The 72,089-nt window shown below is 40.4% G+C and overlaps 3 pseudogenes; 2 read left to right on the plus strand and 1 right to left on the minus strand.

Moving 5' to 3' along the window:
* Window positions 1–14,967: 14,967 nt before the first annotated feature.
* LOC116883198 lies at window positions 14,968–17,203 on the minus strand (annotated as a pseudogene).
* Window positions 17,204–35,207: 18,004 nt separating this feature from the next.
* LOC116883199 lies at window positions 35,208–35,605 on the plus strand (annotated as a pseudogene).
* Window positions 35,606–43,273: 7,668 nt separating this feature from the next.
* On the plus strand, window positions 43,274–43,718 carry LOC116883859 (annotated as a pseudogene).
* Window positions 43,719–72,089: the final 28,371 nt, after the last annotated feature.

The raw sequence follows: 72,089 nt of genomic DNA on the forward strand, positions 1-72,089 counted from the left end.
ACAGTGTTCTGCTTTCAGGCATGTAGTCTTTCCTGTCTACTGGTCTTCATCTGTTCCTGCGGCCCTGTGTCCTGAGTCCACCAGGCAGGTCGCTTGGAGCAGAAAAGTTGGTCTTACCTGTGGTCCTGCTGCTCAAGTTGCTCGTGGGGCCTGCTTTTGAGGTCTCTGTGAGGGCGGCAACCATGAGTGCCTGTGCAGCCTTTTCCTAGAGCCCCCGTGCACTGGGGTCCCAGATGGCCTAGGTGTTTTCCTCAGAAATGTGGGCAGAGTGTAGTCTCTTCTGGCTTCCCAGGCGTGTCTACCCTTCTGATGGTTTAGCTCTCCCTCCCACGGGATTTGGGTGCAGAGAACTCTTGACTGGGTCCCTTAAGGTCCCAGGCGGTGTCTGGATTGTAGAGGACCTGTTACTAGAGTTCTCCTATCTTCCGGATCCCAGAGGCCCTATACAGTTTCCTCTTGGGCCAGGGATGTGTGCAGGGGTGGGCAGTATTGGTGGTCTGTCCCGCTCTGCAGTCTCAGGAGTGCTCACCTGTCTTAGAGGTGTGTTCTCTCCCTCCTTCTTTAACAGGGGAACAAGAGTACCCTTGACAGGGAATAGGGAGGTGAAGTTTAGAACAGAGGCAGAAGGAACACCCATTCAGAGCCAGCCCCACATGTGGCCCATACATATACAGCCATCAAACTAGATTAGATGGATGAAGCAAAGAAGTGCAGGCTGACAGGAACCGGATGTAGATCTCTCCTGAGAGCCACAGCTAGTATAAGGCAAATACATATGTGAATGCCAGCAGTAAACCCCTGAACTGAGAATTCGACCCCTGTTTAAGGAATCAGAGAAAGGACTGAAAGACCTGAAGGGGCTTGAGACCCCATATGAACAACAATGCCAAGCAATCAGAGCTTCCAGGGACTAAGCCACTACCCAAACACTACACTGACTGACCATGGGCTCTAAGTGCAAAGGTAGCAATGAATAGCCTAGTAAGGGCACCAGTGTAAGGGGAAGCCCTTGGTCCTGCCTAGGCTGGACCCCCAGTGAATGGGATTGTTTGGGGGAGGGCGGTAATGCGGGGAGGATTGGGAGGGGAAAACCCACATAAAAGTAGAGGGGGAGGGGAGATGCAAATGTTGGCCTGGAAACCGGGAAAGGGAATAACATTTGAAATGTAAATAAGATATACCCAGTTCAATAAAGATGGAAAAAAAAAAGAAATAACAGCCACATAGATGAAAAAAACAATAAAAACCACTCAAAGGATCAAAGCTCCTCAATAACTAAAGGTTACGCTTAAAAATTGAACATCTCTTCCTTCTCTTCTGTTGAAACATTTTTGGTTGAAGATACCCTATCATTGCAATTGGATTTCACAATCAATAATTTTTTTTAATCGACTGAAGATTATGAGAAGGAAGTCTTACTTGCTAAGTGGGTGTACACAGCCACAGCACTTATTCCATTCTTCATGGTTGGTCCTGAACTACTAGAAGTATTTGGTTTAGACATCTAACTGAAAACATCTTTCCTGGAAGCCTGCCTGATTTCTCTATCCATTGTCCCTCAGCTCAGAAATGCCATTCAGACCACCCACTTTGGGCAGCATTACCCATCTGGTATTTGCAAAACAGGTTGTGACTTTGTCCTGGGTCCAAGTGCTGTTGAGAAATTTCTTTTTTATGAGACAAAGCAGATGACATGTGAACATGAGAACTCTTTTCTGTATACACTGCTCTATACAGGATTCACTCCTCATGTTTTGTGTGTCCTGAGTGCTCCGTTAATTCTGGACCTACTCCACTTTGGTACCCACAAAAGAGACCACAGGCAGGGCCAGACCAGAGAATGCCACTGGTTTGAAAGCTTGTCTGTGCATTAGACTTAACTGAGTGCATTAAAAACCACTGATAATTGCATCATAAAGCTAGATATCCTCATTTACCTAATGTTGGTGCAGCCAGGGCACTGGGGTTTCTAAAAGACTCCAAGTGATGTCTTGAGGCATATTCTTAAGAATGGTCCGTCTGGATTGCAGGGTCATGTATTTTTATCACTACTTGGCAGAGCCTGATATTTTACTAAATGTTTCCTCCTGTATACCCCCATGTAGGGCATCTGTGCTCCTGCCTGCTTCTTCTCTTCTTCCCCTGTGCTGGTACCTCATTTCCTTGGTGGCTGTGAAATGGTATTCCTTTGTGATTTTAACTTGCATTGCTTTATCTACCTTGAGCCTATCTCAAAGGTATTTTCCTTTTCTATTGTCTCTTGAAGGATATATAGCAGATACTTGTTCATGTCTTGTGCTCATTTTTATTAGGTATTTATCTCTATTTCTTCATAACTCATAGGTGTCCTTTCCTTCCAGATGTTATTTTTTTGTCTGCTCAACATGCTACAAGTGTGCTTTCATATTTTGTGCCTATCTTTTCAACTTATTTTTTAAATAATATTTCTTAATGTAAACATTGTTGAATTTGGTAATATTTTAACAAATTTTTACAACACAGAAACTGTAATAAATACTTCTATATTTTCTTCTAATTAAACTGTTGTCTTTGTATTTAATTTATTTCAGCTTACTGTTGGTATTGTATGTGTGCTAGAGATTAAACTCAAAGTCTTATTGTGCTAAGTACACATTGTGAACCTGGTCTTCACCGTGCCCACAGCAGCTGACTTCTGGGTGTCTTGAGATACTAATCTTTCTTGTTGTTCCCTCTAAGGATAACAATCCACACCCAACTACTATTTATTTTGGCATTTTTTTCTCTATGCAATATCTGGTTTCTCAACTCAAGTAATAGGATCTTGCAGATTGCAGTCATAGTAACTGCATTACAAATTCAGGCCTCAGCCATTTGATGAGAGCCATTATCTAATCCTCCTCACCATCTGGGAAGATGTAGTTGTGTCTACCTCATTTTGTAAATGGGAAACTAAGGCTCAGAAAGACTAAGCAGTGGCTGCCCAGGATTACCCAGGCAGGGTTTAAGCACAGACTGCACAATTTATGCTGCACAATGGCTATTGAAAAACGCTACCTATTTTAAATGGCTACATGTTCAGAATATTTAAGGTTCTTCATTATTAATTTTAATCATGACGCCTCTACTGTACTGATGAACTAAGTAAAGCTAAACAGAAAGTGGTATAGCATATAGCCTGTACATATCTCAGATTACCTATAACATATAATGCAATGCATATACCTCTAAATAGTCCATGCACTGCATCTTTTAGGGAATGGAAGGAAAAGTCTACATGTTCTAAACATAAGCAATTATTTTCAATTATGAGTAGCTTGAATTCATAGATGTAGAATCCAGAGACATAGAAGGTTCCCTGTATATATATGAAGACACATAAAATAGTTATGATGCCCTTCAAAAACATTCTACTTTTAAATATGAAATTCTATTCTAATTATTAAAAAAATTCATATTAAATATTAAGAATATTAGGAAATTCATAAAGAGGCCTTTAAATCTCTACAATCATCAAAAACTGTAAACAGCTTGTTACTCAAGTTTGCAGGTCAAAGAGTTTAAAACTACTGTTCAGTGGTCCAAGTTCACCTTGAGAATTAGTACTACAGTTTTTGATTATTTTGAAAACACACCACTTACCTATTCAAAATAAAGACAAGAGTTCAGGTTCCTTTGAAGTACAAACTGGGCTTGAGAAGCTGGGAATGGGGAGATCAGGACCCCAGAGAGTTTCTAGATACCCAGAGTTTTTTATTGTAAGAGTTGCCTCCAGTGCTGTGAGGCTCGATAGAAGTTGACTCTCCAATGCCCTTGCAAGAGTTTCTAGATACCCATGCGTCTGCAGATCAGGAGAGTGCTGTCTGGGAGACTGTTGGATCCAAAGTCAGTGTTCAGGAGTATCTTCCCATTTTTGTTTTATGAGGCAAGCCTGTGAGTAAACCAGTAAGGGGCAAGTAGGATTTGATTGTTTGGTTCTCTTGTAGATTAGTAGGTACTAAACATGATTTTAATTCAAAAGAGCACTTTTTAAGCACAGAAGATATTGCCAGAGGGCTCTGCAACCTCCATGTGCCCTGATATCTTTCTCAATTCCATTTTAAGGAGGATTTCTTAAAAATGAATAGGTAGCATAATCCCTCTGACTAGAAGACCTTTTGATTTCTCAGACACTCACCCTTACTGAAGCCTTTTTCTGACTTCAATGTTCTGTCTTCAAGATTTAAATCACATCTGAGGAGACTGGGCTCTCAGATATTGTGATTTTTCTTATTTTCTGTTATTTTTTATTATCAGGAGTTGCCTCCAGTGCTGTAAGGGCAGATAGAAGTTGACTCCCAATGCCCTTGCAAGAACAGAAACAGCCAACCAGAAGCAAACTAACGCAGGTGTTGAGCATAAATCGGAATGGTTCAAAACCAAGTCTTTACATGCGTTACCCTTCTGGAAGATATGATTTATAGAACAAGCCTTCTATGTTCAGTATGCAGGGAGTGTTTTTCCACTCAAGTTCCAAAGACCAGAAATAGAGGTCTTCTTGTTTTTTCTTAGGAGATTGGAAAGAAATGTCTTCTTTTGTGCAAAGGGGAAAGGACTTTATAGAGAAGAAATGGCGCTCAGCTTTGGAAATTGTAGAGTGTTGTGTGGGCTGTGGAAGAGGGAATTCTTGCCCTGTACTTACTAATTGGCACAAATATGTAGATGAAGCTAATATTTTTAGATCCAATTTATAAGATATAATTGCCCGCTTAAACATACAAAGTCCGGTACCATTCTTCCCTTAGGAAAATTAATAAGAACCTGTAAATACACAGAGCAGAATCTTAACATCACCTGCTATGGCTTCTCACCCTCTCCTTTCCTGTCTCTCCCTTTCTATTTTAGTCTCCTCCTCTTCCTTCAAACTTCTCTCCCGCCCATCCTTCCTTCTCCTCCAATGACAGGCCTCCTTCTATCCTGTACCTGCCCCTCACCTGTACTTTACAAATTTAATGGAGAGAAGTTTCTGGTGAAGTCACCTGATTCCTGAGTAAGTGACTAGGCAGCTGTCCTTGAGGCAGTGGAATTAGCATCAAAATACAGATAACTTCAGGGCAAATCACAACATTTCCCCCTTTTTGTCCAGTTAAAAAGCCTTTTCACTTATATATAAATTGTGTACAATTATTACCATTCTACAATTTATAAAGCATATGATATACTCAACACCCAGTCCTTCACTATATCAATTAAACAGAACATTTAGTTATCCATTCCAGCTTAAGAAAGGCTTAAAATCTATATTATATCTTGGCTATGAGACTATAATAGTCTTCAACCCCATCAGAAATCTGAGAATGACCAAATATCTATACACAAAGGAAGCCTAACACGGCTTCCAGAACTGAGAGGTTGTAGAGACAAATCTCCATTAGCATAGTCCCCTGTTAGCAACATGTGAGGGCAAGTCTTCAGGCTTCTGGCCCAAAATAAACTGACAGACTCTTGAAATGCAGATTTTGAAGGGCTGATCACGCTGTCTTGGCAGAGTTTATCAGTCAACTATTCTGCATAATTTGACATTTTCTGGGCAGTATTAGTCTGCAGATGAAACAGGCAGTTTTGTCCAGTGGCTGCCTAGCCACAAAGTATTGCCTCACCTGGAGGTAGAGATGTTCAAATTCTTTGTTAAATCCATCAGAGGGGAACTGTTAGGAACAGATATGTCCCAACAAAAAATAAATAACTTTAAATCACAAATTTTGTGGATTTCTGACATTTTTGAAAACCATCTATCTATCTAAGACAATATGGACTGTTGTCTTTATATCTTAATATTGTCTTGAAAGTACTCTCACAAAGTCAGAGATGTGAATTTGCTAGTTGGCCCTTAACTCACAGATGTAATCAACTCAGAAGTTTTAATGACATCATTAGAAGGACTGGCTCTAACCCTTGTCCTTTTAAACTTTTAACAAATTCAAAGCAAAGATATGATTTTAGCTTAGTTAACAAATGAGATTACAACTGTATTAATAGATCTAGCTAATTCCTCCCTGTTAAATTACAACCATTTCTAAATTCTTCATAAAAACAACTTTAGAATAATCACTTTCAGCTCCCCAAAGTCCAGGGAATTGGGGCGATGACTCCTCTATAACTTCGTCAAGCTGTACATGGGCGTTGAGATATCCTTGGGCGTAGGGGCTAGGAAGAATGAAGCAAATGCTGTAGCCAATGTGTCCTGACTGGATCCAGCTGAAAGTCCTTGAGACCAGGAATCCAAATAGGCACACTCTGCAAAATACAACTCTCAAGACAAAAGTTTAGAATTGAGATATCTTTTTGTTTGATTCTCCTGGATAAATTTTTCAGGCGATCTATCTCTATCAAATCTGATCAGTATGACTCTGTGTTTTCCAGACTTTTTAAAAACACAAAGACAGAATTTTTCTCCTAAAATACTGTGTTCCTTAGTCTGAAACCAGAAAAGCTTGTATCTTGCACTCTCTGCCAGAGTAATAATATAACCATAAAACTCAAAGTCACACCCATCATGAAGACTAAACAATTTTTTAAGAAGGAAGTAAGCTAAACAATGAGCCTGATAGGCTTTTGTACTCTGTGATATGAGGAAATTATCCCAAAGTTCCCGTGGAGCCCACGTTAAGAGAATCCGAGCTTTTTGTTGTGGTAAATAGCAAAAGTAACCACAAACCCTTGCTAGCCAGCATCAACGAGCCATATGGCCTTTAGCACGGTAATTCATAAAACAAACCAAATACTTTCTATCAATTCCACTATCAATAAGCAACATATCAAACCAGGACTTTTGCCCAAAATATCTCAATCTGTTAAGCTCTCTACCTGGAGCCACAGATTTTTATTTAACCTTAATAACTTCTATAATATATGTCTGCATTCACTCTTCCCGGTGTTACAGACATTTATCACAACTCTCTACTTGGAGTTAGTGACCAATTTTTCCCTAAGTTCCGAACCATAGATGAAAATCACCACGTGATTCGGGTAGTCTCTTTACTCTCCTTAAAACGAACTTAAACACCTATCAATTCTAAAACCAATAAGCAACTTAAAACTCAGGACTTTAGCCCAAAATATATTCATCTGTTAAGTTCTCTACCTGGAGCCATAGATTTTTCTTTAACCTTAATAACTTCTATAATATATGTCTGCATTCACTCTCCCTGGTGTTACAGACATTGATCACAACTCTTTACTTGTAGGTAGTGACTAATTTTTCCATATCTAAGTTATGAACTGTGGATGAAAATCCCCACCTGATTCAGGTAATCTCTTTACTTTCTTCCTTCTAAAAACAAACTCAATCACCTTTTAATAATACCTGTAATTAAGAAGTAGCTTGTCTAACTAGGTTTTCAACCCAAAATTCCCATGGAGCCCACATTAAAAAGAATACGATTGTCCTGAAAGACTTTCTAAACAACTTTCTTTAAAAAGCAGCTTTTAATCTCTAACTCTCTGAGCTGCCATTACTTATCACACAGCAGGGGACCAACAGCCTGCCAGCCCAGGCTACTTCCCTGTTTCTTTGTTTGAATTCCCGCCCTTGAGATGTCATATGACTTAAGATGGCGCTGGCTTCTTAAAATCAAAACTTTCTCTCAACTCTTATGATTACTAGTGGATTCTTGCCCATCACATTAGTTCGCCATCTATTGTTGTAAAAATATAAAAAATATAAATGGTTTTGTTTGTCTTTTACCCACTCTAGGTCCAGAACCTCACTGCTCCAAGATATCTGCTAGATATCTTGATGGAAACACATCCCAGCCGCACACTTTCCTACACTCAAACCCTCACATAAAAGAACACACAACACAATAATCGTAGATCCAATTCATAAGATATAATTGCCCACTTAAACATGCAAATCCCGGTACCATCCATCCCTTAGGAACATTAATAACAACCTGTAAATAAACAGAGTAGAATCTTAACATCACCTGCCATGGCTTCTCGCCTTCTCCTCTCCTGTCTCTCCTAATGTTTTGTTTTGTTTTTGTTTTTGTTTTTGTTTTTTTTTTTTTTTACGAAGACAATTTTTTTCAGATGTGACAAACTAGGATTTGATATTCATGTTTTTCAGATGATTTCACCCTCAAAATATACAATTCTATTTTCTTTTGTTATTTTGTTTATTTTCTTTTCAATTTTGTGATTAATTTTGTATGAATTTACTCCTGTTTTGGATTAATTCTTTTTTTTTTAATCTTTATTAACTTGAGTATTTCTTATTTACATTTCGATTGTTATTCCCCTTCCCCGTTTCCGGCCAACATCCCCCTAACCCATCACCCGCCCCTTCTATATGGGCTTCCCTTCCCTAAGCTCCCCCCATTACCACCTCCCCCCAACAATCATGTTCACTGGGGGTTCAGTCTTGACAGGACCAAGGACTTCCCCTTCCACTGGTGCTCTTTCTAGGCTACTCATTGCTACCTATGAGGTTGGAGTCCAAGGTCAGTTCATGTATAGTCTTTGGGTTAGTAGCTTAGTCCCTGGAAGCTCTGGTTGGTTGGCATTGTTGTTCATATGGGGTCTCGAACCCCTTCAAGCTCTTTCAGTCCTTTCTCTGATTCCTTCAATGGGGGTCCGTTCCCAGTTCAGTGGTTTACTGCTGGCATTCCCCTATGTATTTGCTGTATTCTGGGTGTGTCTCTCAGGACAGATCTATATCTGGTTCCTGTCGGCCTGCACTTCTTTGCTTCATCCATCTAATCTAGTTTGGTGTCTGTATATGTATGGGCCACATGTGGGGCTGGCTCTGAATGGGTGTTCCTTCTCCCTCTGTTCTAAACTTTGCCTCCCTATTCTCTGCCAAGGGTATTCTTGTTCCCCTTTTAAAGAAGGAGAGGAACATTCCCATTTTGGTCATCCTTCTTGAGTTTCCTGTGTTCTGTGCATCTAGGATAACTCAAGCATTTGGGCTAAAAAGCCACTTCTCAATGAGTGCATACCATGTATGTTTTTCTATGATTGGGTTACCTCACTCGGGATGATATTTACCAGTTCCATCCATTTGCCTACGAATTTCATAAAGTCATTGTTTTTGATAGCTGAGTAATATTCCATTGTGTAGAGGTACCACATTTTCTGTATCCATTCCTCTGTTGAAGAGCATCTGGGTTCTTTCCAGCTTCTGGCTATTATAAATAAGGCTGCTACGAACATAGTGGAGCATGTGTCTTTGTTATATGTTGGGGCATCTTTTGGGTATATGCCCAAGAGAGGTATAGCTGGGTCCTCAGGTAGTTCAATGTCCAATTTTCTGAGGAACCTCCAACTGATTTCCAGAATGGTTGTACTAGTCTGCAATCCCACCAACAATGGCAGAATGTTCCTCTTTCTCCACATCCTTGCCAACATTTGCTGTCACCTGAGTTTTTGATCTTAGCCATTCTCACTGGTGTGAGGTGAAATCTCAGGGTTGTTTTGATTTGCACTTCCCTTATGACTAAAGATGTTGAACATTTCTTTAGGTGTTTCTCAGCCATTCGGCATTCCTCAAGTGTGAATTCTTTGTTTAGCTCTGAACCCCATTTTTTAATAGGGTTATTTGTCTCCCTGTGGTCTAACTTCTTGAGTTCTTTGTGTATTTTGGATATAAGCCCTCTATCTGTTGTAGGACTGATAAAGATCATTTCCCAATCTGTTGGTTGCAATTTTGTCCTAACAACAGTGTTCTTTGCCTTACAAAAGCTTTGCAGTTTTATGAGATCCCATTTGTTGATTCTTGATCTTAGAGTGTAGGCCATTGGTGTTTTGATCAGGAAATTTTCTCCAGTGCCCATGTGTTCGAGATGTTTCCCCACCTTTTCTATTATTAGTTTGAGTGTATCTGGTTTGATGTGGAGGTCCTTGATCGACTTGGACTTAAGCTTTGTACAGCGTGATAAGCATGGATTGATCTGCATTCTTCTACATGCTGACCTCCAGTTGAACCAGCACCATTTGCTGAAAATACTATCTTTTTTCCATTGGATGGTTTTGGCACCTTTGTCAAAAATGAAATGCCCATAAGTGTGTGTGTTCATTTCTGAGTCTTCAATTCTTTTCTACTGCTCTATCTGTCTGTCTCTGTACCAATACCATGCAGTTTTTATCACTATTGCTCTGTAATACTGCTTGAGTTCAGGGATAGAGATTCCCCCTGAAGTCCTTTTATTGTTGAGGATAATTTTAGCTATCATGGGTTTTTTGTTATTCCAGATGAATTTGCAAATAGTTCTGTCTAACTCTCTGAAGAATTGGATTGGTATTTTGATGGGGATTGCATTGAATCTGCAGATTGCTTTTGGTAAAATGGCCAGTTTTACTATGTTACTCCTGCCAATCCATGAGCATTGGAGATCGTTACATCTTCTGAGGTCTTCTTCAATTTCTTACTTCAGAGGCTTCAGGTTCTTATTGTACAGATCTTTTACTTGCTTGGTTAAAATCATACTGAGGTATTTTATATTATCTGGGACTATTATGAAGGGTGTCGTTTCCCTAATTTCTTTCTCGGCTTGTTTCTCTTTTGTGTAGAGGAAGGCTACTGATTTATTTGAGTTAATTTTATACCCAACCACTTTGCTGAAGGTGTTTATCAGGTTGAGTAGTTCTCTGGTGGAACTTTTGGGATCACTTAAATATACTATCATATCATTTGCAAATAGTGATATTTTGACTTCTTCTTTTCCAATCTGTATCCTCTTGATCTCCTAATACTGTCTGATTGCTCTGGCTAGAACTTCAAGAACTATAGAATAAGTATCGAGAGAGTGGGCAGCCTCGTCTATGACCTGTTTTTAGTGTGATTGTTTCAAGTTTCTCTCCATTTAGTTTACTGTTAGCTACTGGTTTGCTGTACATGGCTTTTACTATGTTTAGGTATAGGCTTTGCATTCCTATACTTTCCAGGACTTTTACCATGAAGGGACGTTGAATTTTGTCAAATGCTTTCTCAGCATCTAATGAAATGATCATGTGGTTTTGTTCTTTCAGTTTGTTTATATAATAGATTACGTTGATGGTTTTCCCTATATTAAACCATCCCTGCATGCGTGGGATGAAGCCTACTTGATCATTGTGGATGATTGTTTTCATTTGCTCTTGGATTTAGTTTGCCAGAATTTTATTGAGTATTTTTGTGTCGATATTCATAACGGAAATGTGTCTGAAGTTCTCTTTCTTTGTTGGGTCTTTGTGTGGTTTAGGTGTAAGACTAATTGTGGCTTCATAGAAGGAATTCGGTAGCGCTCCATCTGTTTCAAATTTTTGGATAGTATTGTTATGAGGTCCTCTATGAAGGTTTGATAGAATTCTGTACTGAACCCATCTGGACCTGGGCTCTTTTTTGTTGGGAGACCTTTAATGACTGCTTCTATTTTGTTAGGAGTTATGAGGTTGTTTAAACGGTTTATCTGTTTCTGATTTACCTTTGGTACCTGGTATCTCTCTAGGAAATTGTCCATTTCCTGCAGATTTTCAAGTTTTGTTGAATATAGGCTTTTGTAGTAGGATCTGATGATTTTTTGAATTTCTTCTGATTCTGTAGTTATGTCTCCCTTTTCACGTCTGATTTTGTTAATTTGTACACACTCTCTGTGTCCTCTTGTTAGTCTGGCTAAGGGTTCATCTATCTTGTTGATTGTCTCAAAGAACCAACTTTTGCTTCTGTTGATTCTTTCTGTGGTCCTTTCTGTTTCTACTTGGTTGATTTCAGCTCTGAGTTTGATTATTTTCTGCCGTCTACTCCTCTTGGGTGTATTTGCTTCTTTTTGTTCTAGAGCTTTTAGGTGTGCTGTCAAGCTGCTGATATATGCTCTCTCTTGTTTCTTTCTTCAGCTATGAGTTTTCCTCTTAGCACAGCTTTCATTGTGTCCCATAAGTTTGAGTATGTTGTACCTTCATTTTCATTAAATTCTAAGAAGTCTTTAATTTCTTTCTTTATTTCTTCCTTGACCAGGTTATCATTGAGTAGAGCATTGTTCAACTTCCATGTATATGTGGGCGTTCTTCCCTTATTGTTATTGAAGACCAGCTTTAGCCCGTGGTGGTCTGATAGGATGCATGGGATTATTTCTATCTTTCTTTATCTGTTGAGGCCTGTTTTATCACCAATTATATGGTCAATTTTGGAGAAAGTACCATGAGGTGGTAAGAAGAAGGTATATCCTTTTGTTTTAGGATAGAATGTTCTATAAATATCTGTTAAGTCCATTTGGTTCATGATTTCTCTTAGTCTGGCTATGTCTCTGTTTAATTTCTGTTTCCATGATCTGTCCATTGATGAGAGAGGAGTGTTGAAATCTCCTACTATTATTTACTATTATTGTGTGAGGTGCCATGTGTGCTTTGAGCTTTAGTAAGGTTTCTTTTATGTATGTAGGTGCCCTTGTATTTGAAGAATAGATATTTAGGATTGAGAGTTCATCTTCTTGGATTTTTCCTTTGATGAATATGAAGTGTCCTTCCTTATCTTTTTTGATGACTTTTAGTTGAAAATCGATTTTATTCGATATTAGAATGATTACTCTAGCTTGCTTCTTCAGACCATTTGCTTGGAAAGTTGTTTTCCAGACTTTCACTCTGAGGTAGTGTCTGTCTTTGTCTCCGAGGTGTATTTCCTCTAGGCAGCAGAATGCAGGGTCCTCATTGCATATCCAGTTTGTTAATCTATGTCTTTTTATTGCAGAGTTGAGACCATTGATGTTGAGAGAGATTAAGGAATAGTGATTTTTGCTTCCTGTTATATTCATATTTGGATGTGAGGTTATGTTTGTGTGCTTTTCTTCTCTTTGTTTTGTTGCCAAGATTATTATTTTCTTGCTTTTTCTAGGGTGTAGCTTGCCTCCTTATGTTGGGCTTTACCATTTATTATGCTTTGTAGCACTGGATTTGTAGAAAGATATTGTGTACATTTGGTTTTGTCATGGAATATCTTGGTTTCTCCATCTATGTTAATTGAGAGTTTTGCAGGATACAGTAACTTGGGCTGGCATTTGTGTTCTCATAGGTTCTGTATAACATCTGTCCAGGATCTTCTTGCTTTCATAGTCGCTGGTGAGAAGTCTGGTGTGATTCTTATGGGTCTGCCTTTATATGTTAGTTGACCTTTTCCCCTTACTGCTTTTAATATTCATTCATTATTTTGTGCATTTGGTGTTTTGACTATTATGTGTTGGGAGGAGTTTCTTTTCTGGTCCAATCTATTTGGAGTTCTGTAGGCTTCTTGTATGTGTATGGGCATCTCTTTCTTTAGGTTAGTGAATTTTCTTCTATGGTTTTGTTGAAGATATTTACTGGTCCTTTGAGCTGGGAGTCTTCACTCTCTTCTATACCTATTCTCCTTAGGTTTGATCTTCTCACTGAGTCCTGGATTTCCTGTATGTTTTGGACCAGTAGTTTTTTCCGTTTTACATTATCTTTGATCGTTGTTTCGGTGATTTCTATGGACTCTTCTGCTCCTGGGATTCTCTCTTTTCTCTCTTGTATTCTGTTGGTGATGCTTGTATCTACAACTCCTTCTCTCTTCCTTTGGTTTTCTATATCCAGGGTTGTTTCCCTGTGTCCTTTCTTTATAGCTTCTATTTCCATGTTTAATTCCTTTACCTGTTTGATTGTGTTTTCCTGAAATTCTTTCAGGGATTTTTGTGATTCCTCTCTATAGGCTTCTACTTGTTTATTTTTGTTTTCCTGTTTTTCTCTAAGGGAGTTCTTCATGTCTTCCTTGAAATCCTCTAGCATCAAGATCAAATATGATTTTAAATCTAGATCTTGCTTTTCTGGTGTGTTTGGATATTCAGTGTTTACTTTGGTGGGAGAATTGTGCTCTGACGATCCCATGTAATCTTGGTTTCTGTTGCTTGCGCTCCTGCACTTGCTTCTAGCCATCAGTTTGTCTCTGGTGTTTCCTTGTTCTACTATTTCTGACAGTGGCTAGAACATCCTACAGGCCCTTGTGTCCTGTTTTCTTTCAGTCATTTATGGATACAGAGTTTTCTGCTTTCGGGCGTGTAGTCTTTCCTGTCTACTGGTCTTCAGCTGTTCCTGTGGGCCTGTGTCCTGAGTCCACCAGGCAGGTTGCTTGGAGCACAAAAGTCTTTCTTACCTGTGGTCTTGCAGCTCAAGTTGCTTGTGGGGGGTTGCTTTTGTGTTTCTATGAGGGCGGCAACCAGGAGGGCCTGCAATGCCTTTTCCTACACCCCCCCCCTCGCCGTGCACCAGGGTCCCAGATGGAGTTAGGTGTTTTCCTCTGGAGTCAGAAATGTGGGCAAAGTGTAGTCTCTTCTGGCTTCCCTGGCATGTCTACCCCTCTGATGGTTTAGCTCTCCCTTCCAGGGGATTTGGGTGCAGAGAACTGTTGACCAGTTCCCTTCAGGTCTGGTTGGTGTCTGGACTGCGGGAGATCTGCTGTTTGTGTGCCCCTATCTTCTGGTTCCTAGAGGCCCTATACAGTTTCCTCTTTGGCCAGGGATGTGTGTAGGGGCGGGCAGTATTGGTGGTCTTTCCCGCTCTGCAGTCTCAGGAGTGCCCACCTGTCCGGGTGGTGAGCTCTCTCTCCCAAGGTGTTTGGGAGCAGTGAGCTGTGGCCCAGTATCAGTGAGGTTGGGGCTCTAGCTAAAAACCGGAAGTTTCTGTTCCCAGAGGAATTTTCCCCTGTGTGTTCTGAGTCCACCAGGCAGGTCTCTTGGAACACATAAATTGGTCTTACCTGTGGTCCCGCGGCTCAAGTTGCTAGTGCGGGGTTGCTTTTGAGCTCTTGGTGAGGGTGGAGACCAGGAAGGCCTGTGCTGCCTTTTCCTGGAGCCCTGGTGCACTGGGGTCCCAGATGGCGTTAGGTGTTTTCCTCTGGAGGCCGAAATGTGGGCAGAGTGTAATCTCTTCTGGCTTCCCAGGTGTGTCTCATACAATTCTATTCTTTTGAGCTTTCAAATTTTATTGATCCCTCAGTCCCCAGGGGTTCTGTCTTTCTCAGCCTCAGTGCCTTAGAACTCTGGTGTCAGATCCTGATACCACTTTCCTATCCATGACTTTATGGGTAGTTGTCCTCTGCACAGTTTGCATGGAGTTGCTGGAGTCCAAGGCATCACTGAGTCTGAAATCTTCCCCATCCTCCAGCAAGCAGCAGTAGGTGGCAATCTCTGTCTGAAGCTTGACCTTGATGTTCAGCAGGGCTTCATATTCCTGGGTCTGGTGCTGTCCTTCTGCCCGAGTTTGCGCCAGCTCTGACTTCAGGTGCAGAAGGACCCCATTGAGCTGCTCCATCTAGCCTTGTGTCCGGCCTCCACGTCCCCAAGGTTGTTCTCCAAGTTGATATCCTGGTTTTTTCAAGGAATCCAGGTCAATCTTGAAGGTCTGGAGGATGCGTCTCAGCTCCTTGAGTACGATCTCAGTGCCGCTGATTTCGGCAGACTTGGTGATGGCTTCTGTGATACTCTCCTCAATCTGTTGAGAGCAGTACTTGCCCAGTTCCTCGCGGTTCTTCTGAGCCAGCTCTTCATACTGGGCGGGGATGTCCGATATGATCTTGCTGAGGTCCTGAGATTTGGGGGCATTCACTTCCATAGTCTACCCAGAACTGGCAATCTGGACTTCCAGACCTTGGACTTCCTTCCACAACCTTTGTCTCCACCTGCAACCTTGTGATATTGGTGTCATCTGCCACCTTGCAGAGTCCATGGATGCCACTCTTCACAGACTGGCACATGGCAAGTTTTATCTCATACTTGACTTTAAAGTCATCAGTCATCAGCGGCAAGACCGGCATTGTCGATCTGCAGGACTATGTGGGCATTGTCCACAGAATTTGCAAAGATCTGAGCCCTCAGATCTTCGATGGTCTTGAAATAGTGGCCCCAGTCTCTGACCGCTGGGGCTCCCTTTTCTCCAGTTGTTTCCGAATTATGCTCTCTGACTAGAGACCTGTTCTCGGTCACTAGGCTCTTCATCTTGTGCAGGTAGCTGGTTCAGGTCTTGCATAAACTCCTTCTTAGTCTGGATTCCACTCATTCCTGCCAGGCCTTCGGACCCCACAGAGCCACCCCAGATGGATGGTATCTGGGGTCTGGAGCCCCCAGCACCTGCATAGATGCTGGCTGCACTGGTGACAGGCCAGACCTGCTGGCTGGGAGTACGCACAGAGCCCAGGGACCAGTAGTTGGTGGAGAAGGTGCTGTAGCGGGTGGTGAAGCTCAGCTTGTCTGGAGAGGAGAGCAGAGAGAGAGAGAGACCAGGACAGGAGTTCCGCTGTCAAAATATACAATTTTTATTTGACACAAATGATGTGATTTGATTTAGAAAACATAGACAGCACATCCATCCAGGCTCTTCTGTGCAGTAATCTGTGCCCATTTCCCCAGTACCTGGTGTCAGTCAAGGTAAAGACCAATTCAACACTGCTGGCGTTCACTTTCCTTTTTGAATACTGGGACTGGAGAGAAGGTGTAGATAAGAACGAGGCAGTGCTGTGGGTAAGGCTATTAAAGTTGTGACAGGACGGCTGGCTAAGCAGCCCAAGGCTCTCTAAGGATTAGACCTAGACCCATCTGGCAACTCAGAAGAGCCAAGATGTAATGGCAAGCAGGTAAGACTCATGACTTGTGGTGCTCATGGCACAAAACAGATTATGTCTATAAAAAGATTAGTCAAACATTTAGTGTTTTCCCCTTGGCATTTTACTAACTTAGCAATAATTAAAAAGTCATAAAGCTATTTGCCTTGGGGAATAGGTGTTCCTGGAGCAAATAAATTATTTCCAAGAAGTATGATTGCTGGATAGAAGAGCGAGAAGTTAAAGCTAAAAAGCTCAGGATTTTCTGTCCCTGGTCACTGGGATGCCACACTACTAAACATTTTACTGCTCTGTCTTGTTTTCAGCTCATATTGATTTAGTCTGAGAATACATACAAGGATGACAGGTCTATTCTGGTGGCTGGTGACAGAGAGCTCAAGAAAACACATGATAAAGGTCATATTTCCCTTGCCAGTAGCTTTGAGGTCTTGGCAAGGAGAGTGAATACTATGAAGGCCAAGGAGCAGAGAAGTGCCTGTGACCTATTGATGCCTCAGTCTACAGCAGGCTGACCTCTGCAGACATGCATGTGTCTCCCTGCTCCAGCTTGGTTCCTTTGGGTAATTTCACTTTATGGTTCTTTATACTGAAGAAGTGCTTGCACCACAGTCCAGTGGCCCTTAGTGCAGAGTTGACCGACATAACTGAAAATTATATAACAGAAAATAGCAAACTCTTAATTGGTTGGTCAAATTTAAAGAGTAAACTATAGATCTTCCCAATTAAAAAAACATTAAGAAAAAGCCTCTGAGTTTCAAATAGGAGCAATATAATTTTATGCTGTTTGTACCACTTCAGCCAGCTGGTGAAGCACCCTGCAATTGGCTGGAAGTGTGTGTAGGAGGGTCAGCGTTAGGTTTAAATGCACCAGAATTTCTGGAAGGGATTTTGTTCACTCTTGTATTATTTTAATATTCATTGCTACTTAAAATTTTAAAACTTTTTATACCACATATATCATCCAAGATGTCTTTTGATCAAATTACTGTGCCTGTGCTAAAAAATCATGTTGGAAACCAGTAACTTTGTAACAGAATTTACATAAAGTGCCACTCTACAAGCCAAAGCCCACTGAAAGAGGCCTGGAAGCAACTTTAAATGAGTTCCCAGGGGAAACTTCAGAGAAAATTCTTCAGAGAAACAAAGAAATCTTAAAGGACAAATGTGTTGAACACTTGTGTGTAAAGACATTCAAATATTGATCCTTTTGCAATGCTGCATTGTAGCCATTTATTATTTTTACTGGAAAAATTACTGTTGTCTAGCAAAAGCTTTCAATATTAAATTATATTAAATTATTCAGATAGTTATGCTCCACACAATGATAATATGTTTTGCTGAAGTATTAAAGGCTGAATTGTCTATGTCTGCCAGATGTTGGGGTTCTTAGCCCTGGTGCTTGTGAAATGAGGTTGTTGCTGTTGATCAGGGTAAGCTGAGACCAAGATAGTGGATATTCACTCATGAAGCCTATTATGGCTGATGTCTTACTGAGGGGGCTATTTGGTCACAGAGACTCACACATATGGAAGGAGATTATGCAAAGACAGGAGGATGCTATCTTAATGCCAAGGAGTGAGCAAGACTCCCTGAGGGAGCTCTGCAACAAGTCGTTCTTCTTTGATCTGGAAGAAACCAACTGCACAGAAACCTTCATCCTAGAGTGTACCTTTGGACAATACATTTCTTTGATATTTTGATGGCATCCTTAAGGAACTTACACACCAAGTGACTGACATAAGATGAAGCAACATAGATTGGGGCTGGTATCACAATTAAGTCTCAGTGGCTACCACCATGCCAGTGTGCTTAGTTTCTCAGGTGTATTTCCAAGAGGTTGATTCCCTTGAAGGTTGGGGATTTGGAACAGCCCTTGCAGGGAGACTAAGGATCACCCCAACTGGGATGGCCTGGACACTTCCAGTTGATGGTGTTTGCAATCAATCAAAGATAAATTGGTGTTAACAATCAGTGGAGTTAAAACTTCTGAAGGAGGTCAGAGGCAAAATTCATCACCTGCACTTTTGTTGTGAGGCAGATACAGAAGGGCGAAGCTAGAGGCAGAGGTGAAGGCAGAGGTAGATATTTTGAGAGGATGAGTGAAGAGCAGAAAATGGGGGACATAGTAGAGACATGAAGGGATATGTAGAGAACTAGTAGAGGTTAAAGCACTGCACAGGGTCAGCACTCTAAGGAGAAACAGGATATGACTTCAGTGGGCATTTACCAAGGCTAACAGAGATGCTGAAAATTTTTTCTCTACATGTATCCTGAGAAAATGGTATAATCCTCAGTTAGAGGGAAATGCTCAGGTAGTTCGTACCAGGGTCTTTGAGAGTCACATGTCTGGTTATTCATAAAGATAATTTCTTAGGTAATTTTGCATGCACAACCAAGAGTCCACTAAGTTGCCATGATTTCTTGCTGCTATGAAGTTTTTGTCTTCTTTTTCCTGGGCAGAGGTGATAACTTCTGCACAGATACAAAAGAGAGTTAAGCAAAATTATTGAGAAACAAATGCTACCCTTATCTTTCAACAGCTATGCATAAAAAGCTTTCATTATATTTCTTCAGCCTTTCCCCCCATCTTTATTAAATTGGGTATTTCCTATTTACATTTCAAATGTTATTCCCTTTCCCAGTTTCCAGGCCAACATCCCCCTAACCCTTCCCCCACCCCATCCTCCCCCATTACCGCCCTCCCCTCAACAATCCCATTACTGAGAGTCCAGCCTTAGCAGGGCCATGGGCTTCCTCTTCCACTGGTGTCCATTTCTTAAGCCTTTTTTAATCTCCACCTCAATTGTTATATCAACAACATAGAATGACACAGAAATGGTGATTAGTGAAGTGACGTTGTAGGGAAGAAACCCTTGGGTGTCTTTAGGATGGTTCTAATAACGAGTACAGGGACTAGAGAGTTATCTCCACACTGAAGAGCCCTGGCTGCTCTTGTGGAGGACCCGAGTTTAATTCCCAGTGTGCATAGAGGTTCACAACCATCTGTAACTCCAGTTCCAGGGAATTAAAGGCCCTATCTAGCCCTATCTTGCCTGATTCCTAGAAGCTTGCTAGATAGGAACCAGGCAAGCATGTAGTACATAGATTACATGCAGGCAAAACACTCAACCATATAAAGCAACTAATAACTAAACTTAAATAATAAACCAATGACAAGCACAGAAACAGCTGTGGAATCACTATTATTTATTGAGAATTTGTATGTAAGCTGGGAACTAAATATGTTTAGTCCCATAGTTATCGTGCAAAGGAACTGTAGCATGTTCCTTTCTTATAATTACAAACCACTGTCCCCTAGATTTAAAGTTAAAAGTTTCCAGAATCATACATATGGTTGAGAGTAGAATAGAGAACTTTATCATATTACAAAGAATATATAACAAGTAGAGTACACCATCACACTCAGATTTCTCACTCTAAATCAAGCGATTTGATCAGACATTTTTGTTGTTTCATGCTGTGTTCTTAGACAGCAGGGGAGGAAACATTGCTGTGAAGGCAGACAATACAAGACAACTTGTTTTTCCTCAAGGAGGCCTTCTAGAAGGAAGTGGCTGTGGAATGAAGTCAGAAGCAAATGTGACTGTACATGCTTCCAGCAGGAGAGATTGCTCTGAAATGGATTCCCTTGATGTATGTCAAGGAAACCATCATTAGAAGACAGGGCATGGTGGTAACATCTGAAAGAATTAATGACTTGGGCCACTTATTCCTATTGTAAGTTGTTCCTGAAAGTTGAAATTCTGAAGCCAAGATAAAATTTCAGAAATGACCCTTTCACCATTTATGTGCTTGTATTGCAAAGGAACAATTCTTTATCAAACACTTCATGGCCCTTGTTTACTGCCACGCTTTCTTCATTGCCCATTCTTCAGGCACCAAATGCTGGCCAGAATTTTGAGCTATGTGTGCATTGTTGGACATTTTCTCTTTGATTAGTACAGAGTGCATGGGAATATGTCGAGCAGGAGTATGTTTTCAACACATACATACATGCTCTGTGAAGTCAGAATTATATTGAACAATTAGGCTGGTAGTTGAGTGAACTGTAGGGCATAGCCAGGATTAAAGCAGGCCTTGAAGGACAGAATGATACCATTGAGGGCTAATTTGGCATAGGTCAAGAATTACAACTTGGGGCTACAACAGTGATGGTCAGAGGGCCAGAGGAGTCAGGAAGGTAGAGATCTATGCCAATGTCCTTTGCCCAGTGCTCAACTCCTTCTGTGGCCTGACTTGGGCCACTCTATGGCTACCATTGCTCTGGTTGTGCTGGAATAGTCCTGATATCATAAAGTTACGTCAAACTTGGTGGCCCAAAGAAAACAGAAATTTACTCTTGTATGGTTCTAGAAGCCAAAGCCAAGGGCAGGTTTTTTTTTGTTGTTGCTGCTACTGCTGCTCACGAGCATACCATTGCTGGCTTCTTGCAGTCTCTGCCGATGGATGCTGATGGGCTTTTTTGACTATTTTATTCCAACCTCCCTCCATGTTCCCAGTCTCTTGTCTTCTTCTTTGTGCCTTTTTCTTTACTGTTTCTGGATTTCGGGTTACTTTGATAACCTCAAATGACAGAAAGTTGTTATTACTTCTACAAAGATCCTCTCTGGAAATAAGTTTACATTCATATGTTTTAGGAATTAAGAAGTGGATATATTCTTTGGGACTTCTATTTAACCTACTATAATTGTATAGAGAATAAGAAATTATGAGAGTTTTCATCTTTATTGACTTTTTCAAAAGTGACTATGTTTAAAGTTCTGTGACACACATATTGCCTGGACTTGAATTTGTGCTTAGTGTTTGGAAGGCCAGCATGCCAACCTTCAAGAAGACTGTTGAACTCAGCTATAGTCTGGGGTGATTTTCCTTTCAGCTGACTTCCCAAACTAGTGTACTACACTCTTTCTACATATGCCCCTCATCTTCCCCAGGGTAAAATAGACTGAATGGCGATGAAAAAACTCAGGCAGGATCTGCAGCCAGAGCAGAGGCTGTCCTACAGCCCTCTAGAACCAAAACCTGCCTGCAGAAAGCTGGTCTCCCAGGAGGGTTCTCACTCCTAAGGCCACAGGTGGGACCCCACTTTCTCTCCACTGATTGTCTAAAGAGAGACCTACCAGGAGCACACAGGGCACTGGAACTGCTAAGCAGCCTGGGATGGGACTCTTCTGGTCTCCATATGCACCCAGAGCTAAGGCTGTTCCCCAGTCCTCCAGAGCCAAAACCTACTCACAAAGAGCTGGTCTCCCAGGAGTGCTCTTACTTCTAGGCCCACAGGTGTGACCCCCAATTTCACTCCACTGACTGTCCAAGAAGAGGCATGCCAGAAGCACATGGGTCACGGGAGCTGCAGGGCAGCCTAAGACATGACACTTCTGTTCTCCATCTGCACCCAGAGCTAAGGATGTCCCACAGCCTTCCAGATCCAACACCTGCTTGCAGAGAGCTCGTCTCCCAGGAGTGCCCTCACTATTAAGATCACAGACTCTCAGGCCCACAGAAGGGACAAGCTCTAGTCAGAGACAGCAAGACCAACTAACATTAGAGATAACCAGATGGCAAGGGGCAAGCGCAAGAACCTAAGCAACAGGAACCAAGACTACTTGGCATCATCAGAACCCAGTTCTCCCACCATGGCAAGTACTGGATATCCCAACACACTGGTAAAGCAAGGTTTGGATTTAAAATCACATCTCTGGTAAATAAGTAGAAGCCCTTAAAGAGGAAACACAAAAATCCATCAAAGAGTTACAGGAAACAAGGAATTGAACTAGGAATTTAGATCTAGGATCTAAAAATGGAAATAGAAAGAATAAAGAAATTGTATAGAGAGAAAACCCTGGAAATAGAAAACATAGGACAGAGATCAGGGGTCATCACAAACAGAATACAAGAGATTGAAGAGAGAATCTCAGGGGCAGAAGATACCATAGAAAACATTGACACAATAGTCAAAGAAAATGAAGAAAGCAAAAAGCTCCTAATCCAGAACATCCAGGAAATCCAGGAAACAATGGAGAGACCTAGCCTAAGGATAGTAGGTATAGAAGAAAGCGAAGACTCCCAACTTAAAGGGCCAGAAAAATATATCTTCAACAAAATTATTGAAGAAAACTGGCATAACCTAAGAAAGAGATGTCCATAAACATACAAGAAGCTTCCAAAACTCCAAATAGATTGGACCAGAAAAGAAATTCCTGCCATTACATAACAGTCAAAATACCAAATGCACAAAAGAAAGAATAATAAAAGCAGTAAGGGGAAAATGTCAAGTAATACATAAAGGCAGACCTATGAAAATTACACCAGACTTCTAAAATGAGACTATGATAATGAGAAGATCCTGGACAGATGTCGTACAGACCATAAGAAACCTCAAATGCCAGGCCAGGCTACCATATCCAGCAAAACTTTCAATTAACATTGATGGAGAAGCCAAGATATTCCATTACAAAAACAAACTTACACAATATCATTCCAAAAATCCACCCGTACAAAAAAATAATGGATGGAAAACTCAAACACGAAGAAAGAACTACACCCTAGAAAAAGCAAGAAAGCAATCTTCTTGCAACAAACCCAGAAGAGGATAACCACACAAACATAATTCCACATCTAACAAAAAAAAATAACAGAAAACAACAATCACTTTTTTTTATCTTTATTAACTTAAGTATTTCTTATTTAGATTTTGGTTGTTAATCCCCATCCTGATTTCTGAGCCAAAATCTCCCTAACCTCTCCACCTGCCCTTCTATATGGACTTCAGACTAACAGTATGGATATGTAAACAGGACACAATATTTTACTGCATAGAGGAAATGCACCTCAGTGACAAAGACAGACAGTATCTCAGAGCAAAAGGCTGGAAAACAAATTTCCAAGTGAATGGTTCAAAGAAACTAGCTAGGGTAACCATTCTAATTTTGAATAAAATCAACTTTCAACCAAAAGTTATCAAAGAAGATAATGAAGGACATTTCAGTACTCATCAAAGGAAAAATCCACCAAGATGAATTCTCAGTCCAGAATATCTATGCTCCAAAATGCAAGGGCACCTACATTCATAAAAGAAACCTTACTAAAGCTCAAAGCATACATTGTACCCACACACAATAATAGTGGGAGATTTCAACACCCCTCTCTCATCAATGGACAGATCATGGAAACAGAAACTAAACAGAGACACAGTGAAGCTACTGGAAGTTATGAACCAAATGGGTCTAACAGATATCTATACAACATTTCATCCTAAAACAAAAGAATATACCTTCTTCTCAGCACCTCATGGTACCTTCTCCAAACCTTATAATTTATTCAGTCACAAGACAGACCTCAACAGATACAAGAAGATTGAAATAATCCCATGCATCCTATCAGATCACTATGTACCAAGGCTGGTCTTCAATAACAACAAAAAACAATAGAAAGCCCATATACACATGTGAAAGCTGAACAAACCTCAACTCAATGAAAACTTGGTTAAGGAAGAAATAAAGAAAAGAAATTAAAGATGTCTTAGAATTTAATGAAAGTAAAGGCACAACATACTCAAACTCATGGGATATAATGAAAGCAGTGCTAAGAGGAAAACTCATTGTTCTGAGTGCCTCCAAAAAGAAACTTCAGAGAGCATACAGTAGCAGCTTGACAGCACACCTGAAAGTTCTAGAACAAAAACAGAAGCACCCAAGAAGGGTAGAGGCAGGAAAAGCAGGAAGTAACTCAAACTCATGGCTGAAATAAACCAAGTAGAAACAAAAGAAACTGTACAAAGAATAAACAAATTTAGAAGCTGGTTCTTAGAGAAAATCAACAAGATAGATAAACCCTTAGCCAGACTAACGAGAGGACACAGAGAGTGTGTCCAAATTAACAAAATCAGAAATGAAAACGGAGACAAAACTATAGAATCAGAGGAATTCAAAAAAATCATCAGATCCTACTACAAAAGCCTATACTCAACAAGACTGGAAAATCGCGAAGAAATGGATGATTTTCTAGGAAGATACCAGGTTCCAAAAGTTAAATAAGGATCAGATAAACCATCTAAACAGTCCCATAAACCCTAAAGAAATAGAAGCAGTCATTAAAATCTCCCAAAAAAAAAAAAGAGCCCAAGACGAGAAGGGTTTAGTGGAAAATTCTATTAGAACTTTAAAAAGACCTAATACTCTTCAAACAATTCCACAAAATAGAAACAGAAGGAACACTACCCAATTTGTTCTTTGAAGCCACATACCTAAAATACATAAAGACCCAACAAAGAAAAAGAACTTCATACCAATTTCTTTTATGAATATCAATGTAAAAATACTCAATAAAATTCTGGCAAACCAAATTCAAGAACACATCAAATCCATCATAATCAAGTAGGCTTCATCCCAGGGATGCAGGGAGGTTCAATATATGGAAATCCATCAATGTAATCCACTATGTAAACAAACTCAAAGACAAAAACCACTGATCATCTCATTAGATGCTGAGAAATCAAAATTCAACACCCTTTATGTTAAAAGTCTTGGAATGATCAAGAATTCAAGTCCCATACCTAAACATAGTAAAAGCAATATACAGCAAACCGAAGCCACCATCAAACTAAATGGAGAGAATTTAAATTGAAGCAATCCCACTAAAATCAGGGACTAGGCAAGGCTGCCCACTCTCTCCCTATGTATTCAATATATTACTTCAAAATTCCTAGCCAATCAGACAAAAAAAAAAAAGAGGTCAAAGGGGTATAAATTGGAAAAGAAGAAGTCGAATTATTACTATTTGCACATGATATGAAAGTATACTTAAGTGACCCCAAAAATTCCACCGGAGAACTACTAAACCTGATAAACAACTTCAGCTAAGTGGCTGGATATGAAATTAACTCAAACAAATCAGTAGCCTTCCTTTATTCAAAGGATAGAAAAGGTGAGAAAGAAATTAGGAAAACAACGCCTTCACAATAGTCACATGTAATATAAAATATTCACAAGATCAATATAGCAAACATGGCTATCTTACCAAAAGCAATCTACAGATTCAATGCAATCCCCATCAAAATTCCAACTCAATTCTTCCTAGACTTAAAAAGAGCAATTAGGGTTTGGCCAGAGTCCCGGACCAGCGGAGGATCCCTGCCTTCAGCAGCTCTCTGCTCCCAGGCCCCCTGGAGGGGAGTTCTTGCCGCCTGGTCGGGCGGGCACTCCTGAGGCAGCAGAGCGGAGGAGACCACCAACGCCGCCCACCTCTGCCCACATCCCTGGCCCAGGAGGAAACTGTATACGGCCTCTGGGCACCCGAGAGGAGGGCCCAGGAGCAGCAGATCCACTGCGTCTGAGACACCGCACCTGAAGGGACCGACCGGATAAACAGTTTTCTACACCCAAATCGCACACGAGGGAAAGCCAAACCCGCAGATATGCCGAATCCCCTCGGAAACCAGAAGAGACTGCACGCTGCACACAGTACTGACCCCAGAGGAAAACAAAAGCTATCTGGAACCCTGGTGCACGAAACCTCCCGGAAGGGGCGGCGCAGATCTTCCTGGCTGCTGAGGCCGTGGAGAGCTCATAGGCAACACCCCGCCAGCAAACTTGAGCCTGGGGACCACAGGTAAGACAAACTTTTCTGCTACAAACGACTTGCCTGGTGAACTCAAGACACAGGCTCACAGGAACAGCTGAAGACCTGTAGAGAAGAAAACTACGCTACCAAAAAGCAGAACACTCTGTCCCCATAACTGGCTGAAAGAAAACAGGAAAAAACAGGTCTACAGCACTCCTGAAACACAGGCTTATAAGACAGTCTAGCCACTGTCAGAAATAGCAGAACAAAAGTAACACTAGAGATAATCTGATGGCGCAGAGGCAAGCTTGAGGAACCCAAGCAACAGAAACCAAGACTACATGGCATCATCGGAGCCCATTTCTCCCACCAAAGAAAACACGGAATATCCAAACACACCAGAAAAGCAAGATCTAGTTTCAAAATCATATTTGATCATGATGTTGGAGGACTTCAAGAAAGACATGAAGAACTCCCTTAGAGAAACACAGGAAAACATAAACAAACAAGTAGAAGCCTACAGAGAGGAATCGCAAAAATTCCTAAAAGAATTCCAGGAAAACATAAATAAACAAGTAGAAGCCCATAGAGAGGAGTCACAGAAATCCCTGAAAGAATTCCAGGAAAACACAATCAAACAGTTGAAGGAATTAAAAATGGAAATAGAAGCAATCAAGAAAGAACACATGGAAACAACCCTGGATATAGAAAACCAAAAGAAGAGACAAGGAGCTGTAGATACAAGCATCACCAACAGAATACAAGAGATGGAAGAGAGAATCTCAGGAGCAGAAGATTCCATAGAAATCATTGACTCAACTGTCAAAGATAATGTAAAGCGGAAAAGCTACTGGTCCAAAACATACAGGAAATCCAGGACTCAATGAGAAGATCAAACCTAAGGATAATAGGTATAGAAGAGAGTGAAGACTCCCAGCTCAAAGGACCAGTAAATATCTTCAACAAAATCATAGAAGAAAACTTCCCTAACCTAAAAAAAGAGATACCCATAGGCATACAAGAAGCCTACAGAACTCCAAATAGATTGGACCAGAAAAGAAACACATCCCCTCACATAATAGTCAAAACACCAAACGCACAAAATAAAGAAAGAATATTAAAAGCAGTAAGGGAAAAAGGTCAAGTAACATATAAAGGCAGACCTATCAGAATCACACCAGACTTTTCGCCAGAAACTATGAAGGCCAGAAGATCCTGGACTGATGTCATACAGACCCTAAGAGAACACAAATGCCAGACCAGGTTACTGTATCCTGCAAAACTCTCAATCAACATAGATGGAGAAACCAAGATATTGCATGACAAAACCAAATTTACACAATATCTTTCTACAAATCCAGCACTACAAAGGATAATAAATGGTAAAGCCCAACATAAGGAGGCAAGCTATACCCTAGAAGAAGCAAGAAACTAATCGCCTTGGCAACAAAACAAAGAGAAGAAAAGCACACAAACATAACCTCACATCCAAATATGAATACAACAGGAAGCAATAATCACTATTCCTTAATATCTCTCAACATCAATGGCCTCAACTCCCAATAAAAAGACATAGATTAACAAACTGGATACAAGAACGAGGACCCTGCATTCTGCTGCCTACAGGAAAACACACCTCAGAGACAAAGACAGACACTACCTCAGAGTGAAAGGCTGGAAAACAACTTTTCCAAGCAAATGGTCGGAAGAAGCAAGCTGGAGTAGCCATTCTAATATCAAATAAAGTCAATTTTCAACTAAAAGTCATCAAAAAAGATAAGGAAGGACACTTCATATTCATCAAAGGAAAAAATCCACCAAGATGAACTCTCAATCCTAAATATCTATGCCCCAAATACAAGGGCACCTACATACGTAAAAGAAACCTTACTAAAGCTCAAAACACACATTACACCTCACAATAATAGTAGGAGATTTCAACACCCCACTCTCATCAATGGACAGATCATGGAAACAGAAATTAAACAGAGACGAGAAAGACTAAGAGAAGTCATGAGCCAAATGGACTTAACAGATATTTATAGAACATTCTATCCTAAAGCAAAAGGATATACCTTCTTCTCAGCTCCTCATGGTACTTTCTCCAAAATTGACCATATAATTGGTCAAAAAATGGGCCTCAACAGGTACAGAAAGATAGAAATAATCCCATGCCTGCTATCAGACCACCACGGCCTAAAACTGGTCTTCAATAACAATAAGGGAAGAAAGCCCACATATACGTGGAAATTGAACAATGCTCTACTCAATGATAACCTGGTCAAGGAAGAAATAAAGAAAGAAATTAAAGACTTTTTAGAATTTAATGAAAATGAAGATACAAAACATACCCAAACTTATGGGACACAATGAAAGCTGTGCTAAGAGGAAAACTCATAGCGCTGAGTGCCTGCAGAAAGAAACAGGAAAGAGCATATGTCAGCAGCTTGACAGCACACCTAAAAGCTCTAGAACAAAAAGAAGCAAATACACCCAGGAGGAGTAGAAGGCAGGAAATAATCAAACTCAGAGCCGAAATCAACCAAGTAGAAACAAAAAGGACCATAGAAAGAATCAACAGAACCAAAAGTTGGTTCTTTGAGAAAATCAACAAGATAGATAAACCCTTAGCCAGACTAACGAGAGGACACAGAGAGTGTGTCCAAATTAACAAAATCAGAAATGAAAAGGGAGACATAACTACAGATTCAGAGGAAATTCAAAATATCATCAGATCTTACTATAAAAGCCTATATTCAACAAAACTTGAAAATCTGCAGGAAATGGACAATTTCCTAGACAGATACCAGGTACCGAAGTTAAATCAGGAACAGATAAACCAGTTAAACAACCCCATAACTCCTAAGGAAATAGAAGAAGTCATTAAAGGTCTCCCAACCAAAAAAGAGCCCAGGTCCAGACGGGTTTAGTGCAGAATTCTATCAGACCTTCATAGAAGACCTGCACCAATATTATCCAAACTATTCCACAAAATTGAAACAGATGGAGCACTACCAATTCCTTCTATGAAGCCACAATTACTCTTATACCTAAACCACACAAAGACCCAACAAAGAAAGAGAACTTCAGACCAATTTCCTTATGAATATCGATGCAAAAATACTCAACAAAATTCTGGCAAACCGAATCCAAGAGCACATCAAAACAATCATTCACCATGATCAAGTAGGCTTCATCCCAGGCATGCAGGGATGGTTTAATATACGGAAAACCATCAACGTGATCCATTATATAAACAAACTGAAAGAACAAAACCACATGATCATTTCATTAGATGCTGAGAAAGCATTTGACAAAATTCAACACCCCTTCATGATAAAAGTCCTGGAAAGAATAGGAATTCAAGGCCCATACCTAAACATAGTAAAAGCCATATACAGCAAACCAGTTGCTAACATTAAACTAAATGGAGAGAAACTTGAAGCAATCCCACTAAAATCAGGGACTAGACAAGGCTGCCCACTCTCTCCCTACTTATTCAATATAGTTCTTGAAGTTCTAGCCAGAGCAATCAGACAACAAAAGGAGGTCAAGGGGATACAGATCGGAAAAGAAGAAGTCAAAATATCACTATTTGCAGATGATATGATAGTATATTTAAGTGATCCCAAAAGTTCCACCAGAGAACTACTAAAGCTGATAAACAACTTCAGCAAAGTGGCTGGGTATAAAATTAACTCAAATAAATCAGTAGCCTTCCTCACAAAAAGAGAAACAGGCCGAGAAAGAAATTAGGGAAATGACACCCTTCATAATAGATCCAAATAATATAAAGTACCTCGGTGTGACTTTAACCAAGCAAGGGAAAGATCTGTACAATAAGAACTTCAAGACTCTGAAGAAAGAAATTGAAGAAGATCTCAGAAGATGGAAAGATCTCCCATGCTCATGGATTGGCAGGATTAATATAGTAAAAATGGCCATTCTACCAAAAGCGATCTACAGATTCAATGCAATCCCCATCAAAATACCAATCCAATTCTTCAAAGAGTTAGACAGAACAATTTGCAAATTCATCTGGAATAACAAAAAACCCAGGATAGCTAAAACTATCCTCAACAATAAAAGGACTTCAGGGGGAATCACTATCCCAGATCTCAAGCAGTATTACAGAGCAATAGTGATAAAAACTGCATGGTATTGGTACAGAGACAGACAGATAGACCAATGGAACAGAATTGAAGACCCAGAAATGAACCCACACACCTATGGGCACTTGATTTTTTGACAAAGGAGCCAAAACCATCCAATGGAAAAAGATAGCATTTTCAGCAAATGGTGCTGGTTCAACTGGAGGTCAACATGTAGAAGAATGCAGATCGATCCATGCTTATCACCCTGTACAAAGCTTAAGTCCAAGTGGATCAAGGACCTCCACATCAAACCAGATACACTCAAACTAATAGAAGAAAAACTTGGAAGCATTTGGAACACATGGGCACTGGAAAAAATTTCCTGAACAAAACACCCATGGCTTATGCTCTAAGATCAAGAATCGACAAATGGGATCTCTTAAAACTGCAAAGCTTCTGTAAGGCAAAGGACACTGTGGTTAGGACAAAACGGCAACCAACAGATTGGGAAAAGATCTTTACCAATCCTACAACAGATAGAGGGCTTATATCCAAAATATACAAAGAACTGAAGAAGTTAGACAGCAGGGAGACAAACAACCCTATTAAAAAATGGGGTTCAGAGCTAAACAGAGAATTCACAGCTGAGGAATGCCGAATGGCTGAGAAACACCTAAAGAAATGTTCAACATCGTTAGTCATAAGGGAAATGCAAATCAAAACAACCCTGAGATTTCACCTCACACCAGTGAGAATGGCTAAGATCAAAAACTCAGGTGACAGCAAATGCTGGCGAGGATGTGGAGAAAGGGGAACACTCCTCCATTGTTGGTGGGGTTGCAGACTGCTACAACCATTCTGGAAATCAGTCTGGAGGTTCCTCAGAAAATTGGACATTGAACTGCCTGAGGATCCAGCTATACCTCTCCTGGGCATATACCCAAAAGATGCCCCAACATATAAAAAGACACGTGCTCCACTATGTTCATCGCAGCCTTATTTATAATAGCCAGAAGCTGGAAAGAACCCAGATGCCCTTCAACAGAGGAATGGATACAGAAAATGTGGTACATCTACACAATGGAATATTACTCAGCTATCAAAAACAATGACTTTGTGAAATTGTGAGGCAAATGGTTGGAACTGAAACTATCATCCTGAGTGAGCTAACCCAATCACAGAAAGACATACATGGTATGTACTCATTGATAAGTGGCTATTAGCCCAAATGCTTGAATTACCCTAGATGCCTAGAACAAATGAAACTCAAGACGGATGATCAAAATGTGAATGCAGATCGCTCCTGAGAGACACAGCCAGAATACAGCAAATACAGAGGCGTATGCCAGCAGGAAACCACTGAACTGAGAACAGGACCCCTGTTGAAGGAATCAGAGAAAGAACTGGAAGAGCTTGAAGGAGCTCGAGACCCCATATGTACAGCAATGCCAACCAACCAGAGCTTCCAGGGACTAAGCCACTACCCAAAGACTATACATGGACTGACCCTGGACTCTGACCTCGTAGGTTGCAATGAATATCCTAGTAAGAGCACCAGTGGAAGGGGAAGCCCTGGGTCCTGCTAAGACTGAACCCCTAGTGAACTAGACTGTTGGGGAGAGGGCAGCAATGGGGGGAGGGTTGGGAGGGGAACACCCATAAGGAAGGGGAGGAGGGAGGGAGATGTTTGCCCGGAAACCGGGAAAGGGAATAACACTCGAAATGTATATAAGAAATACTCAAGTTAATAATAATAATAATAAAAAAAGAGCAATTATCAAGTTCGTTTGTAATAACAAAAAACCAAGGAGAGCAAAAACTATCCTCAACAATAAAAGAACTGGAGGAATCACCACCCCTGCTCTCAAGCTGTATTACAGAGCAATAGTGATAAAAAACAGCATGGTATTGGTACAGAGATGGGCAGGTAGACCAGTGGAATGGAATTGAAGACCCAGAAATGAGCTCACACACCTATGGTCACTTGATCATTGACAAAGGAGCTAAAACCATCCAGTGGATAAAAGGTAGCAATTTCAGCAAATGGTGCTGTTTCAACTGGCAGTCAGCATGTAGAACAATTCAAATTGACCCATTCTTATCTCTTGTACAAAACTCAAGACCAAGTGAATCAAAGACCTCTATATAAAACCAGATACCCTGAAACTAATAGAAGAGAAAGTGGGGAAGAGCCTTGAACACATAGGCACAGGGGACATTTTCCTGAATAGAATACCAATGGCTTATGCACTAAGATCAAGAAACGCCAAATGGGACTTCATAAAATTGCAAAACTTCTGTAAGCCAAAGGACACTGTCAATAAGATAAAATGGCAACCAACAGATTGAGAAAATATCTTTACCAATCCTACATCTGACAGTGTACTAATATCTAATATATACAAAGAACTCAAGAAGTTAGACTCCAGGGAATCAAATAATCCTATTTAAAAAATAGGGTGCAGAGCTAAACAATAATTTTCAACTGAAGAATACTGAATGCTTGAAAAGCACCTAAAGAAATATTGAACATCCTTAGTCATCAGGGAATGGCAAATCAAAACAACCCTGAGATTCCACCTCACAACATTCAGAATGGCTAAGATCAAAAACTCAGGTAACAGAAAATGCTGATGAGGATGTGGAGAAAGAGGAACACTCCTCCATTGTTGGTGGGATTGGAGCTGGTACAACCACTCTGGAAATCAGTCTGGCAGTTCCTCAGAAAATTGGAAATAGTACTATGTGAGGACTCAGCTATAACGCTCCTGTGCATACACCTGAAAGATACTCCAACAAATAACAAGGACACACGCTCTACTATGTTCATAGAAGCCTTATTTATAATAGCCAGAAACTGGAAAAAACCCAGATATCCTTCAATAGAAAAATGGATACAGAAAATGTGGTACGTTTACACAATAGATTACTATTCAGCTCTTATAAACAATGACTTCAGGAAATACTTAGGCACATGATGGCATTAGAAAATATCATCCTGAGTGAGGTAACCCAGTCACAAAAGAACACACATGATATATACTCACTGATAAATGGATATTAGAGCCCAAAAGTTCGGAATACTCAAGAAACAACTCACAGACCATATGATGCTCAAGAAGAAGGGAGAACAAAATGCAGATGCTTCAGTCTTTCTTAGAAGGGAGAACAAAATATTCATGGGAGGAAATACAAGGACAACGAGTGTAACAGGGACTGAAAAAAGGGTCATCTAGAGCCTGCCCCACCTAGGGATTCTTCCCACATGCAGCCACCAAACCGAATCACTATTGCTGATGCCAAGAAGGGCTTGCTGACAGGAGACTAATATGGATGTCTCCTGAGAGGCTCTGCCAGAGCCTTATGGTTAGAGATGGGGATGCTTGCAGCTAACCATTGGACTGAGCATAAGGACCCAAATTGAGGAGTTAGAAAAAGGACTGAAGGAACTGAAGAGGTTTGCAAGCCCATAGGAAGAACAACAATATCAACCAACCAGACCTCCCCCCAACCCCAGAGCTCCCAGGGACTAAACCACCAACCAATGAGTACACATAGAGAGACCCATGGCTCCAGCCGCATATGTAGCAGAGGATGGCATTGTCTGGCATCAACAGGTGGAGAAGCCCTTTGTCCTGTGAAGGCTCTGTTTTCCAGTGTAGCAGAATACCAGAGCATCATGGTAGGAGTAGGATTCTGGGAGCGGGAGCATCTTCATAGATGGAAGGGTAGGGGAGAGTTGGTAGGGAAGAAGGAGGAAAGGGGACAGCATTTGAAATGTAAATACATAAAATATCCAAAAAAAGGAAAAACACACATACCTTAAGGGAACATAAAAATGTCAATTCATATGCACACTGAGAATGGGGGAAAGATAGCAGGAAAAAATGGGATGTTAGGACTCATTTCTGAGTGGAAATTAAAGTAGAAAAGTGTTATAAAGTTATTTCCTAAGTTGTCAATAATAAAATTTAAAAAGAATCCTGAGCAATATCACAAACACCACCAGCACATCTGGGATTGTGAGTAACAGTGATCTGACAATTCTGCTTTAAGGCGTCATTAAGTCCTACATTTCAGTGGATCAATGTCAACATCAATTAGACCTTTGTATACAACTTTATAAAATGAGAGACAGACAAGGGCAGGGAAATTTTTACTAGAAACAAAGGGGATACTGTTTGTTTGTAAAAAGCCCCAAACTAGAGCAGTCAGGTTTAAAGTCTTGGATCAGATATCAAAGAAAGTTGTTTTTGTATTTTTTGTTTTGGTTTGGTTTTTGGAAATGTGATTAGCCCATAACAAAAGACTAAAGGCAATGATGCCACGTTTGTATTAGTGACTATTCTGTGACAAATCAAATAACAAGAACAACACAAGGGAAGGAGATTTCATCTTGGCTTCCAGTTTGAGAAAGGATAAGTCTATCGTAGCACAGCAGGCATGGCCGCATAAGTGTGAGGCAGTGGTCACATTCAGTCAGGAAATAGAAAACAGACAGGAAGCAGAGCCAGGATACAAAACCCCAAGGCCCACCTAAAAGTGTCCTTTAGGTGTCTGTGGTATTGCTCAGGATTCTTTTTAATTTCCATTAGTGACACCTTAGGAAATACCTTTATAACACTTTTCTTCCAATTCATCTGCCAAGGCCTCACCTGCTAAAGTTTCTCTAAAAGTCTGAATAGATCAGCTAGGGTATAAGCATTCAAATACACGAGATTATGTAGAACAATTCACATTCAGGCCCCAATATGTTTTTCCCAAGAAGATGGATATACCACTCTTGTCAGTCTACAACATTCATAAGCATCACCATAAGCTCAGAACTCCAGTGGACATTTGAGGGCCCCTCTCTTCAATATGAATGGATAGTTAAAATTACCAGATATGTATCTAAGGGAAGTTCTATGTCCAAAGTCATCAATCATAACAGAAATCTCTTTCTTTCCTCCCTGCTGCTTACTGTGAAAATGGACATGTTCATGAAACCTAGAAAAGTGGTACTGGTCCTAGCTGGACACAACTCCAGATCCAATGCTGTTATCATGAAGAACATTTAGAATGGCACTGTCCTTCCAACCATGCCCTGGTGGCTGGAGTGGTCCACTATGGCTGAAAAGTGACAGCTGCCATGGACAAGAAGAAAATCACCAAAAGATGAAAGGTCAAGTCCTTTATCTAAGTTTATAACTACAATAACCTCATACTTACAAAGTATTCTGTGAATATCCCTTTGGACAAAACCATTGTCAAAAAGGATGTCTTTAGAGACCTAGCTATCAAACACAAAGTCAAGTTTGAGGAATGATACAAGACAGAGAGGAACAAATTGTTTTTCCATAAGTTTCACCTTCAGGTATATTTTTGATTCTGCCATTAAAATTAACACAAACAAACCAACAAACAAAAATCCTTATTTCTGTTTGCATGTGCACTAAAAAATGAAACAAATAAAACAAGTATTAACAAAAACAAAACACCTCAAAATGCATCAGAAACTACAGGAGAGAAACCTCATGAGGATTTGATGGATATCTCTAAGTAGAGTGGCATATATGCTTTCACAGGACATTGAGAAAATGATTTTTTTGAAAAGAAAATATTCAGAAAATGCAACAGAACAAACGCAAACTTCAAAAGAGGCAGACTGTGACTTGTCTGATTTAGCTCCTCATTAAGGGGATGAACAAGCTAGGAGAAAGCAGGCATTCAATAGAAGAACTAGACATTGTTTAACAATTGAGGAAGACAAACCTTGGGGAGGCAGTACTGTTTGCCTATGGTCTTAGCACTCAGTAGCCTGAGGCAGGAGAACTAAGAATTCAAGGTTATTCTGGGCTAGAGAGAGCCTATCTCCAAAGTTCATAGGCTAGCACAACAAAATAAAGCCAAAAAACCCCACAGGGGATAAGAATCACTTAAGAAATATTTTAAGAAAATTTCCAAGAACTGAACACCTTCACTTTTTTAATTGAAAGGACTCCAAAGTTTCACTCAATGGGGAAACAGAATAAATTAAATGTTATTCTCAAAATAATTCAGAACAATGGGATAAGGCATTATCACATAAACTTCCAGTGGAAAAATAAGGTGCTCACATATCCTAAAGCAAGTCACGAAGCAAAAAATGATGAAGGGATGCCTTTAACTCTCTCAAAGGTAATTTTATCCAAATTAAAACTATATACTCTCATATAGTGTGAGGACAAAGTCATACATAAACTTCGCAGCCTGAAATTTCAGGTGTTCCTGTACCCATTGCCTGGAAGCTACCAAAGGCTACAATGATTGACTAAAGCAAAGGAATAGATTGAAAAAATAAAGTCATCAACTCTGGGACATAGAACAAAAGATGCAGAAGGGACCAACAGGAAAAGGAAATGAAAGGTCCACATTAGACACTGCATGTCATCCAATAGTAGGAAAACTCCAGCAAAGCATTCTCCAAAGAGAAGAAGTCGTTCAAATGCCCAGGGAGTTTGAATATCTTTGGAGGAGACTTAGACAAGACATAGAGAATTTGAATCAAATTAATGATAATAATAGAGATGATTAAGCAAACAAAATGTCAAGCTCTTATTAATTCCAGGGGAAATAAAAAGTGCTGTGAAAGAAGATTAATCATGGTGACACATAGCCTAAATCAAAAACAGTATTCTATGGTAAATTATAATATAAATACAATCTATCCAAACGTGTAATTCTGGAAGCTTATGGGACAGGGCATTTGTGTATGCTAAAGAAGCCTGGGGTTAATGGGGTGGTAGTGAAACAGGTTTTGTCTTGCAAAAAGGAAACTCAATAGATTAGATCTGAAATGAAATTAATAACATCGTAAATCAAGAAACAGCAATGTAAGGAAGCCTTTTAGATTTGTAAAGGCAGACATCAAGTGAATAAATAAGGAAGAATGAGTACGTGTTATTTGAGCATGTTCTTCGAAGCCATATTTAACTCTGCCTTTCTTCCACTACTGATGATGAAGAGCTGTCTGTAATGAACTACATGGAACAAGACGTAATCTGCCTCCTATCTGAGAGAAACTGACCTGGAGGAGGTGCTGAGATAGAATGGAGGTGTAAGGAAGAGAAGGGATCCAGGTGCTACACATAAGTTTGGATGAGAGGACAGTCAAGCCAGTAGCCACAATGGCACAAGAATACAAGAGTTGAATCATTATATGCAGAGCTCTGGAAACAACATGAACCTGCCGTAACAATGACAGTCCTCAGTCCCTCCCACAGGCCCAGTGTCCAGACTGAAAAAGGGATGGATTCAGATGTACCATTTTCTTCAAGTAGGTGATAAAGTACCAAGAGCCACCATGGTCTTCTCCTCTCCTCTGACTGACCTTCATCTCTTCCTCTTCTACCACTTCCTCTCTTGACCTCTCTCTCCTCATTTCCCTGTTTCCTTCCAGATGACTCCAGATCACCAAGAAACAAAATCCCTGACAGTCGCCAGTTTCTTGGGTTGGTCTTTCCATGATGGAAGCACCAAGAAAGCGGTGGTACAGAAGTCATGAAGGCTTCAGGATGGTGCCAGTGTTTGTGAGCAAAGCCAAGTCCTAATCCAAGCCTGGCCATCCTCTCCCTGAATTGTCTTTTACAAGGCTTTGCACTACAGTGTGATTTATTATGTAACCCAGTCAAGGAGCTCACGACTTCTCTGCAAAGTCCCAAGTCTGCTATCAAACACTTCCGTTAGCCAAAAGATGCAAGCACCTTCAGAAGCAAGCTCCTGCATTACACCTTCAAAAATGCCTGTGTTGTGACTAGCTAAAACTTCCTACAGAAAACTCAGCATGACCAGAGGATTTCTGACTACCAACTCTGTGATGCAAACTGAGCGCGCCTAAAAGTGTTCCTGCCGGCCATACTAACCTTTTGAATATGTGTTCCACAACCTTGGGCTAGCTAATCATGTTTCACAGTGTGTCCACTATTTTTCCTTTTGGCTCTGACTTTAAACTGAGCATGCTTATGTGTGCATTCCTTAACTAAGCATGCTCAGGTATGTTCCTGCCCCTAACATGCTTTCTCACCTGATATGTGCAGGCTTTCCAAAGAGAACCACCAAGCTTCATTCAGAAAACATAGCTTTGGAAATCACCCCAGGACTATCCTTACCCACTGCAGTTTCTCTCGAGTCTTACTTCTTGACGGCTTGTTTTGAACTAACCAACCTATGACGCGCTGCATTTGGTGGCACTGCAAAAACTGAGTAACTATTTCACATTTCCCAAGAGCCTGCTGGGGCTGAAAGGCACCCTGTACTCACATTGGTCCACCTCTACCCTCAAAAGCAAGACCCAAGTCTAAAGTCATACCACTAGCCACCGACAGAGGCCAGCCCTTCCTGCCAGCTCTGCTCCAACAACTCAACCCTACAAAGACTGCTGACATTTTTCTTTCCCTTGTTTCAGATGTCCTAGTGAGTATTCCAATTTAACAGGCAATCAGGCATCTCTCTCTGTTGTAGAGGCCTGAGGCTGTGTTCCATCCAGCTGCCTGTCACAGGCCCAGGAAGTGTCATGAACAGCAGTGTGGGAAGTTTTCCCAGAGGGACTATTGGACTGAATGACTTCTCCAGCCAAGGTCAAGCTCCATGCCTCCCTGAAGCAGTTAACATAAACACAATAACTGTGACTCCCACACTGAGGGTTCAAGACATGGCTCATGGGAGGAGGCCAAGCGAGGAAGTGGAAACAGGAGGGCTTCCCTGAGCTTCACATTCTATATGACTCATCCCAAATCATAAACTGAGAGATGTAAGAACCTTTTTTTTTCTTTTGTCCCTCTAATCCCAACTTCCAGTTTCAAAATAGAAGAGCTTAAGATGTCCACTGCCCTATAAAGTATGTGTCTTTGTGCAAACCTTAAATTATTTGTACCTTGATTTCTTTAAGTTGTTGATGTTGATGATCTCAATGATGATGATAAAAATTATGATGATGATATGTAGTCCAGACTATCCTGTAGTTCATTCTAAGACTCAGGCTGGCCAGGAACGCATGGCAATCCTCATGCCTCTATATTCAAGGACTGAGATTACGGGTGTGAGCCAGCCTCAGTCACTTTATCTATAAAGTAGATATTACCATCTGCCTGTAATAGTCTAAGTATGGTACATGAATCAAGATGTTCTAAGAGGAAAAGGACTCAGTGGAGGGAAGCACGGGATGACAGCCCCTTCAGGACTGTAGGGGGCAAAGTGGGTTGGACCTGCAGGAGCAATTAACTAAAGGAGAGAAAAAGAATTGAACTAAATGCCCAGGAAACCACAATCTCTCAAAATCTAAAAACTGGGACATCATAGGGTCATATTTGACTTGGGAGAACTAAGTTTCTTGGTGGGACTAAGAAACCACCAAGGTCATGGCTTCAATAGCCCAGTGTGCTAATCACCTCTGCATTCAGATCTGAGGTAACTGGGGCTGCTGGTGGCACTCTGTCCACATCATCTCTGAATTACAACTGCTGTGCTTCAGGAAGGTACAAACGAAAGACAATGGTTCCAAGTGATTCTATCCAACAGTGCACCTACAGGGTCATTATGAGATTAGATAAAATAATACAACCACTTAGAACAACCCCTAGACCATATCAAGCGCAAACAGCAGTCACTGCTGCTACTGGGGTTAGGAGTCCTCGGAGCCTCTCAGGTATCTAAGTTCTGATACCTGAGAGGAAGCATTGTGCACACATCTTCTGTTGGGTTGTCTTAAGCCCAGAGGCAGATCTTAGTACTCTTGTAGTGCTTCACAGACCCAGATGATTTTTATCCTTGTGCAATTCTCTTCTTTTACTTCAACTTGGTTCTTTCACATTCTCTTTTATAATTTGTGCAGTAATTAGCTCTCATCACTTTGTCCTAGCACCTGGCAAAAATAACTGACAGAGACGAAGGATTCCATTTTGACTCCTGGTCACAGAACACAGGGTTGCTTGGCCCTTTGCACTCAGCTCTTAGCAGAGAGACGGCAAAGTAGAAAATGAAAGGGCCAAGGAGAATATACACCAAGGACATGTCCTTATTGAACTATGACCTTCCTCTAATTTCTAGTTTCTAAATTTATAGATTGTTCCCGCATAGCACCAGCAGCTGGAGGCCAAGGATTCAAAGACGAGTCTATTGAGAACATTTCATATTCAAGCCATAGCACCTTAGTTTACAGTAAATGCATTCTGGTAAGGCACTTAATGTTTTTTTATGACCTGAGCTTGGTATAAACACAACATATATTCGGTGAGCTAATTTCATTCACATAGTCAAGGGCATGACTTTCAGTGATAGAAAGTCAGAATGAGTGTGATGCCCTTGGTCACCTCCTTCCTAGCATCTCTCATGTCACATGACATCCTAGGAGCTGCACCTCAGGCCAGTTTAGAATGGTCCTTTAAGTACAGATGGAAGATGCCACTGTCAAAGTCACACCATTTTCTCACTTTTGCCTGCGGCAACCCCTCCAGAACTCAGCCTTGGTCTTTAGCTCTGTGTGGGTCACTCTTTTTCCCTGTCAGGCAGAGAAAGTCTTTATTTCTACTTTGACACTAGTGAAAACTCAGCCTCTTTTCCTGAGCTAGCAAAATGGCAGAGTGCTTGCCTTTAGATTATCAAAATTTGTCCAGTGGGACCAAAGCTCCTGGCAGCCTGTCAGAGTAGACAGGTATGGTTTTGATGTGTTCTCAGCCAGTCTCCCTGCTCCCTCCCTCACAGAAGGTAAGTGCATTCTGAAACCCCTTCAAAGCCTCAGCTCTCCAGGTTTGCCTGCAAGGTGACATTTCCACTGACTCAAGCTTGAAGAAGAGAAAAGCTTCGACTTCTGCCCTGCCAATCGCCAGCTTTACTATTGAATCCTGCCATCCGTTCTCCTGAGCATGCCCTCCTAATTCTGCTCTGGGCTACACCACAGTTTAACATTTTCAGCATTCATCTGCCTATATCAACTTTATGTGTTCTTGTTTTTCCTCTTTCTAAACCTCAATAATAGGTAAATAATCAAACATTATTTATTACTTATAATTCTAGATATATGTTACTGGTAAATTACTAGGCTGTGGAGTAGTTATTCAGTATGTGGAAAACTTAAAGGCCACAAGTTTGCACCCGAAACACGCAGGCTACAATGCATAAAACTTTAAATTTCTTGCTTAGCACTTTCATGATAATCATCAGGCACCAGTTTAAGATAAAGATATGGATATTCTGCTGCTCTTAAAGGGTTAACTCAAGATCAAAATCATAATTAGGGCCCAGGTGAGGCATTTCTCATTTAGGTCGGACATTTTTATCTGGGTCCTATGGAGCAGAAAGGACTTTCTCAAAAAGAGACCAATCACATTTAGAGACAATAGGGCAAAGTGCATTCCGGGTGACACAGCAGGAAGGTTTAAGCACCAAATGTTCCCAGAAGGTTTGGTGTACATATTGTACAGGGTTTAGGTTGTTTAAGGGTACATGTAATGGTTCAAAGCTGGAAGCCAAAAGCACTTTCTAAACAAGAGAATGGTTAGCCTGTTTGATGTGCCCAGAATCCATATTGGGAAAGGTGGATAGAAGAGTGGAGAAGCAAGTAAATTGAGTCCAGACTGTGGCATATTTGGATGAAAGCCAGTTAGAGCTTTATCCTGTCAGCCAATATGGAATCATAGATGACCTTTCAATGAAAGGGGATAAAGGCTGATAAAATTCAGAGACAAGAGCTGAAAGCCAGTCACCAGGAGTGCTGAGACACCTGAGAGCAGAGGTAAGACCAACACTTTTGTTCCAAGGGATCCTCTTAGAGCCCTCAGAACAGACAAACCCTTGAGCAGTCTGGGACAGGATCCTCCCAGTTTGTGCCTGCTCCCAGAACTGACCCGGTCCGACAGCTCTCTGTACCCAGATCCCGCTGGCAGAAAACCCATCTTCATGCTCCACTATGTTCATAGCAGACTTATCTATAATAGCCAGAAGCTGGAAAGAACCCAGATGTCCTTCAACAGAGGAATGGATACAGAAAATGTGGTACATTTACACAATGGAATACTACTCAGCCATTAAAAACAATGACTTAATGAAATTCTTATTCAAATGGATAGAACTACAAAATATTATCCTGAGTGAAGTAACCCAATCACAAAAAAAAAAATAATGGTATGTACTCACTGATAAGTGGATATTAGCCCAAAAGCTCAAATTACCCAAAATACATTCCACAGACCAAAGTGCAGATGCTTCAGTCCTCCTTAAAAGGGGTAACAAAAATATTCATAGGAGAGATATGGAGACAAAGTTTGGAGCACAAACTGGAAGAATGGCCATCCAGAGTCTGCCCTACTTAGGGATTCAGTCCATATACATATAGCCACCAAACCTAGACAATATTGCTAATGCCAGGAAGTACATGCTGACAGGAGCCTGATATAGCTTCTCCTGAGAGGCTCTGCCAGAGCATGACAAATACAGAGGTGAATACTAGCAACCAACCATTGAACTGAGAATGGGGTCCCATTGGAGGAGTTAGAGAAAGGATTGAAGGAGCTGAAAGGACTTGCAACCCCATAAGAACAATACCGACCAACCAGAGCTCCCAGGGATTAAACCACCACCGGAAGAATACACATGGACAGACCCATGGCTTCAGTTGCATATGTAGCAGAGGATGACCTGGTTAGGCACCAATGGGAGGAGATGCCCTTGGTTCTGCCAAAGATGGACTCCCCAGTGATGGGGACTGTCAGGGCAGGGAGGTGGAAAGGGGTGCGTGGTTGTGGGGGAGCATCCTCATAGAAGTAGAAGTGGGAAGGTGGATGGGATAGAGGGTTCATGGACAGGAAACCAGGAAAGGGATAACATTTTAAATGTAAATTTTAAAAGTCCAATAAAAAATAAAATCCAGAGATTTGACATGGTCTGTTATATGACTAAGGCTCGAATTAGGGACAAGACTTATTCGCTGAATGGCTCAAGGCCATTATGAGGATCTGAGGGTGGAGGAGAATTAGTCGGAGTAGAATGAGCTCGTTGAGTGATTGATCGAATCTCTTGCAGCATGGCTGACCAACTGACTGAATAGCAGATTAATTCAAAGAAGCTTTCTCACTATTTGACAAAGACAGGTATGGGACAATAAAAGCAAAGGAGCTGGGGACAGTGATGGGGTCTCTGCGGCAGAACCACACAGAAGCAGACCTACAGGACATATCAATGAAGTAGATGTGGATGGTAATGGCACTATTGACTTCCCTGAATTTCTTACAATGATGGCATGAAAAATGAAAGACACAGACAGTAAAGAAGAAATTAAGGAAGTATTCTGTGTGTATTCTAAGGATGGCAATGGCTATATTAGTGCAGTACAGCTTTGTCACATGATGACAAACCTTGGAGAGAAGTTAACCGATGAAGAAGTTGATGAAATGATAAGGGAAGCAAACATTGATGGGGATGGTCAGCTAAACTCTGAAGAGTTTGTACAAATGATGATAGCAAAGTGAAGCTACTATACAGAAGGTGAGAAATTTCTAGTACAAAATTGTTTATTTGCCTTTTCTTGCTTGTAACTTATCTGTAATAGGTTTCCCCACTACTGTCAAAAAACATGCATGTATAGTAATTAGGACTTCATTCCTCCATTTTTTTCCCTGATCTTATATCGTTGTCCTTTGCCTTATTTTAGAAAATTGATCAAGTATCGTGTTGCATGTAGCTTCCTCTGGATATATCAAAGCCCTTCAGCACATCTAAACTTTGATGGAGTTGGTTAAATGAGGGAACATCTGGGTTTTGCCTTTTAGGAACCGTCAGCACATTGTTGTTGAAGTGTGGAGTTGTAACTCTGCATGGACTGTGGACAGTCAACAATATGCATTTAAAAGTTGTACTATTGCAAAATGGGTATTTTATCCGGGTATTCATACACTATGTTTTTGTACTACTGGGATTGTACCAGAAACATTTTCATTTATTGCTACTTGCTTTTTAAACTTTGTTTAGCCACTTAAAGAAAATCTTATGGCACAATTTGCCTCAAATCTATTCCAAGCTGTATACTTGTTTTCCAATAAAAAAATTACAATTCCCCCCCTCAAAAAAAATTAGAAGACATGCTCAAGGCCAAAATGACAAGTAACAAGTTGTGAACTTTCAATCCTTCCAAAAAAACTGTATGATGCTCTAAAGGAGGTTATGCCAATATGTATTACCAATATGTTATACCAATATGTATTATATATGTGATATATTTTGTGTGCATGTATACTTAGATGCTTATGAATTTATAAAAATATTAAGATCTAGAATGGAATGTGTCTCCAGAAAGCCTTCCCCTAAAATTAGGTTCGCTCCCATCCCCTGAACATTGAAATAGGGCTATTTTCTCCAAGGATGTGATTAGGAGACAATGACACCACCTTGCACTTCAGATGAGACATGCAAGGTTTCTTTTTGCATGCTTCATTAGTAAAGTCAAATTCTCAAGAACTTTATAAATAATTGCATGTGGGAATCTCATGGATCACTTAGAGTCCTTATATCCCGTCACATACTTCTTGAAGCCAGTCTTTCAGTAGATACTGCTTTACTTTTAAACAATTCTTTACTCCATGATTCGCTAATATAGATGGATACATATAGGTGTGCATGGGTGTGCACATGCAGACACACACACACACACACACACACACACACACACACACACACACACACACACACACCAGGGAGTGGGAGGTGGGAGTGAGTTGTACTTTTGTTTGGGTTCTGTAATCCTTCACCTTACAGATATATAGACTATAAACTTAAGGTGAATGGTCCTTTTTCTTGTGTTGTATACTAGATCATATCCTGTGTTGCATACTGTGTCCTATAATAGGACAGTGTGTGGAAACAGATGACCCTCAGATAATAATGTTGAAAGAATGAGGGAAAAGAGGAAATCAGTACTGGGAGTGTTCTGTGAGGTGTGAGTATTTACTGTGCAGGTACACTCGCTTGTATATCCAGACACGGCTACCTGCTTCATGCCATTATTTGACAAAGTGATTTAAGTCCTTTCACAGTGTGGTGTAAAATAAAAAATCTACCTGGTACAGAGTAAAGGCTACATAAAGGAAGGAAATTACATTAATATAATAAATTTGATTTTGATGAATGGCATTTGATGGATTTTTAAGTGTTCTTATATTAAAGTGTTCCCGTAAGTTCCTTTATAAGTTGGTAACTGAACCAGAGTTCATTGAAAACTGTGGCCAAGACTTTAACATCACAGAAAGATATATGCTTTGCTAATTTATGAACGGAATCTGTATCTCCTCTTCAAATACTGCATATTCTCTCTCTTCCACGCAGTTGCCAAGGACCATCCTTGGCTTGGAGAGGGGTTTCTGAGGAAGGGGTGTTTGGGAGCAGTGAACTATGTCATGCCATTCCTTCCGCATGTTCATGCAAGACTCAGCATAAGGTCATATTAGGAAGTAGGACAAGGCTCTGTCTGTCATCGATCTATTGATTCATTTCTGTTTCTATCTCTCTCTATCTCCATACTCTCCATCTTGAACGGTCCCACGGGAGGGTAGTCCAGGAAGGAAGGCATCCCACAGTCTTCGAGCCCTTTCACCTCCCAGCTTCAGTTAACCTTCTAACTGTGGTCTTCGTGTACCAAGACACTGCCTGTGGATTTAATAAACATATAAAATGTATCAACTTTCATGATTCACAAAAGATTCCAGGCTAAAAACAATAATAAAGCAGCATTATCATTATCAAAATGACTAAACTTCAAACTACAGAAAATAACAAGAGTCTGGGAAAATGGAGTGTTGGGAATGGCCATTCATTGCTGGAGGAAAGAGATTGGTCCAGCTGCTTTGGGAGTCTGTTTGGATCTAATGAAGATAGACACACACTCCCCATGAGTCCAGCATTTCCATGTTGATGTGTGGACCACTATGAACAGCATGTATTTCTTTCCCCACAGAAAGAGTAAAATATTAAAATATCAATCTGTAATGGCCCTAAACTAGATGCAACCCAAGTACTTGTCAATGTAAAATGAATAATAAATTGTGGTATTCTCACATAATAGAATTCTATCAGCAATAAGAATGAATAACTTACAGACACATGCAGAAACATGCAAGAATCTCACAAAGAAAATAGCAAGTGAAGGGAGCTCTGCCTAGTGATAAGGCTCATGAGGTCGCCCTAAATGATGGTTAAGAGCAGTGCATGTTGACAGGAACCTGATATAGCTGTCTCCTGGGAGGCTCTGTCAGAGCATGACAAATACAGAGGTGAATGCTAGCATTCAACCATTGAACTGAGAATAGCTGAAGGGGTTTGCAACCCCATAAGAACAATAATACCAACCACCCAGAGCTCCCAGGGACTAAACTACCACCCAAAGAGTACACATGACAGACCCATGGCTCCCGCTGCATATGTAGCAGAGGATGGCCTTGTTGGGCACCATTGGAGGGAGAAGCCCTTGGTCCTCTCAAAGCTTAGCGCCCCCCCCCCAGTGTATGGGAATGTCAGGGCAGGGAGGTGGGAAGGGGTGGGTGGATGGGTGGGAGAACACTCTCATAGAAGAAAGGGGATGGCGGTTGCGATAGGGGGTTTATGCATGGGCAACTGGGAAAGGGGATAACATTTGAAGTGTAAATTTAAAAATACCCTTTTTTAAAAAAATAAATTTTGTCTTTTGGGGACTCTCCAGGGCTTGTGGAGTTGAGAAAGCCCTCCTTTTGTTTTAATTTTTTTTAATCTTTATTAACTTGAGTATTTCTTATTTACATTTCGATTGTTATTCCCCTTCCTGGTTTCCGGGCCAACATCCCCCTAACCCCTCCCCCTCCCCTTCTATACGGGCTTCCCCTCTCCATCCTTCCCCCATTACCACCCTCCCCCCAACAATCACGTTCACTAGGGGTTCAGTCTTGGGAGTACCAAGGGCTTCACTTTCCACTGGTGCTCTTACTAGGCTATTCATTGCTACCTATGAGGTTGGAGCCCAGGGTCAGTCCATGTATAGTCTTTGGGTAGTGGCTTAGTCCCTAGAAGCTTTAGTTGGTTGGCATTGTTGTTCATATGGTGTCTCAAGTCCCTTCAAGCTCTTCCAGTCCTTTCTCTGATTCCTTCAACGGGGGTCCAGTTCTCAGTTCAGTGGTTTGCTGCTGGCATTCGCCTATGTATTTGCCGTATTCTGGCTGTGTCTCTCAGGAGAGATCTACATCCGGTTCCTATCAGCCTGCACTTCTTTGCTTCATCTAGTTTGGTGGCTGTATATATATGGGCTACATGTGGGGCAGGCTCTGAATGGGTGTTCCTTCTGCCTCTGTTCTAAATTTTGCCTCCCTATTCCCTGCCAAGGGTATTGTTGTTCCCCTTTTAAAGAAGGAGTGAAGCATTCGCCTTTTGGTAATCCTTCTTGAGTTTCATATGTTCTGTGCATCTAGGGTAATTCAAGCATTTGGGCTAATAGCCACTTATCAATGAGTGAATACCATGTGTGTTTTTCTGTGATTGGGTTACCTCACTCAGGATGATATTTTCAAGTTCCATCCATTTGCTATGAATTTCATAAAGTCATTGTTTTTGATAGCTGTGTAATATTCCATTGTGTAGATGTACCACGTTTTCTGTATCCATTCCTCTGTTGAAAGGCACCTGGGTTCTTTCCAGCTTCTGGCTATTATAAATAAGACTGCTATGAACATAGTGGAGCACGTGTCTTTGTTATATGTTGGGGCATCTTTTGGGTATATGCCCAAGAGAGGTAGAGCTGGGTCCTCAGGTAGTTCAATGTCCAATTTTCTGAGGAACCTCCAGACTGATTTCAAGAATGGTTGTACCAGTTTGCAATCCAACCAACAATGGAGGAGTGTTCCTCTTTCTCCACATCCTCGCCAGCATTTGCTGTCACCTGAGTTTTTGATCTTAGCCATTCTCACTGGTATGAGGTGAAATCTCAGGGTTGTTTTGATTTGCATTTCCCTTATGACTAAAGATGTTGAACATTTCTTTAGGTGTTTCTCAGCCATTCGGCATTCCTCAGCTGTGAATTCTTTGCTCTGAACCCCATTTTTGATGGGGTTATTTGTCTCCCTGCAGTCTAACTTCTTGAGTTCTTTGTATATTTTGGATATAAGCCCTCTATCTGTTGTAGGATTGGTAAAGATCTTTTTCCAATCTGTTGTCAACCAAGATTTCTTGTGAGCCTTTTACTATGGATTATTCAACACCAACCCCTTCCTCCCTCTTGGTATATCCATTAGCTTTCTCAGGAATGCTTTTGCACATGAATATTTCTCCTTGCTTATCAGACCTGAAGCTAGCAAGCAAGCAGAGTTAATGGCAGCAATTGCCCTCCTGAGAATGCCTTGACATGGAGTCAATTAACTTCATAAGGTGTGGAGAGTATTCAAACTGCATCATTCATCCTTAGGAGGTTTCCAGAACTTTGCATTGGCAAATTCTAGAAGCTTCTAAACAGCCTTGGTTGTTGGACCTGTTCATACTGTTCACAGTGAACATAAATTGGCAAGGACTTAGACTCAGCACTTACTTCATGCAATCTTATAAGGATGCTTCCTTGTGTATTTTAAAGACAGGAACAATTTCACTTTACTGTCTGTTGGATCAATGTAAAATAATGAATTAGTAACAAATTAGACCAATGCCACATTTTACAGATGGTAATATGCTATACATTTAAGATCTCTGTGAGTCAAAATTCCCAAATAGGTCAGCTTTGTTAGTTGTAACATTTGTAGAGAAACTGTTCAAAGTGTCCCACACCTAACAATACACCTAACAGTCCACCTATCTATCCACCAATTCAATTATTCAACTATCCACCCAACTACCTATCAGTCTGCTCACTCATTGTTTTAGCCTCTATTCTTACAGAAAACGTGGTGACCAAGAAGCAAGTTGGAGAGGAAAGGGTATGTTCAGCTTACACTTCCACATTGCTCTTCATCACCAAAGGAAGTCAGGACTGGAACTCAAGCAGGTCAGGAAGCAGGAGCTGATACAGAGGCCATGGAGGGATGCTACTTACTGACATGCTTCCCCTAGCTTGCTCAGCTTGCTTTCTTATAGAAACCAAGACTACCAGCCCCGGGATGGCATCACCCACAGATTTCCTTAAGGGGGCTCCTTTCTTTGTGATAACTGCAGCTTGTGTCAAGTTGACACACAAAACCAACCAGTAAAGCCATCTACCCAAACAAATATCCACCCATTCATTCAATCAATCATTTTGTATTTACTGACTCCTGTGTTCATGGCCATGAGTTTTCTCTCCAGGCATGGATTCCATAAGAGTGATGTCCCTGTCCTTCCTATCACTGAGTGTGATTTGCTGGGCCCCATTGGAAGTGCCCTATGAACCTTAAGGAAAGAAAGCTGAGGAGTAACTATTCCATTGGTCTTCAAACCCTCCCCACTGGGCTTTTTCCATCTGGCTAGATTACCAAGAGCAGTACCAAATGATAGTGAGATGATGTTATAATCACTAGGCCAAAGGAGACAGGAAAACTAATGAATCAAGAGCTTTAATAGCGTTCTAGGCACCCACCCAGCTCATTCATTACTGAGAAAAGCAAGCCATGTTAGACTGGGTAATATTCCTAGAACACAGCACCCAGGAGAGTTGGAACATTTGCTATGGAGTGGCAAAGACTGGAGAGTGAAGGGCACTGGAAACCTGTGGCAAGGCCTGCAGGGAGTGCAGGAGGTTGGAGGTTACCTTAATCTCCTTTCTGATTCTCCAGCACCTTGGCTTGAGCAGGCTGGCAGCTAAGAATGGCACTGTAAACAGAAGGTGGGAGAATGGAAAGAACACAGGGAAGGGCAAAGACATAATCAAGAGGAGATGGCATGTGCACATTGGTTTGGGAGCAAGCCTGTTTTCTTACCAGGGTGTTGGGATTATGAATACTCGTCACTATTAGGCCATAGATCATTTGAAAGTCTGAATCTGTGGACAGAGTCAAGCATGAAATAACTACTCTCCTCTTCCATTGAGTTCTTCTATTTTATCCTTCTCACACAGACAAGTCTTGATGAAACAATGTCTCCATGTCCCATTCCCTGTAACTTCTCTTTAAGAAGCCCCTTTCACTATCAGGCCCTTATTACCTCCCATGTCTGTGCTAGCTGGCACCTCTGCTGTGCAGATCTTTCCAGACACCAAATGATTACCCAGTGATAGTGCAAGTAGAACAACTGCATATACTGAGAAATGTGCCTCCTCATCTCATCAGATGCCTAGAGTGGCCGCAAAGGCAGATGTTGATACTCCTAAGTGAAGGGAATTGCTGTCCACAAAGACACCAGGCCCATCAATGTTTAGACTATCTATGAGACCTTCTTCTTGTGGAACTTAGTGGGAAAGATTTTTAAATGACTTCTTAAAATATGCAACCCATACTTCCAAGTGCCGGTATGAAGAAGTCACGCTTATCTGTATGAGTTCCACCCTTGCAGTTTCTACTACCTGACAATATTTTTGTTTCCTTCCACCCACCATTTTTCTTAGTGCTTCACATCTCAACACCTTGTGACTGAATCATCTTCCACCATTCAATTCACTCTGCTTTCCTAAGTCTGAGACTTTCTTTAATGTGTCTCTGTCTGAAACGCCTAGTCTTGTTCTTAGTTTTGCCTCTCAAAGTCACTACTACTCAATGAGACCCAAGATTCTGAAGGTGTAGCCTACCTGCCGGTCACCATGGATTCTTCCAGTACAACAGTGAAGATGTCCAAGATGCACTCTGGATTCTGTGATACAGCGTTTCACAAGTGAAGTGTAAAACACTGCACAGCTGATAAGCCTCCCAACTTATGATGCTCAGGACAATTAAGAAACCATGTTCAAGAGACTTTTTGAGCATGTTCATTCCTATATTTAACTCAGTGACAGAATAAAGCACCAGATATCTGGGAAACCATTATATTGACCAGTCAGGGCTCATTAGGCACAAACCTACAAAATCCAAGTTATCGGACGGGCAAGCTATGGTAAGAGATAAATGGATGCAACTGCTCAATGTTCTTACCTTTTTATTCAACATAATGTCACGGACTTTCGATCTTCAGGTGGCAATGGCCATTTTTGTGCTCCTAGCACCTCCCTTATGAGGCAGTGAGAATTATCTACACCCTGTAGTAGTCTGTGAGACTCTTGAAGACTTTTGTATTAATACCTTAGTTTCCTCTTAGTTTCATCAATTAATAGGAATTCTCCCTAGAGTTGTTCCTCAATAAAAGCATGGTGAATTAAAGTAGTGATTAGCAAAGTATTGACTGAACAGATTAACACGTGGGTCAGCATGAAGGAACAAACATGGGACAGTCAGATGGGAAAAATAATTCCGAGACCACAAAGCATGCTGCATTTGGCACAAGGAAAGCTCTGTATTCCTGCCCAGTCCCCAGGACCTGATGCAGAGGGAGCCTCCATATGGGGACATGGGGACAGGATATCTGGGACAAAAACAGATTTGAAAGAAAATGTGTTAGTACATAAAAGGTACAGTTTGCAATGTTTGTCTCATGCCTAGCCCCAGGGTGAATCTGTACTTTAAAAAAGTAAAACTCATGGACTTTGGGAAGAAATGGTAGAAAGGAACTTGGGACTTAAGAATCATATTCCTGAGTAAGATGCCAGCTGCCCTGAACCTTAGCTCTGGGATTTGGAGTTTCTACTTCCTGCGAAGAAAAACCCAAGGCTTCATGAACTTTTCACATTTCTCTCATGCAGAAGGATCTGGACTTTTCTTTGACTCAGAGAGAGTTCCTGCAATGGGTATTAGTCAGGCCCAGTTTAAATAATAGCACCTTGTAAATCTCAGGAATGCCCCTGCTTGGAGAGTAAATGTCACAGTCAGCTCTTCTTTAGCTGGCCCTTCGCTGTGCTCTGTCCGTGCTTTGACAGTCAGTAGAAGCTGCAGATGAAGTGTGATGCTTCTCTGTCTATGCATCTTGCTTTAGGTCACAGACTCTAAGGTCAGCAGACCTGAGTCAGAATCCAGCCTCTTTTTGCTGCCTAAGCCAAGGTTGCCTCAGCTGTCCAATGAGAAATAGGGTGCTTCCCTACAAGTTACCAGGAAGCTCAAAGGGTGAGACAGCTCTGCAAAGCCTGACACAGAGGACTCTCTCTCCCTTTGTCCTGCCAGTTTTCTTTCCCAGAAAACCATCATCTAAGTAAAGAAATGCTTACTAGATTGTCAAACACACACAGTTGGTGGTATTAGTTTCAGGACACTGATTATTGGAAGTGAAAACTAACAAAGAATGAAGCCTAACAACAGTGTAGACACTAAGTCAGCATTCTCTGCCTTAACTCCCATCACTCTCCTAATAGAATGGAAACAATAGACCCCATCTTATTGATGCCTACCTTTCACGGATAGAATCATGTGTGCTCTTACAAATTTTTCTTCTTTGATTTAAAAGAGAGCACATTCAAGACTTGCCATTCACATCTGTACTGTTACAGAAGCAGAGGACTTTCTGTGAAACCTAGTGTGGCTCCTGTGGATGAAAGCCTCACACATAACTGAGGCAAGTATCAGGCATGTGGTGATTTTGCTTCATTTGGATTTGACTCTTTTGAAGCATTCTAACCTGCACAAGGGACTAAGTTGTGCTCAGGCTTGGAGTCATCAGAGCTTCACAATGTGTCTGAGGTAAGCGCCACTGAAAATTCTACCACATAGACAATGAGAGTGGAAGGAGCAGACTCAGGGGTTTGAGAGGCTAACTCCTTATCCTGTTCTTTCAATTCATATTAATGGCTTTAGAAGATCTGCACTAAGAGAATGGCACAGAGGGGAGAAGGGGCTGCATTTATATTTAAAGATATGGACACATTGACCACAGTGGGCTTATTGGCTAGGGAGAGATTTTGAGTCCCATTTGTGTTCTAAGAAGCCATTGTTGGATGTTGTTATTTATATTTATGTGATATGTGTTGGTGTTTTCAGACACTCGTTCCTACTGATGTTTGGATTATGAACAGATTGCAGAGGGAGGAGGAAGCCAAAATCCCAGCATATTAATAGAAAGATGAGGACCACTCAGAGTGCCATTAGCATTCATAAACTTAGGAAACTAGATTTTTGTATATCCAAGGATATCTCTACTGTGCCCTTGTCCACCAAGGGAGGCTCACATTAGAATCTGGCATTTGGGGCCTACATTTCCACAGGGAAGTATGCGCATGGTGCTCATGACCATTGAGAAGACTGAAGGGCTGTTTCAGAGATAAAGAGACCTGTGTCATAGGCCTCAGACCCATCTAGAATTCCAATTCCTTAGAATCTGAGTGGGAGTGGAGAGGGAATGAAAGGAGAAGAGAAGAAAGAAGAAAGGAGGGGAGGGAGGGGGAGGGAGGGAGGGAGGGAAAGAGTAGAGGAGAAACAGACTTCAGGGGAAGAACCTATCCTTTCCTATCACTTTGTGTATTACAGTTTCTCTTCCTGCTCCTTACCATCTCTCACATTTTTAATTTTCTTTCTCAAGAGCAGGAACCAGATTGCATTAGACAAGAAAGGGGACCTTGCCCTTTGCAATGGCAGGCTCCCTTACGTACTTAAGACCCAGGCTGGAAGCCTGAGCCTCTGGCCTCAGGGCTGGAACAGCCAAGATCTCTCCTATCCAAGCCTTGTGAGTGCCTGCTCTCTCTTCCTGGGATGCTCCTTCTTATACAATTAAACTCAACATAAGGTGAAGTAGCAGAATGATGGGAAGATGCCACCTCCTGGTGAAGTTTCCTCTGACATGCGTGGTTAGGGTAGATACCATCCTCCCATCATTCTGTTACTTCATCTTATGTGTTTCCTTCATAACACTTATGATTTGACATTATACATTATTTGCCAGTCTGTTGCCAGTCTCAAGCTCACCTGGACATTGCTCACACTAGAGCACTGAAGGGGATCTTGATTCTTTGACCCTAAGAAGAAGACCATTAGAATACATTCTCTTGGGGAGCACCCTTATAGAAGAAGGGGAAAGGGGGTTAGTAGAGGGGGCTTATGGATAGGAAACCAGGAAAGGGAATAACATTTGAAATGTAAATAAAACATATGCAATAAAAAAAGAAATATGATTTCAAAAATGAAAAGAAAAAGAATATTCCCTCTTTAGGAGATTGTAGGCCATGACCAAGAACTTTGCACTAGAGTCCAACTTTCATGAAAAGAATGACTCAATTTAATTTAACCCCTAATATATATACAGGATCTAAATGCTTAGCTCCACATTCTAAATGATTGAATTGGTTGAACTGATGAGTGAATGAATGAAATGAACAAATAGGTCAGCCTCTTTCCCATGATGAAGTAACATTCTTGCTCTCTATGCTGATCCGAAAATTTAGAATACATTGGGTTCCCATCGCTACCTATATTTTGTGTAGAAAAAGGACCTCAACTTCATTGTGCACATCAATGCTCAGGAATCAATTGACACCTCGCTTTCTTCATTTAAAAGATAGTAATATTCTTTCTTCCACATGGACAGAGCAGTTATGTGAACTTCTATCTCCAAGAGACACAAGAGACTCTATACTGGCAGGCCTTGGTATTATGAATTCAACAAGGTACAAATCACAAATCTTAGCCTATACCAGACTGGAGAGAGCAATGAATGGCTCCTCCTTTGATCCAATTTAAAAACCATCTATGGGGTTGATTTGTCTCCTTCTTTGTTGGTATAACTGTGCTGGTGGCTGCATTTTAATACCCTTGTTTTCCAGCCACTCAGACCTCAGTGAGTTATAAAGAAGAAAGATGGGATCATTAACATAGTACATGGATCTGCTCTATTACCAAGCCCCAAATCCTCTATCTTCATAGAGGCAAGGATCCAAAATAAGAGCCAAGAAGATGGATAGCAGCACATGCCCACCATTGTTCTCAAATGTCCTTCATTGGTTCCATATACTAGAGCATCAAAGCATGTTGTCACATTATTGCCAATACCATCAGGTGGAGGAAGGCTACTGAGAAATTATTTGAAAATGTGCCTCTGTCTTCTAAAACATTTCCAGAAGAGTGAATATGTCTCACCCAATCAAGCCATCACAGAGTAACTAGCAAGATGAAAGAAAGCTACAGCTAGGTAATTATTTCAATTTTTAAGTTTATTTTTTATTTTATCAGTGAGATGTGTGTATAGCTCAAAAGTCTAAATTGCTGAAGATTTAAAGACAAACCACCAACTGTCTACCCTTCTCTGTCCTTAAAAGTAACCAGTGTCAATTGTTTTTAGCTTTGTGCTATACACACTATGCCATATTATATTTTAGTCAAACAGTTTGTACTGAGATTCTGAACTTCTAAATTTTGATGTTTTATGAACCATTTTCTATAAAATACAAGTCAATACTTGTAAATAAACCTGACACAAATTTTACTTTTATTCTCTTCTCACTCACCTGATTTTGGCCATTCCTGAAAACTTATTTTATACCTCTAATTCTTAACTAAATACATATTGAATGTTGTGTTAATATGACATAAGTATATTCACAGATGATTGCATTAACTAAAAATAAAATCCTTTATTATTATTTTTTATTTTGTGAAATTATAAAATAATTACATCATCCCCCATTCCTTAGCTTGCTTCCCTCCAACCTCTGCCACAGATATCAGCCTTGCATTTTCTCAAACCTATGGCCTCTTTTTCTCTAATTATTTAATGTGTATGTTTGTGTGTGTATGTAAGTATGTTCATATATGGATATATAATAGTATTTATTATGTACAATATATTATACATATATGTTACATACAATATAATACACACATGTATAAAATTGCTAAGTCTATTAATTGTATGTATATGTTTTTCAGGGCTGACCATTTGGTATTGGATTACTACTTGGAGTGTTCTTCTTTAGGGAAGACTATTTCTACACTCTCTAAAGGTCTTTGTCTTGTATTGAAACCTCTTGACCTTTCCCCCTTCTGTGTTAGCATGTCTATTGGTACCTTCCATGTTTAGGCAGCCATGTTGGAGTAACTTCATGGGTATAGCATCTCTGGTATTTCAAGAGAATACAATCTTACATAAAATACCCTGATCTTTTGGCTTTTCCAACCCTTGTAACCTCTCTTCTGTAATGATCCCTGATCCCTAAGTGTAGGATTTGTATTGCATAAGAATATCACATTTTGATATATTCTGGATATAGTAGTAGCACATGCCTATAATTCCAGCCTTCAGGTGACATAGAAGGCAGATCTGTGAGTTTGAGGCCAGCCTGGTCTACAGAGTGAGTTCCAAGATAGCTAGGACTACACAGAAAAAAAAAACCACTTGAAATACAACCAAACAAAATAAGAATTAAATATTTAAAACATATTTATTACTTTAAGATGTTGTGTTAATATGGCATACATATGTTCACAGTTTATTATATCAACTAAGGAAGAAGTGAGATGATTGTATTAAAAGGTATTTAAAAAATTTCCTTGGAAGTTATCAATACCTTATTTCATTTACTTTTATTTAGAGAGGGGTGTGTGTCTCTAAATAAGAGAGAGAGAGAGAGAGAGAGAGAGAGAGAGAGAGAGAGCATGCACATATGCATACATACATATGTGTGTGAAGGTATGCACACCCTAAGGATCTCTTGGGATTTACGGCTGGAACTCAGGTTGTCAGGTTTAAACACTAATGCCCCTGCCTACTGAGTGCTGGCTCACTGACCAAATATCTTCACCTTAGTTTTTGGCATAGGAATTTGGTCAGTTTTCTGTGTTCCTACCTCCCAGAACTCATTAATTTGCCTACATTCCAATCCCATAAATGTGGGTCATCATGAGTCAAATACAAATGGAAGTATAGAATACCTAAGTTTAAGAGTTGGCTCTTTTCAGTGTGATTCCACGGATGTGTACCCAGGTATTTTATGTGTCACATTTGTTATCTTTAGCTGAGGATTAGCATTCCATGGCATCAGTGCACTGCAGCTTGTTCTGCAAGTCATGTACTACACATCAAAGGTTTTCTTTCAGTGCTGGAAAAGTGCTTCCGTCCTTTTGGCCTCAGGGCATCTTCTGAGAAGTCCACAATCCTGTGATTCACCTTCACTACTGGTACTGTGTTCATCTTTTTGGGATGCTCTTGTTATTTCTTTTGTCTTTAAATTTTAGATGGTGGTCATGCTGAACATGGTAAGGACTTCTAAGGGAGCTTCGGTCACTTTCATGAATAACTGCATATGCCTTTTGCCAAATTCATGAAATTTACAGCCATATTTCTTGAAGCATTTCCCAGCCCCTCCTTTCCATTTTCTCATTGGACAAGTGATGATAGGAATGTCATATCTTGTGTTAGATACCTCTGGCTGCTATGGCCCTCTCCAGGTTAGTGACTCTTCTGGGTTTTTTTCTCTTTTGCTTTTGAGTCCATACACTGAACTATTTGTCTTGACTATTTCAAGGTTTTAGTTCTAAATTTTCCAAATTTCTACCTGACTCTTCATTACCTCTTTTCCATGTTTTTTAAATTGTCAAATATGCTGAAACTTTCCTTTGATTCATTACAAGAATCCTACTGATTACTTATAAAAAACGTGTCCTTTTTACCAATGGGTGGTCTGAAATCTGTCAGATAATCCTATCCTCCTCCTCATATCAGCATCCTACTGGTGGCCTATTTTTTCTATTTTCTTTAGTTTGAGGCTTTTCTGGTTTCTGGCATAAAGATTGATTCTTCTTAGGACCCTAGACATTTTCACTGTATATTTTGAGATTCTGGATAACCATTGCATATTTGCTGCCATATTGGACCCTGTCCCAACAATGTTTACAAGAGATTTCCAGGCATGGCTGGAGGTAGAAATTCAGAATTCCTAGAGAATCCTGAAAACGGTATTAGATCCTTCTAGAACTTGGGTTATAGGCAGTCATGAGTTACCACGTGGGTTCTAGGGATAAAATCCTGGTCCTCTGCAATAACAGTAGGGTCTCTAAACCACTAAACTATCTTTCCGGCCTTTAGATGTCAAGACTCTTGTGTGAATTTCTTTTGACACCAAGATGGTATCCTTGGTTACCGTGCCCAGGCAGAAGTTTTCCATTTGCAGTAATCTCAGTTGGTACTACTATGGATTTGTTTGATTGCTGCTGAGTAGTGACCACGCTCCTCACTTCTCACCTCACCTGACACCACACCAATAGACACAAGAGGAAGGCTTCATTATTGATGATAAGAAGGGCAAGTCAGGATTCCTAGCTGGTCTTTATCAACACTATGGAAAACAAAGGAACATGTCTTACTGACCAGCATGGATGGCCATCCTTCCTTGGCCTTTGCCAACACCACTGTAGGTAGATAGGGGCTCACTAAAAGATAAGGAACAACAAGCCTAGATTCCCCCACTGAGTTTTTCCACACGGTGTGGTAGGGCCATAGTTTCTTTGTAGTGTTTGTCTAGAGTGAAGCACATATTGACTGGAAAGATTCTGTCTTTTTAACCTGGCTCCTTTGGCTTGAGGAGACTGGATTTTGATTGGATTTGTTTATTTATTTGTCCATATTTGCTGGTGCTTAAAGAAGGACCAGTTTCCTGAACAGAATTTTATCCAAGTTCTGAGTCTGGATCCTTGACAAAATTCTTTTTATTTTCCAGAGTCTTGATATATTTGCTTTATGTACAATGTCCAGGGTTTCTTCTGGTCATAGTAACAGGAATGGGAGAGGGAACATGGATTGCCCCTCCCTATAAACAGAAACACTTTTACGTTAAGACTGTTAAGACTGCTGTTATTCCCCCCTTTTCTGGCTTTCCATCAGTCGTTGGGCTTTCTGGGTTGATCCTGTAGTTGGCTACCATTTCTTCTTCAGTTTTCCATCTGTTAATCTTGCTATGTTTTATCTTAACGACTTTTCTTTTGAATGAAGTATTTCTGATATTGTGCTTTTAATAACAACTTTCCCTTGTTTTCAGGTTTTCTTTAGGTCTCTTGTCTCTAATCTCAGTGCCCTTCTACATTTAACCTAAGATCAAACTGCATACTTATATTGCTAGGATCCCAGGGCTTGACTTAAAAAAAAAACTCTCTTTTCAGCTAGATGTCTGCTGTCTTCTCTCTCCTAATGTCAGCACGTTTCTCATTTGTCTTCCTTGTGGGCCTGTGTGTTTTTATTCCTTTGCTTTTGATTCAAGAATCTGAGAAAAGAGAGGGCCCTGATGCCCATGTTTCACCATTGAAATAAAGCCTTGGGTTTTGGTTCTATTCTTGGCCTCTAGTTAGCTATATTTCTTTTGACAGTCTCAAAAGTCAGTATGGTCAAGTGAGAAACAGTACAATTAGAGTTGCTTCGTAAACTATAGAACCTAAAAATTAGTGACTTACCAAGGCCATGCTGTTCCACTTTCCCTGGCCCCGAGGCTTCTGCATTTCTGAAATGCTTTAAACAGTCTGATTTCTGCAAATCCTCTGACTCAGAAATTAATAAACTTGTGAGGGAAACCAGTAACTACACTGCTCATTGTCTTCAGATCCCCACAGCTTTTCCTACATAATTGCAGATGTGATATTATTGAGCTGAAAGCATCCAAAAATGAAGTGACTTGGGGTGAAATTTTGTGAAAAATTGAGGAAAGTATGCTGTAGTAACCAGGGGATGTTATGATCATGGCAATTGTTTGACAAAAATTGGATCCAGTATACAATGTGTATGTGTGTGTGTGTGTGTGTGTGTGTGTGTGTGTGTGTGTGTGTGTGTGTGTGTGTGTGGTGGGGGGACTTTTGTGGAACCTATGAGAAAGAAGCAGAAATGTTCTGTGAGCTACTGACTTTCAGCTCAGACATGGGTCAAGTCCTTAGCTATGCCTTGTTCTGGCTATGTGACATTGGGCAAATTGTGTTCACTTTTATAGGCATGGATTTGCTTGCCTACAACCTGAGGAAACTAATGCCCATGCTTTCGAGATACCAAGAGAATTACAGAAAAACCACATAGTCCTTCCACACCTTCCACAGAACCTGGAAGATGTTCTGTGTTCCATGATTCACCAGTGCTGTCCCTGACATGCCCTAAAGTGGACCTTACATGTTATAAATGAGAATGAAACCTTAAATTCCAAAAAATAAAAAAACAAAAAAGCATAAAGCCCAGGGAAGTGGACATTTCCACTTTTAAAAACTGTATAGTTTTTTCATTAATATTTCTAATAAAACCAAAGCCCCAAGGAGGAGCAAAAGGAATTGGCTTTACTTAACCCAGCACAGAAAAGTCTTCAGTGGGTTTCTAGCTGCCTTAAAGTGTAAGAGAGAATATTACAACCAAGATGAGCATCAGCAGTAATGTGCATCAAGAAGTCCGTGGAGTCAACTGTAGTAATAAAACCGAAATACACAAGACAAAATGGAGGAATGGTCCCTGTAGGACCTGGGAGACAGGAAAGGGTTGAAAGGAGATATGAGGTCTTCTGGATTTCTGATACAGGTAGGTTCCAACCTCTCACACATTCACTCTCAGGATCCCACATTCCCATCATGTATCAGCACTCTCTTCTCCAAACCTCTGATGTTTCCCTCACTACTCTCTGCCTTTGTACACACACAGTTCTCACTGCTACCCTCTAGGCCCACACTCTAGTTGTGTATCCACCCCTAGGATGCCCCATCTTGTTCATGCCCTTAGCTTCCCCGACATCACTTACACTCACCTCCACTGGAGGACATACCATAGGTGGTGGAGGGAATCAGGAATGTTTTGTGAGCCACTGACTTGCAGCTCAGACTTATACTAAATTTCCGTGAAAATTTCCCCTCACTGACTGTGGGTTTCTTTTGGAAAATATCCACACTGTGTGCAATGTATCAAGCTCACATGATAATAACTAATCACCCAGTACACGAGAAAGTACAAAACTGAAAGAATAACTATTTTCTAAGTAAAATGATACAGGCATTTAACAAGGGTAGATATCAAAAGCAACAAAGGCATCTTTCTTGCAAATGGTTGCTCCATCGTTCCTTTCTAGTCTCTGTTCTCAGGCTTTCTAGAACATGTGGACTATGGAGTGAAGGGAAAGGAATAAGTTGAAGGACTCAGGTGCATTTTTACCTCATTTGAAGAATTCCCTGCTCATTATGACTTATCAGAATTATCTATGGCTCTGCTTGCTTTGGTATATGTGGCTTCTCTTCCTAGAAAACTTCTGTCATTGTCTTCTCAGCTGAAGTAGTAGCACTGCACTGGGTCTTCCTTCCCAGTTAGCCTGGGAACATCTGCATTCACTTATGTCCACGTTGTTTATTCTCCCTGTTTTCCAACTTTTCAAACCCATCAATGCCCTGGCTACTCCCAGTTGAAGTTCTTTTTCTAATGAATCCAATCTTTTCTGAGTTTTCTCAGAGAAACTTGCTGTTATCTCTAATTTACTTTTTTATTGCAAAGAGAGTCCAAGAGTCCTACAATATTAGGACTGAGGAAGTTTATAATGCTCTCTCAAGAGAGAGCATAGGGTTTAAAGACACAGAGAGCTAGCTATGCTTCAGTCCTGGCTGTGGTCTTCCACATTGGTTCTGTATTCCCTTCATCGTAGATCTGCATATGGAGCTAAAATTTGAGTTAAGCGACCCCTTCCCTATTCTGGCTCCAAAATCAAGAGCAGTTTCTGCACCAATGGTGTGAAGCTGGGCTACTTAACTTATTTCAGTTGGTGAAATGGTAATGTGCCAGTTTCAAGGACAAACATTAGGAGACTGGCCTTGTGTGTTTCTTTTTGTCCTTCAGAGAGCTTTAATTTTTGTTCATACAACAGTGCATACCCTGGAGAACCATCCCATGAGAATCCCAGAATGTGATACATAAATGAAACTACTTTTATTGGTCCAAGATGCTATTTGTGTTCAGAAGACTTGGTCATAACTGCCTCTTCACACCGGAGTCCACTGAGCATCCCAAGAATCTATCCATCCAACCTATGAGTGAGTAGCTGCTACAACAGAGTTTGCTCTCTCATTGTTGTCCTTTCTAAAGGTTTAAAAAAAACTCTAGAAAAGGCCTCAGTGTAAGTCATTGATATCAGACTCTGGTATATTTACCTCTTTTTATCTTTGTCAGATGTGAAAATGAAGCTGGGCTGTAGAAAGTAAAATGCAAGTCGTTGCACTGGGAGATCTTAGAACATGTTCTTGACATTATAATGTATTTAAAAAGCAGTAGCTACGTTTGTAGTAATGCTGGAGTAGTCTCAACTACCTACTGCAACATAAGAGATGAATGCCACATTTATTGTTCTTTTCTGTAGGTTAGTATCTGAGAATACTTTGCTGAGTAGTCCCCTGGTTCAGGATTTCTTATGAAACTGCAGTCAAGGTGTTTTCTGTGGCTATGGATACCTTAAGCCTGAACTCAGAAAGAAGATATTATTATTATTGGTAGGTCAATCCCTTTAGTTGTCTGTTTGGGTTATCAGTTACTGTCAGGTGTTTCTCTAAGAGATATTTTGCTTCTCCTTGAACAAGGACTATAGATAGGGTGGCAGAGGAGGAAGGGGGAACCCTGACAGAAGCATCCATCTTTTTGTAACCACTTTATAAAGGTTGGAGCCTGTCTCTCTAGCCTTACACTGTTAGAAAATAATCCCAAGGTTTCACCTACTCAAGAGGAGGAGATAGTGCAAAGACATACATGCCATGAATAAAGAGGCTTCCCCCCACAAATGATAAGATGCTAAATATGATTACTACAGCAAACAAAAAATAAAAGTATTTTTTAAAAAGCCCAGATATGACATTATGAGACAAATAACCTCCAAAGAGGCCACTGACTTCATTTTCTGTTGGCCTTCTACTACAGGGCATATGAGATTGTCCTTAAGAGTAGCTTGCTTAACCTAGTGAAATTCCCTTGGAAAAAACTAATTTTTCCTTTGCAAGTAGTTATCAATAAGAGCTAGCTTCTTTTCTTCTGCTTATTTTAACCTATTCTGAATGTTTCATTATACTATATTTATTATATTATACTATATTATATTCTCTTAGGTTCTTGTTTGTTTTCTAATGAGAGGCATGAAGGGGATAGATCGAAATGAGAGGAGAGGTGGGGAGGAACTAGAAAGGGTAAAGGGAGGGAAAACCATAATCAGAACATACTAAATGAAAAGAATCTATTTTCAATAAAAGAAAAAGAAAATGAATTTACAAAAATATTACCACTGGGAACATTAATGAGAGCCAAGTGGAAGAATATTACTCTTGCTATTCCTCAGAATGAGGGCTGAAGCCTTTTTTTTTCTATTTTTCTATTTTATATAATTAATAAAATGGTACATGTATAAAAATTCACACAAAGTTGCTAGAGAGCATACAAGTTCCAAAAATGTTCTGGGTGTGTGGTAGATTCAGTTTTCTAAGGTGCACTCAGAGCAATGTACCAGGCAGACATGATGTGGTATTTGATTCTCTTTGGTAAATTATTCTTGTTTTTACTTCTCACGGTAGTCACGCTGATATTTATTTTGTGCAGGGTCTGCGCTTCCTGGGATGTCAGCCATTAAGGGTGGATCTACAAGAGGCAGAGACTTCCCACAATGCTGACAGTCCCTGAGCCCTCACCCCCACTTCAGAATGACTCAATGCCCTCCAACCAGGGATCTCCAGGTCCCTCTGGATCAGGTAAGAAGAAATTGCTGGGGGAATGGTAGAAACCGAGGCAATCTCCACAAGATCCCAAATGGCCCCTGTGGTGTGATCAGGCCAAATCCAGTCACCACTAAGTAAAATTTGAAAGAATCATTAGGCTCTTTGGGAACCATTTATTTAGAAAAAAAAATCTTTAACCATTCAAGATGAGATGCTATAAGATTACTTCGGTTGCTGGGATTTTTAAAGATAATTTTAGATTTATGCCTTTTTTCTTAAAGAAATGACATATTCAGGAATTGTAGATAACTATGGATTCAGGTAACATAGAGACTAGTTTTACTGTTTGACATCTGATTTTGGAAGAGTCCAGGGGCCCCTTAGATTGAGCAGAAGGGATGGATTATATGTTGTGTGTAGTCCCTTTCTTACTGTATATGAATTTCCCTTCTGCGGTGGCCCCAGAAAGGTTACCTGAGACTTGGCCTGTCTGTCACTGCCATGTGGTGCTCACTGTGTAGATGAGAACACTGGAAGATGATATGGATGTACATAGAGTTGGAGGCATGGGTCTTCACGGCCTTCTTGAGGGCTGCGTCCTCCCACAGCTCTGTTCTCTCTCCACACAGAGATGTTGGTTTAGAGGGACACATTGGAATACAATATGATACAATATGTAGAGACATTTTGTGTGATTTATAGGTGAACTTTTGGGTGAACTGAAGTCTTAGGCCCATCTATACCCTTCCTAGTCTTCAGGCAAACCACTTGCCCTCCCAAAGTCTTTGCTCCTCATTTGTAAACATAAGTGAGATATTCAGCATAAAATACACATATGGTATTTGGCACAAAAGATAATGAAAACTAGATGACAGTATCCTTATTCTACTATACAGGGCTTTTATTTTGTGCTAACTGTAATTACATTTTCATGAAATTTTTTTAAAGGACTTCCTTGTCTGAATCACGGGCCAATCTGCTTTCTCAGCTCCAAGTTTCTTGGATCTTAGGAGTAGACATAGTAAGCTGGGAGGCTGAGATCCTGAAGAGTATAGAAGACCTTAAATTGTCACTGCATAAATGCCTGCTCTTCAATGTCTGTGGAATACTACCATTTTCCCTCCTTCTTCCAAGAAAGAGGAACCCATGTATGCACAGTTAAGACTTTGGTCTCCTTAAGAACCCAGAATAAAGAGATACAGGCACCACATCCCATAGTTCAAGCTATTTCAGATCTAGCATATAAATAGCGATGTGATACCCACTAACCATGTGATACTCACAAAGAAGTTACCATACCATAGTAACCTGAGGTCATTGCCATATTTGAAGGATGGAATCAACTTCTTGAGTGTGACATTAGGAGGGCCTTTACATTTAGTTCTAGTTGGATTTCAAATATTGATTTTTGTAGGGAAAATTAGATACTTTTGACTTTTACATATCATTTTATGTGTAGAATTCTTAGAACATGAAAGGGCTCATTTGACCATAACACCTAAGGTTTTAGTGTTGTGATGGAACCTACTCTCAGGATTTCCAGATATTTCCACATCGATATCAGGAGTCAGGACTTAGACTGTGTGGAGTGGCTACTGAAACATGAGCAAATCCTCCCTACTCCACGAATGTCTGTTGAGATGTATGAGTTTCTACTGCCTGAGACTCTTTCCTCCATAAAGATCGTAGTTTTAGAGCAGGCCACATGAAGTTAGAAATGGAGAAAGGCCTTTTGGCTTTCCTCATCAATCTGCAGAACAGACTGAAAATAATGCCCTGTGGTGATTTAATGAGAATGGTTCCCATAGGCTAATATATATGAATACTTGGTCTCCAGTTGGTGGAATGTTTTAGGAAGGATGAGGATGTGAGGCATGTCACTGAAGGTAGGTTTTAAGGTTTCAAAAGCCCATGCCATCCCCCACCTTGTCTCTCTCACCTCTGTCCCTCCCTCCCTCCTCCCAGCCCTGAATAAATTCTTTTTTTCTATAAGTTGCCTTGGTCATGATGTCTTATCACAGCAGCAGAAAAATAACTAAGATACAAGTTATGAAATATTGCAAAGTTTGGTGAAAATACACACAAAATATTCTATAAAAGATGGAAAACCAGTTCAGCTGTTTGCTGTACTATACTTCACCTTTGATATCCCCAGCAACTCTGAAAAGGGTTAGAATCCCCTTGCAAAAAAGAAAGCAATGACTTGTAGAGATAATGATCATCTTTTCTATCCTACTAGCTTTTACAGTTGTTTCAGGTGCTGATGTTACTTGATTCAATAACGACATTTCTGAGAATTAACAATGCAAATAAAAAATAAATAATTTAGCTACCCTTGGATTTTCTTAGACTTATTTTTCTCAATTTTTTAAATTTCAGCAAAATTGCATAAAATAACTTTGCATTTATGATGAAAGTACTATTTAGCCTATTGAATTCCATGTCATAACATTGATCATACATATTAATCAAATAATAAGTCGCTTTAAGACTATCACACAATGAATGCAGTTTGTTGTTTTGAAGTCACTGGGATGCTTTTTTGTCAGGCAATAAAACAGCCATCCACATTTTTGCTTGAAACTCTGTTATCAAGGTAAATAAATAATTAAGTACCAAGTCTACCTGTAACTGACTGAAAATGCTATTCACTTTTTCATTAATAACCATTTTCTCAAAAAAGAATAAAGACATTACTCACTTTGAAAGTGACATTTACCATAGAAGGAATCACTTTCTCATTATTTCCTGCATAGGTATCCACTGTTGCACAATGATTACCATAAAGTCAATTGTTTAAAACATCATGTTCTTTTCATCTCAAGGTTCCATACACCAGAATTATGGGTAGGCTTCATAGGTGGAGTCTCTGACACTAATCTCTGTACTTAGGGCCCTACGAGACTAAAATCAAGACTTGAGGCAGTCTCTTCTTTGAAAGCACCAAAGAAGCACATTTGTTTAAACTGTTTCTCAATGGCTGTACAATTGAGTCCTTCATTTCCCTGTCAACTCTCCTCTAGCAAGCAAGCCTTCTTCTTATAGGCCACTTGCCCTCCCTGATATACCATCCGTCCTCCTTCAAAGCCAACAGTGTTCATGCTTCTAATTTCTGTTCCTTGCTACTAACTAGGGAAAAATCTGTTTTTAAAGAGCTCATCTGGTGGGGAAATGCCTCTACCTTTATTGTAAGACCAATTAATTTGAGATGTTAATTACATCGACAAAATATTTGAGAATGGTAACCTTGATTAATGTTTGATCAAACAACAAGAGAGAGAAACTTTCATGACATCTTTACAAATCTTCCCATGTTCCTATATTGCCAAAGATAAAGATGAGTTATATGGAAATGTAAACTCCAATAAAACATCAATATTGTAATTACAATTACTGTTGCTTTCTCTTAGTAACTCTGGTATTGGGAATAGACTGAATAGGGAAGAAAGGAACCTTATTATACTCCAAGCCAAAGAACATTGTGAATCATATGAAATTGGAAAAATAGTATTCTCACTCTGTCTTGAAAGCCCACCAACCAACTTGCTAACAGATTAGCTGTAGGGCCTGAGAGAAGATATACAACTTCAAGAATTTTAGTCTGAGAAAACAGAGGGACTTTTACTGAGAGTTAATTTACTAAGCTTTGGAAGTTTGGAGGAAGAACAGGTTTGTTGGGGGAAGATCTGGTTTTAGACGTGTTAAATTAAGATGTCTTTTAGGCATTCAAAATGAGATATCTAGTAGTATAGAATTTGAAGCTCAAAGGAGGTTGTCTGTGGCTAGATGCTTTTTAAAACTCCAAGATTAGATGAGCTCACAAAAAGAATGTAAGTATGAGAAAAGAAGAACTCCAGCACTGAGCAATGAATCCTCAAAGTTTCAAGGTTAGGAAAGGAGATGTAGCTCAATGGTAATCAAAAAGATCAGCCATGGAGAAATGAAGAAATTGAAGAAATCTGAATAGTAAAGAGTGTTCTGATGAGGATTGAGTGAGAGACTATCTGTACAAAGAATGCAAATAGGTCAAGAGGAATGAGGACCCAAAGTGCTACTGCATTTAATACTATAGGTTCATTAGTAACCTTGAAGTCATCGATTTGTTGAACAAGGAAGAGACTATCATCTCCTTGTGGTAGGTCCAGGAGAGAATAGGAAAAATTTAGTGGTTGATTGGTTGGTTGATTAGTTGGTCGGTTGGTTGGTTGGTTTTCAGATCATTTATGTAGACATGTCCTTCCAGGTTTTATACCTTAAAAACACACAAAGAATTCAAACCTATGATGCAAAAATCTTGAGTATTACTAAAACCAAGCAACACTGGTGCAGTAGGAATAAACCACCGAATTCTAAGGGGATTAGTTACTTTTCTGTCACTGGGACGAAATATCTGACAAAGCATTTTAAGAATGGCTTTATTTGGGGTAGGGGATTTAGCTCAGTGGTAGAACTCTTGCCTAGCAAGTGCAAGGTCCTGGGTTTGGTCCCCCAGCCCCAAAAAAAAAAAAAAAAAAACAATAAAAGAATGGCTTTATTTGCTCATAGACTTAAAGAGTTGAGTTTGTCCATGTTAGCTTGGTACATGTACTTGAGTTCAACATCATGGCAGAAGGAGCACATAGGATACAACTTTCTTAATCTCATTGTACTCCAGAGAGAAGTAGAAAAAGGAATGAAGGAGATAGAATATGAAAATAGGGGATGAGGGGCAAGATACCAACCTTCACCCCCAAGAATGGCCCTTCCATCCCTTTTCACACAATTATCATAGTGTTATTTTTTACGGGTGAATAAAATCCCTTTAAAACCACTCCAAATTTTACAGAGAAGTGACTCAGAATGAATGAAAAAGCACATAAACCAGAATCTACCATTTGATGATTTCAAACTTCAGAGAAACTGAGAATTGAAGGAAATGTAGGGAAAGAAAAGGAAGGAACATAGATTTAAAGCATGGTGAATTCCTCAGACATCTTGTAGATGAAAAGGAGAGAGCTCCAATAATCAGAAAAATTAAAATATCTGAGTCCCCATTCAACAGTAGTCAACTAGCTTGTAACTGATCTACTGTTGGACACATTTACCCTAGACCCTACCTATCAGGTAACACAAAGAATTATCTGACTAAAAGAGTTGCTGTTTATGAAAATTATTTTCTCTATATCTTTTTCTTTAGTTGAAAAATAATAAGGTACACATGTTTTTCTTCTACACTTGCCTCTTTTCTATATCAATGTTAAAAAAAAAAGAAATGTTAATAATTTCAAAGAATTCTGATTTTTACAGAGTGAACTACCGCATAACATTCCTCTACCAATCCTAAATCTAAATGTTCATGATCGTGGGATAGATAACTGAATGATCAGATTGCAATGAGTGCCTTTATGAGTACAGAAATATGGCTTTCAGGGTGTCTGCTATGGAAAGATATGGGATGGAATGAAATGAGTAAGATAGGGTAGGCAATGTGGAATAACAGTAGGATTGATGGAATGAAATGAGTAAGACAGGGTAGGCAATATGGACTAACAATAGGATTGATGGAATGGAATGAGATAAATTGAATGGAACACAAGGGGATGGAGTAAGACGTGATGGGGTGAAAGAGGATTAAATAGATGTGACATTATGGGACAAATGGGATGTGATGGGATAGGATGGGATGAGATAGTATGACGTGGGACAGGATGGGATTGGTCAGATAAAAGGGAAGGAGTAGAATACGGTATGAAGAGATAGAATAAAATAGAATTGAATTGAATGGGGTAGAATATAATTAGATAAATAGTATGTTATGGGATAAATGGAAAGGGACACACAGTAGGATAGGATGAGATGGGATGTGGTGGGTGGAGTCTAATGCTCTGGCATGTGATGTAATAGGCTGGACTCTTGTCCTTGGGTTGACTACTATTTCTCATTATCAGATCATTGCCAGATTGATACAAAAACTACCTCAAATCACCCAATCTAAAATAACCCCTAGTGACATCCCAGGGGCTTCTTTGTTTGGCTTGATTTGGTTTGGTCAGCTTTATAAGATAATACAACATGTGAAACAGTATATATTTTTATTAATTGTCTATGTCTTCTTCAATAAATATACAACCCATGACAGATAAGAGAACTTGCAGCTAAAGAGACCTGAACTCAAACCTAGCTGGATAAACTTAAAAGACTTGCTGTATTTATTTTAACATTGATTTCACTACCAGTGAAATAAAGATGATCATTTCTGCCTCGGGATTATTACAAAGGTACAAACAAAAACAAGTACCACACAAAACATGCCTGACACTGAAACTTTGAACAATACTTTAGTTATGGAGTTTGCAACTAATCACAAGAAGCCATACCCAATGGGACTGTAGAGGCCCCACCAGAATCAGCTGAGATCCACAGAGGTTTCTGCAGAGCACATGTGTGAGTGGGCTTAGTGTAGCACTTCTGATGCAGACCAGCTGTCTTAGCAGATCCATGCCCTTTCTCTTCTTTGAATGACTGGAACTCCATCTGTAGTCCTTCCAGTACTGTGCCATGTCTTGGGGGTGGTACAGAAGGGACTTGCCATTTTAGGACATGCTGTTAGCTTCTTGGCCAATTTTCACCCACCCCTGAGAATCAGCACTTCTAGACTGTCTGACCATCCTACTTCTCTGCATCATCTGCCTCTACCTCCCACCAGTTGGCCCTCCTGTCCTTAGTGAACAGGCATTGTCAGCTAGGTAAGATGATGCCATAGAAGTTTTTCTAGAGTTTCCTTAAGGAATGGGGCATTGTGAGAGGAGCCTGGAACCTACATTCTTTCTTCCTGTCTTTCCCATTGCTTATTAACTTGTCCAGTTCAATGAGAGTCAGAATTCTCACTCTGGTGTAACCCAGTATCAAGACCTCTCTTTGGTCCTTGGCCACATCATGTTCTCACAATGAGTAAGCACATGAACTCCTTGAGTACAGTATGGATACAATGAGTGGCTAATGACAAGATATGATTACTGGATGGACAGAAGTTAGAATATGAGGTAAAGAAGCAAAGAGAACGGAAAATAGAATGTATGAGAGATATCTAAGCCTAATGTTTAAGAACAATCTAGAGACCTTCCCACAGAACCAGCATGTTTCCCCTTAGCAGAGATGTGGCAAATAGGTCCAGGACATTCATATATCAAACTTCTGGCTCATCAGAAAGGCACAGAGTTTTCATGAACCTCAACCAGATTTCTGTGAGTCTCCTCTCTCATCAGCCTTGCCTCTTGCTTTGAGTGAGAGTTCTCTGCTGCCAGCTAAAGATCTTTGCCTTGCTTTCTTTGTCACCTTTAACTCTATGACTCAGGCCTCACCTAAAGAAGATATTCACTGAATGTGTAATTTGCATAGTTTTCTCCTCTCATAGATTGTAGAGGCCCCTGTAGATCACTAAAGTTCAAAGGACAGCATGAGGGAGACATTCAGGGATGCACAGACACACCTGGTCTCCTCTCTGGATTCTTCTTTGAGGCCATGAAGGCTCAAAGAAAAAAAGTTCAATGAGTCCAGATGTGCAAATAAGAACAAGATCCCATGGCCTGAAAATGGGAGGACCTGGTATTCCATCCAAGAAAGCAATGTTTTCTTTCCCCTTTTTGGTCTTGTTATGTACAGATAGTTCTTAGAATTCTCATATTAATCTTGAGTTGAGGAGTAGTAGAAGGGAAAACACTGTCTCTAACAGTGAGAAGAGCACCAAACAGCACCAAAGTTCATATGTCTCATGAATCTCTTTATGTTCCAAGATGTCTAGACACAGGAGAAAGTGACTCACTCTAGTTGTCATGGGAATCACCCAACAGATGTGCTTCCAAGTCTCCAAACTTAGCACAGAGGACCCTCCTCACTCTCTTCCTTACTGTTCTGTTGACTTATCCCTTACCATCTGTCTTGATATATATATATATATATATATATATATATATATATATATATATATATATATATAAGTGCTCCTAAGCCTATAGAAAATACCTGCACTCTATACTCCCTGCTGGTCCTAAACCTGGGCCCACTGATCTTTCTCCCACTTCTTTCTGTGACAGATACCTACCCAATCACCAATACTGTTCACCAATGCCACCATCTCTACAAAGCCACCCCTCTATCTCTCACTCAGATTGGACTAGACACCTACCCTCCTCAGCATGTAGCTATAAGTGAAAGCAATATTCTGTTTTTTTTAATTATCAATTGAAGTGTGCCTTTCAGAGT

This window comes from Rattus rattus, chromosome 14 (assembly GCF_011064425.1).
Source record: "Rattus rattus isolate New Zealand chromosome 14, Rrattus_CSIRO_v1, whole genome shotgun sequence".
Taxonomy (NCBI): Eukaryota; Metazoa; Chordata; class Mammalia; order Rodentia; family Muridae; genus Rattus; species Rattus rattus.